Source organism: Eschscholzia californica, unplaced genomic scaffold, assembly GCF_041429995.1.
Source record: "Eschscholzia californica isolate CP2 unplaced genomic scaffold, dmEscCali1.0.p SCAF_2, whole genome shotgun sequence".
In the NCBI taxonomy this organism is placed as follows: Eukaryota; Viridiplantae; Streptophyta; class Magnoliopsida; order Ranunculales; family Papaveraceae; genus Eschscholzia; species Eschscholzia californica.
Window position 1 is genome coordinate 38,609,320 of NW_028238309.1, and position 72,089 is coordinate 38,681,408.

At 38.7% G+C, this 72,089-nt stretch overlaps 2 protein-coding genes and 1 long non-coding RNA gene across 4 annotated transcripts; 1 reads left to right on the forward strand and 2 right to left on the reverse strand.

Annotated features, from left to right (window-relative positions):
• Positions 1–21,517: 21,517 nt before the first annotated feature.
• On the reverse strand, positions 21,518–26,424 carry LOC147557760 (putative pentatricopeptide repeat-containing protein At3g25970). 2 transcript variants are annotated; one of them, XM_086659364.1, is made up of 4 exons: positions 26,059–26,424; positions 23,441–25,968; positions 23,174–23,316; positions 21,518–21,662 (listed from the first exon to the last, which is right to left on the reverse strand). In XM_086659364.1, exons 1-2 carry the CDS (start codon positions 26,131–26,133, stop codon positions 23,746–23,748), a joined length of 2,298 nt encoding a protein of 765 aa, XP_086515490.1. In that variant the 5' UTR covers positions 26,134–26,424; the 3' UTR covers positions 21,518–21,662; positions 23,174–23,316; positions 23,441–23,745. The 2 variants fall into 2 exon arrangements, with proteins under 2 accessions (XP_086515490.1, XP_086515491.1); XM_086659365.1 differs by having other exon boundaries at positions 21,518–22,950; positions 22,995–23,316.
• Positions 26,425–37,915: 11,491 nt separating this feature from the next.
• LOC147557761 (uncharacterized) lies at positions 37,916–38,321 on the forward strand. Its single transcript, XR_015235352.1, has 2 exons — positions 37,916–38,058; positions 38,141–38,321. It is a non-coding gene; the product is annotated as an uncharacterized LOC147557761 (long non-coding RNA).
• Positions 38,322–42,768: 4,447 nt separating this feature from the next.
• LOC147557762 (uncharacterized) lies at positions 42,769–44,759 on the reverse strand. Its single transcript, XM_086658930.1, has 3 exons — positions 43,703–44,759; positions 43,441–43,493; positions 42,769–43,275 (listed from the first exon to the last, which is right to left on the reverse strand). The coding sequence occupies exons 1-3, from the start codon at positions 44,757–44,759 to the stop codon at positions 42,769–42,771; spliced, it is 1,617 nt and encodes a 538-aa protein (XP_086515056.1).
• Positions 44,760–72,089: the final 27,330 nt, after the last annotated feature.

Sequence of the window (72,089 nt, forward strand, 5' to 3'; positions counted from 1 at the left end):
AATTTCTTTCAAAAAGAAATTGCGTCAGATATTAGCTAGTTTTGTAATGTTTTTACAATTTTTTAGCTTTAGACGGAATAGGTTGAGTGTAAAAACAATCGTGTCTAGACTATATCCCAAAATATTCGGAAGACTGGCTTAAACCCATCTTTGATCGAATCATGCATAGCAATGTTCGATTATTCCCACTGAATCTACCATCCCACAGATGTGTTCCATGGAGCGAGTTGGGAATCGGTTTCTCAACTCCTTTGATGGTTATCAAATGTTTGACTTAAGTTTTTACCACTCCAATCTAATCGGGTGACTTAAACTCTCTTGTCAAAATGATTCTTTACTTCGGTTTGTACTTTGTTTGAACCTTTCAAACATTCTGACTTATACTTTATAATTTGTACGTTTCCATACTTCATGAAGTTGTCAGAGTACATATTGGAGTAGCTCTCGTTAGCTTCTGCAAGTAAACTTATAGGTCTGCATAACACTGTATGAATCCTAATAGATTACTTGTCTCTATGCCTTTTGAAAAGGGTGACTTTGTCAATTTAGTCCTTAAGACCTAATTGAAATGCTGAAGTTTAATGAGTTTGAATCTCTTGATTTTAGCCATTATCAATGTTAACCTTTAGTTAATTTTACCACTGGTTTAAAACATCAGACGTTTCTAGAAGAACAAAATAATCACTATTAAGTTCTAAGCTAGATCAGTGTCTAAAAGAAGACTTTGATCCCTTTCAGCATCCTTAGCATTACTGCTTCTGCTCCCTCTTGGATCTTTACTTCTTTTAGTCAAGTATGTGATTTCCTTGAGCTTTACCGAGCCGTACATCCGGTATAAAATACCTGATGAAGAAATTTTACGATACTTGTTTTTAACTTTGTTAACAAGGATGTTGGAATCGGAATTCGTAATTCCATTCCTTATGTCCTCCAGGTGCTAAGGGTAGTTTCCTCTTGAATGGTCTAGCCATTGTTTGGAAACATTTACAGTAATGAGAAATACTCTTGATCATGTACTCGGTAACTGTTTGCCTTTTCTTCGATCAAATGTTTGTCTCACTTGACTGACCCTTTGCCCTTTCGAATCTTAAGAGCTCTTTCTTAGATTTTTGTACCAAATCTCAAGAACCTTTCTTAGATTGGATATTCCCGTATGTTCTGCTCAGTTTGTTCGTAACAACCTGAGTGACTCATCTAAGGTTTTATTTATCTTTGTTCAATCGATATTGAATTGGGTGATAGGTGTATTCTGTTGTCTTCCGTTAGGGTGACTTTCAGATTGCCGTGGAGGTCTCGTACCTCTCCATTTATGACTTCTGTGGGAATTTCTTCCTCAGTTTGTCTTAATGTTTATGCTAGCATCCATTACTCTTCCAAAGAGAATGTTATACGATTGCTTGCAAATGGCTTTTGACCTTCTTTGGTATGAGTCAACATTGGGATTGGGTATTCTAGCAAGCTTTCCTTTTGAATCTGAGAACTATTCTCAGATTCATTCTTCCATTCTAGGAAGTGGATCAACACCTCCCTTAGGTGTGATTTTAAAGTTGAAACCGTTTTCATGTGTCATCTTAATTCTACATAAAGAAATGACAAAGTTTTAAAACTCGTTATCGTTTTTGAAAAACTTAGTTTTCCCACATTATTCAATAAAAATCATCCCCGATTGAATAAGTGATTCCAAGATCTCAGTTCTTCGGAGTAAAGCGGACGAAGGCCCTACCCTTTGACTCCGTCATTCCGAGTGAGTGAACTACTTCACTGATCATACCTTATGACTCTTGGTTGATAGATTTCATTAATGAATGACTAATCTATCCTTTTGCCTCGAGTATCCAAGACTCTCTTGCTGATCTCGTTGAGTAGAACCATTTAGACGTGTAGGCCTCTTCTATAGACCTACCCGCATTGTCCTAAGGTAGAGGAGGTACTCTGCGAAGGCCGACCCACCTTCCTCGAACAAGGGCGCAACGAGTGTCTTAATCTTGATAGGCGATTACTCAAGATTACGTTTTGGGGATTTTTTCGCTAGTCTGGCGTTGTTATAGTGAACTATTTAGCCTAACTAACATCCACGACATAAAGCGTAAATAAGTAAGTAAATGCGCGCGAGAAAGTAAATCAAGCAGACATGGATCCTAGTATGGCCCCTAACCTAGAAAATATAATCTCCTTTGGTTTTCTTCTTGTTTCGCCTTTTGGTTCGTCTTAGATCGCCATCTTTGAACCTCCATTGATTTCTCCCACTCGCCTTTGGATTTCATCCTCGAGTTTCTTCAATGGGCTCATAGACCCTAAACTCTAATTACAAGACCTTAACGATTCGCAGATCGTATAAACTTGAAATTAAAATTAATTACAAAGCATGCACCCATCCGTGCTTAAAACTAGAATAAAGAAATAAATCTATGGCCATACTAGTTTCCCGCATTCACATCACATGCAATCATATAATATATCAAGGCTAAGAATTATATATGCATGATTATCTTGGGAGATACTTTTGTTGACATCACATGTCACATTACGGATCTTAAGTTTAAATTCGAAGAATTCAACTAATGGTGTGTTCCGGTTTTATCTTTTATGATTTCTAAAATCATCTTTAAGAAAAACTCCGTTTCGGGTTCTGAAAGCCCGGGTCAATTTCGGAAAAAATATTGGTTCGATTCTTAATGATTTCATAAATCAATTTAAAAAGAAATCCGTTTTGGCCTTCTGGATGGCCCGGATTGATTTTGGAATTATTTGGTTGGAATCGGAAGAAAATTTGGCAAAAACTCCCACTCGAATGATGGTCCCTTTTCGTGGTCCGAAAAGCCTCGAAAAAGCCTGGAACAAGTCCTAGACAAGTCCCGGCCCAAGCCCACAAAAGGGCTCGGACAAGGTCCGGACATAGCACGGCCCATAGGGCCGGCATGTCCTGGCCGAGGCCTATCAAGGCCTGGTCTCGTCCTGGCCGGAGCCAGGACGCTAGTCCATGTACCAGACGCGTCCTAGACGTGTCTGGTGCTGGACCGGACCAGCACTAGGTGTCTCGGACCTAGTCCGAGGCACCCAGAACCTCCCAGACGCATCTCCAAGACGCGTCTGGTTGAGAGCTCTGGACGCGTCTCAGACGCGTCCAGGAAGCTCTCTTGCAGCTGCTGATCGCGTCTTAGACGCGACCTGGACGCGTCTCCAAGACGCGTCCCTAGTAGCTGCTCTAGACGCGTCCAGAAGACGCGTCCAGGAGCTTCTGGTTGCTGCTGCTCTGGACGCGTCCAGAAGACGCGTCCAGGAGCTTCCTGGCCGGACACTAGGGTTTTTCAAAAACCCTAGTTTCCAAATTTTTTTTTTTTCTTATGCAACTCTAAGTTGCTATTTTCCAATTTTAAAACTTTTCTAAAATTTTGAAATTCCTTTCAGAACACTTCTAAAATTCTTTTAAAACTTTTAGAAACTTTTAAAATTTTCCAAATTTGTTTTGGGAGTTTCCTAAAACTCAAAACACTTCTTTTAGAACACTTCTAAATTCCAAATTTTGTTTTTGGGAGTTTCCTAAAACTCAAAACAACTCTTTTAATCAACCAATTTTGGATCAAAATTCTAGGTTTTTGAAACTTTTCAAGAACAATTTTGAAAACCAATTCAAAATCAATCAAATTCAATGTTTTGAAATACTTTCAATCATCAATTTTGATTGAAAGTATAACGACATCTAATGTCTAACACTAGTATCCTCAAGATCATCATGCAAAACTAGTAATTAAACTAATGGAGATAATAGATTACCTTAATCGCTTTTCCCTCGAACTAGTTGAATTGATTAAAGAAGACCAAGAGCTTCAAACGTAGCTCCTCTACTGGGGACACCGAATAGTTCATTTAATCTCCCTCCTTGAAAGCTCGCTAGCACTCCAATGGTGGTTTGATAATAAGAAGACCTTCTTCTTGCTTGACTAGAAGATAGCTTGGGAATTAGCTCACTTTCTCCTCTCTACTTGATGTGGTAGAGTAAGAAAGCTTAGGGAGAAATTCCACACCTTATTCTCTGCCCTAAGAGTGTTTATATAGAACCCTAATAAGAATCCACCTCCTTTTAGGTTTCCTAAAACACCCTTTAGAATAAGATTTAGGGAAATAGTCGAAAATAGCAACTAGTTGATATTTTCTCAATTCCCTAAGGAGATGACGTCCAAACCCAGCCAAAATTGTCAGATTTAATGTTCATAACATAAGGAAACGTCCCTCCAAAAATCAGCCCAATCCGAGCCCTAAAAGTGCCCGAATCGGCCTAGGCCCAAAACCCTTATTTCGGGCCTTTTTGCTATCTTTTGCCCAAATTCTATTTAGGCCTGTGAGATATGTTTATGGGACATTCCCTATGTTATATCACACTCCCACTAGTAATATCATCCGATTAAATACCCATTCTTATGTGTAACCCGATGTAGGATCCAATCGAAGTTAGCCGCGAATTACTTCGTAATTCGACGATCGTAGTTGGTTTCTAGCTAAACGCTACGACCCCTAAATCAATCGGACTTGATGATCTTCTTCATCAATTGTCCTAGCCGACATATTGCTCGCATTGCCATCTTGGTCGAAGGACATTTCCTTTAACTCCTTCATTGACATCATCATCTCTCTTTCCCATACACTCTACACCCCACATCATCTTTCTCTCTCTTCACCCCACATCTTGTTACTCATTAAGTCGCCGGTTGGCAACCTTCTCCTGTGATTTTCAAAAATAAATTTTTTGTTCTATTCTTCTTCCTCTGCCCCTACGACTTCTTTCGTCGCTGCCACCTCTAGATATCCTTCTTCTCTCCCTTTTTCTCTCACCCTTATTGTTTGTTCTAGCAAAGGAGAATCAGAGAGAAAGATAGATGGAGAACTAGTACTACAGCGATAGTCAATGGGAGAATAGTAGGAAGAACAAGAGAAAAAAATTGGATGAAGGTTGCCACTTGGAAACCCTGTGCTGCCATCTAATGAGGTAGAAGGGGTAAGGTGGAAAGAGTGAGATATTATGTGGAAGAGTGAGGGATGAATGTTTTGTTATATATTTTTCACCCATGGTCAACGAAATCGTAAATCTATCCCTGGGCAGAGCAATATAGGAATTTTTAATAAAATCACGAAATCTCATCATTACCCGCCCATATGGTCATGGAACACAACACTACTCCATATCAATTGAAAAACGACACAAAACGCTAATAGAATAAACCTATCTCTGACCCAAATGAGAACCAACCGTCCACTAAGAAAGTGGGAAAGACTATCAAGAGAGGGAATTGACCTAAAAATTAGAATTGCTGATTTCATTTAGGTTGGGAGTAGACTTTGATTTTTAGGATTTTCTAGCATATTGCTCATATTGGTTCTGACTAACAGGCTGGACGTCTCAAATGTTTTTGTTATGATCAAGTCATTGTCATATAATGGCTAAGGCCTCGTTTGGATCGGCTTAAAATAAGCTTTTAGCTTACTTTAAGCGCTTTTTAAAAAATATTTGCATTTGGATGAAAAAAGCCGGGGCTTTTATTAAGCTGAAAAAGCCCGTTTTACCAGAAAAGCAGAAGCTATAAATTTATGGCTTCTTGCTTTTGGCTTATTCGGGAAGCCGTGTACGGTGTTTTGAAATTCCTTTTTCCCTTTTTATTAAAAACTAGGGCAACAACAGAAACCCAACTTTTCAACAAAAAGAAAAACAGAAACCCAACTCTCCATCTCTTCTTCTGCACATGTTAGAGTTTTTGAGAATAGAGTGTTTTAAATCAAGGAAACAAGGACGAATTGATCTCAGTCCTTTGAAGGGAATCAATTTTTAGTAATCAACACTAGTAATGCAAAAGATTTTCTTTTTTTGTTCTAAAATTCTGATATCTAACCGGATTGACTTGAATAATCATCTTTTGATATTATCTATTTGTTTAGGAAGAGGGAACTGGTTACTGTAAATTTCAATCATATTGTGATGTTCTTTTGTATTCAAGTCTGGTTTCTTTATTTTCTCTCTCTATATGCATATTTCTAGAGAGAAACTCATTTTTAGGAAGAGAAAGGATCGCTGTTGTAATAGATTAATATGATTTTGTTTGATAGGAATGCTATAATAATTGATTATACTACTTGAGAAGAAGAAAATTAAACCAATTTTCTTTTTCTAGGTTCTTGAAATTCAAGTTAAAATACACATATAAGAAGTTTTGAAGAGTGAAGACCCTCACCCGTCCCTCCAGTGAATCTATAGAGAGAGAGAGAGAGAAAAAAAAAAAAAAGGAAGGATGATTTAATTTCATAATAGGTGTAAAATGTAAGTAGAGTTAAAAAAATTTCCTACTCAGAGAAGAAGAGAGCAAGGAGGTCTCCATTGTTTGATTCACCCACTGAGGATTTAGTTTAATGGTTAGCCATCTAATTTTGTTTTGTTTTCCAGGCCATAACTAGTAGAGTTCACTTTTGCTAATATATATAGTTTATGCATATTATACATTTTCAAAGTAATGTGGTTGATTTAATGAAGATGGCAGTGACTAGCACGTAAACTCGGACACATTAGACTCCCGAATTTTATAAGATATTTGTGTATTTGTAATTGCAGTTCAATTAGGACAACTTAAGCTTTTTTATACCAAACACCATGTATCAGCTTTTGTAGGTAAATATGCGTTTTTATTTTGTCATACCAAACAACCATGATGGCTTATTATAAAGAGCTTTTGTTTAAGCGCTGAAAAAAAAGCTATTAGATTAAGCAATACGTGTTCCCAAATGAGGCCTAACCTGATTTAATAAACGAAATGGTCTCTCAATGGATGTAATCTTTATCCGGTTACTTTTTTATACAAGAAGAGAAATAAACCGAAAACAAATAAATCAAAAACTAGTTGTAGGGGCCAAAAATAGTATTAGACCTACTTCGCCTAACCCGAGTGTACTTTGCTTAAATATCACGTAGGGCCAACCCATTCGCCTACTGATGGGACACTCTCCAACATAGGATCCGACCCAATAAAAGTCTAATGGCTCTGAAGCCCATGTGAACGTTCATATAGACGAAGAATAACCCATCAAAAGTAATAATACTCAAAACACCCCTTGGTCTCACTCAACCGAGCCTGCGAGCTGTAGAGTCCACCTAAATTCCGAGGATCTCGACACGTATCCCTTGACAAGGTCGCTCAAAAACCCTAATCGCCTCAAATACCTTTAGGTGATCTCAGACTATGAAGAGTCTAAAGTCGAGGAGGCGCAATCGTATGGTCAAGTTACTCTAGACGACAGATCATCGGCTAGAATAATCTCCCTTAAGGTTCGCTGGTCACCCTCGATCCCAAATATTCTGGATCTGATAGAACACACGTGTCTATCAGTCGCCTGTAAGTGGAAGGGGACTCAGACATCAAAGGGACACCCAATGTCAGCTAGAACTGTACAACTCGAATATCCACTCAACTAATCTATGTCCTCCATCGCACTTATTATCTTATTGTAAATCATTTGAGACAATGATATTCTACCTTCAAGCTCCAAAAACCCTGAATCTTTGGTAAAATCTCAGAACGAGTCAACCTCTGGACCTGCTCCAAGAAACCAACCTGACAAACTATCTATCCCATAGAGTCGAAGCTCCAGCCACTCTACCAGCCGACCCACCCTCTGAAGATACAATACGTTGATACACTCAACATTCTGTTTACTCGTTTTCTTTATCTTTCTAGTTTGGTGACTTGACCTTCGGAACCCCTTGGCTGACACCATCCGGTTGCCCCAAAACTTCACGATTCAACTTGTTTTTCGTCTATCAACAGATCCAGCCATAACTTCGTCTAGCTGGAGGTCTAAAGCCCGAGTTGTTGGTGGCCCACTGGTCAACCTTCACTTAATTGTGTGATTTTCTACCGTTCACACTAGTAGACTATTTTTGTCGAGATTCTGGATTTGTCTTTCATTTTCACTAAGGAAAGAGCTACTTGGCCCGTCAAGAGTTGCCCGAATGGCCCCAACAAGGCAAAATGCTGACTTCATGATGACATCATGTGCACAACTTGCCTTCTCGGGTCAACTCGGCTAATGTTTGTTGGGCCAAGTAGCATTGTTGGTTAGGAGAGTTTTTTAGGGGGACTCCAAGCTGGAGTGCATCTCCACCACTTTCACTTTTGGGGGTTTGAGGACGTAATCCCCCACTTTTCGTTGGGGTTTCTAACTTCTACCGTCCACTCACCCACTACCTTCCTTGATGTTGTGAATGTTATCAGCTTCCAAATCTGTGGGTTCCACAACTTAAAAGTCTAAAATTTGATAAATCTTTTATTATTGATATTTAAGCATACCTCCAAATTAAGAAGTTTTTTTTCTAAGAAAATTGCTTTCCATTCCATTAGTTATGGATACAAAAGAGCAATTTGTCTTCAAGTGGATTTCACTGACCCAATTCTGATTGGAGCCTGATAACCTAGTTGATTTTACCAAACTATATGCTTGAGTAAAAGAGTTGAAGTCAAATCCATAATTAGATTGTTTCATAAAATATGGTAATTTTTCTCAAGAAGTTGTGACCAATTTTGTTTTCCTTAATTCCCTTTTCGTCCCTACCCTCATTTGCTATCTGTACATACTTCAATTGTAAAATCGAAAGAAAGAAGTGTTGTGCATTGCTTGGAGATGGATAATGACACACTATCTAAATTAAGAATTTCACAAGGCTATGCACATTTGCACACAATATAGCAGAAAAACAAAAAGAAACTCAGATGTTCATCTTCTCTAGTACCAACATGGCCATCATCAGCATCTCTTTCATTTATCTCCACTCTCCGTCCTCTCTTTGTACTCTCTCTCTCTCTCTCTCTACATCATTTTTCCTCATTCTAGGGAGAGCCTCTCTCGTAACTAACTTTGGCATAATTGTTTCATGGATCCTCCTGTAAAAAAAGAAAACTAGTAGTAGTAATTCTTTTTTTTATATATAATATATATGTTCTAATGTACTAATTTAGCACAAAAAAATCCTTATCTTAGTGGTTAAAGTGTCGGTCAAAAGCAAGGGCGGACCTACATAGAGACTAACCCTGGCTGTAGCCATGGTTAGTTTTCGAATATCTATATTAGGAGGTAGTGTTGTGTATGAAACAGCCAGAGTTAGTTCTCGATTATTAACTATATTAGAAGGCAATGTTTGACAAAGAAAGTAGTGCGTCTCAGTTGCTATTGGCCTTGGCATGCGTGTAAGGTCACAAGTTCGAATCCCTCCACCCCATTATTTTGTTCCCTATTTTTCTTTTCTTTTACCTTTTTCATTTCTTTTCCAAATTCTTCATTTACAGGCTAGCCAGGGCTAGGTGTGGATCCTGGCTCCGCCCTTGATCAAAAGTGTAGCTGTGACTGTGAGGACATGAGTTTGAATCCCTCCACAAGCATTGTAAATATGTTCTTTTTATATACATGTGTCTATACTTATATATATCTAACCGTGTGTATAGATGACATATAGGTAATTAGGCAATTATGTCAATGCCTTGTAAAAAAACAAAAAACAAAATTAGAGCTTGGCTCAGTGGTTGAGGCACTGCGTTATGGGCGACTGGGACCTTGAGGTTTCGGGTTCGTGTCCCACTATTGGCAATTTTCAGTATCTTAACTTTTTTGTATATTGAAATTATTCAATTAATATATCTTAAATTCCTATAAACTTCAACTCATCTGTCATTAACGACATCTGCCATCCTGGTAATTTTGTTATACTACTAAAGCCTCTTGCTCGAAATTATCCAAAAATTGATGTAGTTACATTTGATAATGTTGTTGGAAATATAAAATTGCTGGGAAATTTAAAATTGCTGGGAAATTTAAAATTGCTGCTCCTAATATTAAAAAAGATATTGTTAACTCATGTGCATATGAAACTAGTAAGTAGATTATTAGTGATCTTAGTGATGCTCCCTTCTCTATTTTCATTTATTTTATTTGCTTATCATTATCACTTTCTCACTAACTTTTTCAGTTGCAACTGCTTCCGTTGAAAGAGTTCTTTCAGCTATGAAGCTAGTTAAAACAGGCTAGGGAAAGATCATTCATACTGATACTGACGAAATTTTTTTATCAGGTAATGGAGAAACTCTAAGCATTCAAGAAACAAGATGAGTGATCTGTGGTTGATTGATAGTTTAGTAATCTTTATTGAAAAGAAAAAATTTATTAAAATTGACAATGAGTCGATTATGTGAACATTTCAAAATATGAACTCTCGTAGAGGTCAACTGCGTCTGTAATCGTTGATGTATTAATATAATTAATGGACATAAATATTTTGTTAATTAATGTGTTTGAAAAAAAAATCACTTAAAGTATATAAATCCGCACCCCCTAAGTGAAAATCATGGACCCGTCCCTGGGTTAAATGCTTTTCTCTTACATTTTTTTTCCTTTTTCTAAATAATCAATTACAAATACTTTAATTGGTATTCATGTAGGCTAATAATTATGGAAGTCTTGAATAGAATTTCACACCAGACTCTATTTTTCTCAGTCACACCGTTGAGACAAGAATAGACAAAAGTGGTGGTGGTGGTGAATGACTGTTGTTGTGGTGGTCAAAGACTCTGGTGGTGGTGGTAGTGGTGAGAGACTAGAGAGGAAAATTTTAGCCTCTAACACCTCTACGACAAATGATATATAATCTCCTTTTTATTCTTTTACTTTAAAACTTGGCTATTTGACTTTACCCCCTCAATACTAATTGATAATTGAGTTTACCTCCCTCGATAGTTGGTAAATCAGTTTACCACCCCTTAGACTTACTACTTTTCTGAAAAGTACTAAGACAATGTTTGCCATGTGGGAAAAGAAAATGACTACCAAGAATAATGATCGGATAATGTGATTTTAGTAATTGTAATACCTTACTTTTAGGGTGTGCATTTAGTACCCGAACCTCCATACAAATTTAGGCGGTTTGGGAACCGATTTAATGGTTATCTAGATTGGTTCGAGACCAAAAAGGTCAAAACCGAGGAGTTTGGTTCAGCCCATGGATTTGTTTTACAGATAACCAAAAAAATCTAACCAAACCATTTATTATCTATTATGCGTTATGTATGTAAGAATATATGGTTAGACATGAGGATGGTGTAGATTCAATTGTTTATCGTTTTTTTATCTTCCTCCAATGTTGATAGACTATGTCGAATTAATCACATACATGTAGACTTTATGGTTTGTGAGATAAAACTAATTTTTAGCACGTTCTAAGTATAATTATAACAGGTTTTAAACTCAAAAACTCGAAATTTTGTTCTTAACAAAACTTTAATTAAAAACCGTTCATGCAAAATTTGATTTTGTAACCAAGGCAAACCATGAATAGATTGGTTCGGATTGAGATTTGCAATAACCAAACCCTTTGGATCGGACTATGGATAGGCTCAAAAAAGTCAAGTATCCAACCGATGTTCGCCCCTACTTACTTTAGTGTTGGGTTTAATTAAGGATATGATTCGTAAGGACTTATTTTGTCCGTATATCGTTTAGCTTATGATTCGAATGACTTTACACCAAACATTACACTAGTATTTTGACAAAAATAGTAAGTCAAAGGAGGTAAACTCAATAACCAATATTCAGAGAGGTAGACCCAGTTACCAATTAGTGTTGAGAAGGCAAGTCAAAAAAACCCTAAAATTTATGGTCTGTGCGTTTTACGACTGGCAGGGTCCAAGTAATGGAAATGTCAAGTATGATGTGGCAAGTTAATGGACCAAATCAAGTATGATGTGGGCATGGTAAAAGGTTTGCGTACCTCTATAACTTTCCTTGAAAACGTGAAAAGGATTGTCCTCCCTCCTACGTCCGACCTGATTAATTTCAAGGAGGGCACCCTCTCTAAAATGATTTGGACGCACTAACACATTGACTTCATATTGTTCTTTAATGGAAAATGGCCTCTGCTGATGGCAAAAATGGAAATTGTGATTATTCAGTGAGGGAATAGAGACTTTGATGTTGGATCGCGTCTTAATGAGTCTGAGTGAATGGTACTCCATCTGGATGAATGATACTTGCCCTTCAGCTCCCTCTTCTGCTCTTAGAAACCTGGGGGAGAATTTGCAAAGAGTTCAGAAAACTCTCTCACCCTCAAGACTTTTAGATTGCCCTTTGTCGTTAAAGTAATGAGTATTGATTGATCCTTGGGGAATGTAGCTTGTTGAAGATGATGTCATGCCTTTTTATAGGTTGTTTTGGACCAACTGTGATAGACGGTGTAGATGAAGTGGTTCTGATCCACCGTTCGGAATTAAAACTACTCTTCGGTAGTTAGGAGATTTAGGATTTCCTTTTAAGTTTATCTCGTATCTTGGATATTTAGAAGTTCCTATGTTCAACTATATATACTTCGTAAATATCCGTCAGAGTTGATAGAGCTTCTAGTAGATGTTTCCTCCTTTGAGACCCTTGAAGCGCAAGTTAGTCAAACACTTAGGGTCGTAGCCGATCTTTTAGAAAGATTCGGGATTAAGTCGGTAAGCGTGCGGCGCGCTTCTGCCTTCCCATATTCAGGGTGTAAGGCATCAACCTTATCTACGTGGACCTTCCTGTACTTCTTTTAAATCCCACGGCAGACCTGGTTGTGTTTGGGGAAGGGCAGGGTTGGAGTTCCTCCGATGGTCTGTTCGACCTCCCGATTCTAGACTTAGGTGGCGGATCTGTTTGGACCCAGCTTTCATGTTGCCTTGAGACGGGTTGACCCATTGTGCTACTGGTTTTTTCTTGACTTCTTGGCTTCAGTCAACGAATGACCATTTTATGTACCATCATTAGTCTCCCCACTCCTTAGCCGAAAGTAGAGAAACTAAGGAGTAAAAGTACTCTAAGACCTTTTAACCATAATAAAATGACTTAAGTGAATAAATAGACTATTTGGAGTTTCGAATATACCTGAACCAGGGATGTACGTGAAGCCTGGTCGTTTTTTACGTATGTGATTTCCTGAGCTCTGCATGCCGGCCCTATTTTTAATTGCGCTGACCTCCGCGTGACTGAGCTCCTGGGGCTTTTGTTTGTTGGAGTTGTTTCACTGTAGCCAGCCTTCCTGAGGATTTTAGAAGTTCGTCCATGTAATGCCCGGACCTTCGAGTCGAGATTCAGACCAGTTGGAGCGTCGAGCTTTGTTTTGGGATTTGGTTTCAGGTCTTTATTTCGGTTGATTCAGACAGTTCATCCTCGAGAAATTATGAATTATGGTTGGTCACAAGTAAAGATCGGCCATTATTTTATTATCATTTGGTATATGGCATATTTCTTTGTTATCTGCTTAATAGGGACTATATAGTTTCTTCATGGTTGGTTGTAAGAAGAAAAAGGTTAAAGTGGGGTTATATGGTAATTAATGGAGTTTGAATTAGTGGGTTATAAAATATGATGGGACTTGTTATTGAGTATTTAGAATTTAGGGATTGAAAAGTAATTTCATCACCTTGGCAGTTTATATCCTTACATGTGTCACCAATTCTGTTGTTTTAAATGGAACCCAAACCCATTGGGTGCTTCTACATGTGCCCATCTCAAGTGCCACATTTAAACCCAACTTAAATTCTAGTTTTCTAAATCAATTACAAAGTTTAGGCATCCGTGAGAAGAAAGAGTTTTTGGTCGTGAAGGGTTCCGAAGTTTCTGTCATCGATTTCTTCGCGAGTGTCATAAGTTGGACATCAGTGCTACAATCAGTGGTAGCCCTGTCTACGACGGAAGCTGAGTACATGGCAGCAACAGAGGTGGTAAAGGACGCAATATGGCTGAGTGGTTTAGTTGGTGATTTAGGCCTGAAGCAGGAGGTGACGGAAGTCTACTGCGACAACCAGAACGCAATTCATCTGACCAAAAACCAAATGCATCACGAGAGAACTAAACACATTGACGTCAAGTATCACTTTATCAAGGACGTGATAGAAGAAGGGAAGATCACGATAAAGAAGGTGTTTACGACAGATAATCCAGCGGATATGTTGACCAAGACAGTTACAAGTTTCAAGTTTAAGCATTGCTTAGACTTGATTGGGATTTCCAGATGTTGAGCCTTAGTAAGGATGGAACGACAACGGCTCAGAGGCGCTGAGCTATGATAGTGGCAGATTTAAGTCAAGAGGAGCATATTCAAGTCAAGGTAGAGATTTCTTGAAAGTGTCTTGAATATGGGTTGATATCTGCTGATGTCAAAAAATGGCCTTCCGTTATATCAGCATGAAACAGGGAGTTGATGCATGACAACCTCCGTTAAGTTGAATGTTCTGTTAAGTCAGGTTAGATTCTATCGATTGTTTCTGCCTCCACTTCTGGTTCTCTGTTTCTTTGCTCCTGTTCCTAGGTCATTGCTCTTGCTCTTGCTCTTGCTCCTTACTCCTTGCTCCTACTCCTTGCTCCTGCCTACTGCTCCTATTCGTCTGTTGCCAAAAGGGGAAAAACCTGCGAAGGGTTCGAAAATCGCTCCGACACTCAAGACAGTCACGGTGTTCTTCGCAGTAAAAGAATGAATATTGATTCGCTTGATGCCCTATCTCGGGGCTAATCAGGACAACTCCAGCCCCCTTCGTTGTTGCGCTTGATGCCCCATCTACGAATAAAGTCCAGACCTGCTCTGGTCCTACATTTGTCGCCGAGACTGAGCACTCTGTTATGAAATCCGCTAACGTTTGTCCTTTTAGTGCAATACGGGGCACGTATCTGATTTCGAATTCGCGTAGCTCTACCGCCATTTGGTTAGTAGTCCTGACAGATCCATTTTCTGGAGTATATTCCTGAGTGGCTGGTCAGTCTGTACGACTATCGTGTGAGCTTGGAAGTAGGGACGCAACTTCCTGGACGTTAAGATGAGCGCGTAGGCCAGTTTCTCTACGGTTGGATAATTCAGCTCTGCCCCGCTTAATACCTTGCTGACGAAATATACCAGATGCATCACTCCTTCTACCATCTTGATTACCGCTGTTAAAAGTACTTTTTCTAAGGTTGCGAGATAGACGATAAGCTCATTTCCAGGGTTGGGGCTGACCAGTAGAGGTAGTCCCATAAATGTGTTTTTCAAGCTCTGGAATGCCTGCTCTGCTTCGGTTGACCATGCAAAATCTGGCACGTTTTAGAGGACTTTGAAAAAGGGGAGGGCCTTATCCCCCATCTTACTTAGGAATCTGGAGAGAGAGACCAGCCTTCCTGTTAGTCGTTGGACATCCTTTCTACTCTTTGGGTTGGGCATGTCTCTCAATGCTGTGATCTTGGCCGGGTTGACTTCTATTCCTCTGTGACTTACCATGAACCCAAGAAACTTTCCTGATGTTACTCCAAATGCACACTTCTCGGGATTCAGCTTCATATTGTAAGCTAGAAGCCTTTCGAAAGCAATTTTGAGGTTAGGTATCAGATCTTCGCGAACCTTACTTTTTACGATCATGTCGTCCACCTAACACTCAACCGTTTTTCCGAGTTGGTCTCTGAATATCCCATTGACAAGGCGTTGGTATGTAGCTCCAGTGTTCTTGAGACTGAAGGGATCTATTGGTAACAATATAGCCCCTGGTCCGTCAGGAAGGCGGTATGTTCTTGATCAGTCCAGTACATGGAAATCTGATGGTATCCCGCAAAGGCGTCCATAAAACTAAGCAGTTCATGACCAGCATTGGAATCCACTAACTGGTCGATGGACGGCAGTGGTAAGCTATTATTTGGGCAGACCTTATTTAGACTAGTGAAGTCTATGCACATCGTCCACGTGTTAAACTTCTTTTTCACCAGTACTACATTGGCCAGCCATTCTGGGTATAGCGCCTCCCGTATGACTCCTGAAGTCAGGAGCTTCTCCACCTGTCTTGCGATTTCAGCCTGTTTGACTGGCACGAAATTTCTTTTCTTTTGCTTCACGGGCTTGCTTCCTTCCCTAATGTTGAGCTTATGAGTGATGATGTCCAGGTCTATTCCAGGGACCTCGTCTATTCCGAAGGCGAAAATGGGTAGTGTGCTCTCAAGAAGGAACTTAATTCCTTTTTCTCGATTTCGTTCAGGGTAACTTCCTATATAGGTTACTTAGCTGGTTTTGTCCCCAATCTGCACTGGTACGGTGAGATCCACTATTTTCTCTCGCCTCTTCTTTTTTTTGGGTTTTCTCTTCCTCAAGTCTCTTTGCCTCAATCCTCGGTTCTTCCGAGGAGGTTTGTTTCGTCGCCAGCTTTCGACGGTGCTGTCTCCTGGGGGATTGTCCTGGGATCCGTGAGGAGTGCGTTCCTCCGAGTACATGCTTACCTGGGAGGTCTTAAAGAAACAGTTAATGCTGAAAAAGTAATGAAAAAAGTTCAGGTTACCGAACTGATGTTTTTGCTGGAGAGATCCCCTCCTTCTAGCGCCAAATCATGATGTCAAAAAATGTCCTTCCGTTATGTCAGCATGAAAAGGGAGTTGATGCATGCCAACCTCCGTTATGGTGAATATTCTATTAAGTCAAGTTAGATTCTGCTGAATGTTTCTGTATGCAGTTCTGATTCTCTGCTTCTTTGCTCCAGATCCTCGCTCTTTGCTCCTGTTCCTAGCTCCTTGCTCCTGCTCCTTACTCCTTTCACCTACTCCTTGATCCTGCCTACTGCTCCTGTTCATCTGTTCCCAAAGGGGGAGAAACCCGCAAAGGGTTCGAAAACCGCTCCGACGCTCAAGACAGTCAGGGTGCTCTTTGCAGTAAAAGAATGAATATTGATTGATCCTTTGGGGGGCGAGTTGTGAGAACTCAGAGTTTTTTGTGATCTTTTAGGGTTCAGAGGCCGTCTCCTTTGAAGGACGATTTGGGGGCCTTTAATAGGCTTAAGAGGTGACGGTGATTCCCATGGAGGGAAGTTTTCCCTTTGTGTTTATCTCATATTCAGGATAGATGAAAGTTCCTAAGTTTAAGGATCTTTCGTAGATATCCTACCGATGTGATAGATCTTTGGGGAGAAGTTCCTCCCTTAGACGCGTGAAGTCCAAACTTGCTTAAACACTTAGAGATCTGTAACCGACTGAGATCTCTATGGAGATTCTGGGATTAAGTCGGTAGGTTGCTAGTGCGCTTTGCCTTCCCAGTTCTGTGCGTAAGGCATCGACCGAACCTACGTGGACCCCCCTCATTCCTTTAGAAACCCCAGGGCTGATCCGTTCATGCCAAGGGCGTTACAGGACTAGTTTCCTCTAGCCGACCTCCCAGTTAGGGGAGTACGCGGCGGATCGTCAAGGGTTCAGCTGACCTGTTACCTTAAGCCGGGTTGACCCGATGGACTTCAGGTATGATCTAGACTCTTCAGACGTTAGTCAACGTCTGGACATTTTATGCATCATCACTTTCAACCGATGCCTTGTGCTTGAGCTATATGCATGATCTGCCATGTGTACGACATGATTTGTATTCCCCCAAAAGTCTCATATGCTTTGAGTATGTGCAGTCGTCACCAATCAAATCCAGGTAGATATACTGGGCCGCAAATAAAAACATCTTGAAGTACTTGGGAAGAACTAAGGGTGCGCTTTTGGTATGCAGCGTGGAACGAAAAATAGTTGTCGAAGGCCATGATGTTGAGAGCTTCCAGACAGAGACGATTTTTATCTCAACGGCGATCAAAGGCGCGATGATTTATACTATTAATCAAGAACAAAGTTACAGAGATTTCTCAAAAGTTTTAGTATTTGTAACTCACTAAAACACTAGCACTCGGGTGTCTCTAACTCTCTTTCCCTCCCAAACACGAAATTATAATACACTTTTTATGTAGATAGAAACCCTTTATGAGACTAAGACAAATATAATAAAGGAGTGGGGTCAAAATTTTGGAACCTTAAAAAGGTTCTCGGGTCTCCAACCGGGTTAGATCGCCTATATTCAACAAACATTCCACTAAAGATATATTCTTAAATACTATTATACATATACACATTTTAAAAAAAATCAGAAAAGTGACATGGGTCGCTAGCCCCACCAAGTGATCTTTCATGGATCCATCCCTACTAACATGTCAATAGAGTCGTGTTTGGGGGCGGGCGGGCAGGGCGTCCGCCCTGCCCGTCCGCCCTGGGCCCTCACCACACAGAGGCCCACCCCTTATGGAGGTGACATTAAGATTATATATAAATAACCATAAATGCTTAAACGTGAAACGTCCATCGGCTCTAATGGTCAAGTTTGTGGATTTCCACATGGGTTTGAAACCCATCACCTGGTTTTTTTCCCCTTTTCTAATAATTGTGAGGTTGAAAGGATTATTGCTAAATTAATTCTTATTTATGCTCCGTCACACTTTTTCTTTAAACTATTTTGTTGTTTGGGTTCATCTCTTTCATCTTTTGACGTATTTTTGAAGAAAATGAGATCTAAAGTTTTTTTTGTTCTAACATACATAAATAACTGAGAAAATCATGATAGAAAAGATATTGTATTAAAAAAATCGCTTAGACTTTAAACTATATGTTGTACAAAGATTTTGTTATATCATTTTAGTCGTGTTCATTAGAAGTCTTTAATCGGCGCATGGTTCAATTTTTTGCTTGTAATCTTTTTTATTATACCAAAGGTGCTTAATCAAACTTCATTCGGGGCCCTCAACTTCCTAGCCACGGCTCTCCATGTCAATGACATATAGATGTTAGGCTCTTATAATTCAGGACCAAATCAAGGACTCCTACCAAAATCACATATATGTTTGGACATTATTATATTACTAAGAAAGGGAATCATTATTCACACCTTCCCATTCTTGTAATGAATAGTCTTGTCTTCTTAGTTCAACAAAAAAAAATTAGTCTTGTCTTGTGGGTTTCTAGCTACAATCGGTTTCATATCAATTACTATCAACCATACTCTCGGTTCCCTTTTGTTCCTCAAAAGTTGATTATCTACAAAATTGATGGGATGTATAGTTATAGTAGAGAAAGAATAAAGGCAATACCTAGGTGCACAAGAGAAGAGTATTGGGATATGATCGGGAAGTGAGTCAAATCCATCCTTGTAGTTGCTCCACTTGGTAAGACGAAGCTAATTAATTGGTGTGATTACTTAAGACTCCTCCAATTTGGTCTATTGAGGAGGATGGATAGTAACAAGGGGAAAGGTATCCTTTTTCAAAACATATTTTCTTATTTCATTGTTAAGATTATCCTTAGGAAACTTATCTACAAGAGTTGATGTATATCTCTCAAATTTATTTTAAGGGCAGAGGTTATACTTTCTAATCTTATCTTCAAACCCTCCTCAATGGATAAGATTACACCTTCAGGGCCTTATGGTGGGGGTGGATGTCGTGAGGCCGCACCGAGCCCCACACTACAAGGAGCCCAAATATTTTTAAGAAAAAAAATTAGGTATGCTAAACCTAATTAATAGTAAATGTTTGAGAGCTATAAAAAAAAATTAATTACTTCGTTGATACGCGGTGTGTATTACACTCTTATGGTCAAAGGTTCGAAACCCCTTGGTGGCTTTTAAACATTTTATTTCTTTTCAAGAGTCTTAACTCTGCATACATGTTAGGTCAATTTTTGTACATTTACTTGACCCACTTTTATTAATTTTTGTTTTACCCCTCTAATTCGCATATTAGCTAATACGTTAAGGTCTCCATTGCTTTTTCTTTTTTTTTTTGTTGAAAAAGGTCTCCATTGCTTATCTCCTCTACTTGCAAACTTTATCTTTTCCATGTAAAACTCTTATCATTGCGAAAAAATAAATTTTATATTTTTTTTCTCTATTTTTAACTCTCCATTTTGCTATCTCTTTATCGAAGTGTCCTCTTTTCTCTTGCAAATCTCTTCATTTAATATTCGTTTCTCTTGTAAACAGTTGGTAGCCCAAGTGGTTCCACGGTGTTGACATAAACTCCAGAAAGTCTTGGAGGTCTCAGGTTCAAATCACCAGAGAAGGTGGAATCTTTGGTTATTTGACTTGAGATTATTAGGGTATAAATAATGTAGTTGGACTTTAGGCCATTGTCTTGTTGGGCTATAGGCACGGTCTTGTTTCAGTTTGAGTGGGCAGTTATTGAGCTTATCACATCTTTGATGTATCAATGCCAAATGTAACGACTAACGCTGATCGTAGTCGACTTCCAAAAAACAAAAATATTTGTGTCTCTCTATCTCTATCACTACAAAAATTACCTCTCTATACTATAATTTTGATTTGTGTGAGAAGATAAAGTTTTTTTTTGTGAGGGATTTTTTTTTCGAGGGATGTGAGAAGATAAAGTTGAAATCCTATTCTTGAAACTATAGAAAATATGAAGTTTTATTTCATATAATGTTAGGCCAACCATAGAGAAATGTTATTTACTATTGAAATTGGATTCATCAATGGTTTAATATATTTTTTACTCGTTATTTATTTCAAATTTGTGTCAGTTACTTCACGTGAAAAAAAAAAAATCTTTTACCTATTATATTTCGGTACAAAAACACCCTGATTGAAGTTTGGCACTTGATTTGTAAATTGTCTGTCATAACCCTGCTTATAAACGCATCTGAGAAGATTGAGGTTACGCATCTGATAGAACGGTCAGTTTCCCATAGACACAGGTTATACACTTGTATAGATAGATATGTTGAAAGAGATGAGTGAAAGGGAGGTATGCAATAAGTAGGATGGTGACATTTATAATGATGAATGAACTATGAACGATGAGAAGGGTCTGTCTGACTGTGTCCCAATGAAGAAGTGGCCTTGAGGTTGGTATTGGAGCAAATAATATCTGATAGAATAGAATCATCAGTCTCATTCCATATACAGCAGTCCAGCCAACTAGGGCATGCAACAGCCAATCACCATATGAAGTATTCCGGAAATAAAGGATCTGGAACACAGTGTAAGTAGACTAGTTGATTTACTTGGATAGTACCCCCATTTGGTGAATGGGTTATTCCTAGCTAGCTAGTCAATATAACCATCATCACATTGGTCTTACAGAGGGTGGAAGCATGCTTCTTGGCTTACATGATCAAAGGGAAGGGTAAATGGCCAGAAGTCTTGATGTAGGAGCCACCTATATTAAACAAGAACTAAAACCATGAACCAAAATAGACAACAAAGAAGAAAGTAAAGCAACTCCGACTTTCATTGATAACAGTATGAAATCACTAATGACAAGAGGTGTCAAGTTGGTGTCCCCTCTCTAGGTTTCTAATAGAAAAATTTTACTTTTCAAAAAAAAAAATGTACCTTACTTGCAATACGCAAATATGTTATGACGAAGAAAAAGCAACCAAGAAAGTAGTAAAGGAAACAATTAATCACACTGAAAACAAGAGATTTGCATGGTTCGAGTTATTAGACTTACTCCATAGCGAACAATGGCGCGATGAGTTTTACTTAGAATGAAGAAAAAAGAGCCAACTTGAGGTCCAAAACACGTAAGACCCTAAAACATGTGTACATGATAGAGACTGGTTTTAAAATACGTTTTTACACCTCAAGGCAATTTACTCTCACAAGGGGAGGCGGTGTCTCGAGGCGCGTCTCGATCGTAAAATACGAGAAAGATTTGCTAGAGACAATGACATCTATTATGTAGAAACATAGCATAACAAGTTTTTCTACTTTACTACAATATTATAAAGTCTGAAGTATTGTCAAACAAATGAACATTCAAAAGTTTACTACCATTGATAGAGACGGATGGCAACAACTGTTAAAGCCATATGGGAGGCGTCAAAAGAAAGATTATAAGGCCCAAATATTGATTTGGCATGGCTTTAAAGAATGACCCACTTACAACCTTGAATAATGTGGGCCTGATCCACATGTCTTTGTGGAAATTCTACTAGTTTCTAAGTATCAATTAGGATGGTCAAGTGTCTTTAATTTAATGTCTTTTTAGTGTCTTAGCAGTTTAGAAGTTTAAAAGTCTAGAAGTAAAGTTAATATGGATATTAAGGATCAGTTTTAGCCTATATAAAGGTTGTATTCCCTTTGTTTGAGGATAGACTGAGTTATTTACCAGCAACTATTCAAGTTATCTACATTTGTGCGATGCAAATTTATCCCTAGGTGCGATGTCTAAGGGCTCTAGGAGTGATTCCTAACTTGTACTAGTGTGGTACTAGTGGTTATTTATGTTACAATCAAGTTATTTTTTTCTTCAATTCCCTTTCCCCTTTCTTGTCCTACATCAGTACCCATTTTGCCCTTAACTAACTAGCTAATTCTGTTTTTAGGGTTTCAAGCTGCTTCCATCACTCTGTTTCTTATCTTCCAATTTTGTTCACGGATATCGACTTAATCATCCTCAAATAACACCGGATAGAAACGGAGATATAGATTAGTTGATGATTTTTCTTGCTTCTCTCTAAAGCCACAATTCCATTCCCTGTTTTTGAAAGAACATTCATATTGATTGCTTTCACATACTTTGACTAAATTATGTAGTTAGCGGGCTTACGCAACATAGAAGGGTCATTTCCCATTTTTTTCCATCAATAATTAGAAGATCCATTATTGGTTAAATAACATGTTATCTGAGACGTTCTACCATTGTTACTGTACTCTTTGGGTTAAACAACCAACCCCGTACACCCAGTAGAAAGGCACGTAATATCCAACCTCAAACACGGAAAAAGAGCTACAATACGTATTTTAGTTAAAGGATTTTGGGACCTTGGCTCGTTTATCAAAAGTAGGAGTTATCAGGTGAGTCGTTTCTACTACTTGTTAAATGCCCAAATTAAGTATGACTCCACTCTAATGGGGAATAAAATAAGAAAGAAAAACGTCCTAATAATACGAAAGACTCTTCGATAGGTGACCATATTCTTTGAACAGTGTTTGAGTTAATTTCATTAACGAAAATATTTCATAAACCTAATCTTCTGTGATGGGTTATGCAGTGTCTGATTTGTTAAGTTTGTGGCTATCCAACTCAAAACCGATTGGCAATGATATTCTTAGTTGCTAGATCGCCTTTCTCCCATGTGGGACTATTCTCACACGGTTGCTAAATCGCCTTTCTCCTATGTGGGACTATTCTCACACGCCTCCTCACGTGTGGCGTTCTTTGAGAGTAACACTTGTTTTTTTTCTTTTCTGGTGACGTGGAGCCATGCGTCTTTTAAGCCTATCATGTGTGGGCCTAGCTCTGACCATGTTAAATTTGTGGTCATACAACTCAAAACCAATTAGCAATGAGTGGAAAAGACCTACACATTTTATTCTTGATTGCTAGATCGCCTTTTCTCCCACGTGGGACTATTCTCACATGAACGACTAAGTATTATAGGATAATGAGAATACCTCTTAGCTTTAAACACCCTGTGGACCTGCAATTTGTTGCCTGGACGAAGAATCTGAGTAAAGGAGAACAACAAAAAGAAAAACAGAGAAATTCAATGATTTAATATTTCCCACATAAGAAAAAATGGAGTTCACAGTGAAAATCATATGAATAGGAGAAAAATGACGCCAAAATACCTGCAACATAAAATGCTCAACCTTGACATAGTGCAGTTGTTATCTTGTTTTGACTCCCTGGGCTAAGTTAAAACACTTTGAATCAATGAGTCTTAGGTTTAGATGGAGAACACTTCGATTTCAACCTCTCAGGTAGTGACGTACCATAACAGTTATAAGTCTCATACAAAAATCAATTCTTTCTATCGTAACCACTTGATCAAGTTAAGCCAAGTGGGGTTTAACTCAGATCAACCAAAACCCCAATTCCATGTTTTTCCAAGCTTAAAACAGCTCTACAAGATGGTCTCCTTCCTCTCCGTATCTCATTCTGCCTCTCGCTGGACTGCATATCTCAGATCTGGTGCATAACCCATGACTTTCATCTTCTTCCTCAACTCTTGTAATGTGGCATATATTTTCTCTTTCACGGGGTGATTTTGATCCCCTGAATAGAACTTATGAACTGTACCTTCCACAGATATCCAACTCATCCCTGGTTCCTTCTTCACACCTTTATCTCTCATCACATTTCTCAAAGTTAGCCCATCATCTAAACTACCTTTCTCAATGTAAGTGTTTGATAGAAGCACATAAGCTGCTGAATTCTCAGGACTGACTGAAAGGATTTTCTTAGCAACTTCCTCGCCCAACTTGATATCTCCATGAACTCGACATGCACCTAATAACGTTTGCCAAACCATATCGTCTGGTTCAATAGGCATGACGTTGATGAAATCGACTGCGTCATTGAGAAGACCGACCCGACCTAAGAGATCAACAATACAAGCATAGTGTTCCATCTGTGGAACAATTCCAAATCTCTCCTCCATTGATCGGAAATAATGGAGACCTTCCTCAACCATCCCTCCATGACTACAAGCAAAAAGAACTGATAAAAGGGTAACTGCGTTAGCCTTGATACCCAGCTCTACCATCCTCTCGAAAAGCTGAAGTGCTTCATGTGCAAGACCGTGTTGAGCATAACCTGATATTATAGCAGTACATGACACAACATCTGCATTACTGATCCCGTCAAAAACCTTCCGTGCATCAATTACACTACCACATTTAGCATACATGTCAACGAGGGCACTGTCGATGCATTCCTGAGTCCCTAACCCAGATTTACAGACAAGCCCGTGGATCTGACGTCCAAAATCGAGCAGACAAAGGCTACTTGTGCAAACAAGAATACTAGCGTAGGCGAACTGATTTGGTGTAAACCCTTCTTCTCTCATTTCTGAGAAGAACTTGAATGCTTTATCCTCCTCTCCAGAACACGTAGCATAAGCAGTCACCATGGTAGTCCAAGACACCAAATCTCTTTCTTCCATTCTCTGGAATACCACCTTTGCATCTTCAAGAGACCCACATTTGGAATATGCATCTACAACAGCATTACTTACACTTAGAAACCTCAAATCATATTCAAGCTTCACGACCATAGCATGAACTTCCTTCGCAAATTGCAAATGCTTCGAAGCTGCAACTGCATTAATTGCACTAGCAAAAGTATAAACGTCAAACTCTACATTATTCAAACGCATCCTTGTAAGAAGCTCAAAAGCTTCCTTGCTACACCCACCCTGTGAGTAACCTGAAATCATTGCATTCCATGGCATATTTTCTCTTCTATCCGTGAAATATTTATCGAACACCAATCTTGCATCGTCCAAGCACCCGCACTTTGAGTACATATCAATTAGGGAAGTCCCGACAAGAACATTAGACTCTAAACCCAATTCGGTGACATATTTGTGAACTTCTCTACCCTTACTAACATCACGTAACTTTCCAACTGCCTTCAAAACGCTAGCAAATGTGAACATATTTGGATTAAAACCTTCGTTCTTCATTTTCAAGTACTGGTTGTACGCTTCTAAGTGAAGATCACTAGAAACATATCCTGATATCATGGCATTCCATGAAACTTGGTTGTGCTCAGTCATGGTGTTAAAAACACGAAAAGATTCCTCAATCTCTCCACACTTGGCATACATGTTAAGAAGGGAAGTGCTAAGAACAACCTGGGAAGATAATCCTTCTTTAACAATCAGGGAATGGACCATTTTACCTAAATCAACAGAGCCTAACCGAATACACGTCTGTAATAAAGCGGAATAGGTAAATTTATCTGGTTGAACTCCGGAGATCTGCATCTGGCAAAAGAATCTAAACCCTTCAAGGAAAAATCCATTATCAGTCGACCCAGCTATCATCACAGTCCATGAGAAAACATTTCTTTGAGACATTTCATCGAACAGTTTTAAAGCAACTTCAAATGCAGAGCATTTTGAATACGTATGAGCGAGGTGATTAAGAAGAATAACCTTCTTATCTTCATCAAAATAATATTTTAACAACAATGCATGGATTGCTTTTACTTGCAGAATCGACCCTTTTGTGCCATAATCTCGAAGCAGATTAATCAATGCTCGAATCTGATATTGGTTTTCTGAACCAAATGCTGGGGAATTCTTGATTCTGAGGGACCCATGAGATTTTTGAGTGATGGAAGATGGAAGAGTCACAGATAGACTTTTAATCTGCAAGAGAATTCAGGTTTATATTATTACCCTTACTGCAAAATTAACAAAGGGATATTTTGAATTGTAGAGAGAGAAAGATCGGGTTACTGTGTTGTTTGAAGAAGGTAGCTTAGGAGGAAGATGAGTAGGAATGCCGACATTGACAGCGTAAATGACCGCCATGGTTTTCCTTTAAAAGTTCTGTATCACCAGGTCCGATATTTGCCGGGAAATTCGAAAATTACCTCCAAGGCTCCAACCCACTCGGCCACATATGGTCTTTCACCTAGGCGTAGGGTGGGAATCCGTCTGGACGGGCGAAAAACGGCCACTAATTCAACCGGTCCGTGCGAAACGAGCACATGTCTTAACTGTCCACTCGGACATCCGGACAAAACGGACAGACATTTTAGATTTTTCTCCAACAAAGTGCCCATCTGTAACCGTTATGTATCGGTCGATATGGCACCGGTCAAACGTCTTATCTTCCCCATTATAGGGTTTTGAATCAACATTCGACAAATGCAAAACCACTGAAACTTCACCTTCATCATACTCGCTTTTTTGAAACTTCGAAGTACTATTAATAATCTTGAGATATTTTGCAAATTCGATCTCTAAAGATGATTTACCACATAAAACCAAAAGAGCTTTAAAGTTTGAACTTCGATTGAGGTTGCCAATGATGATGATGATAGTTGAGATGTTGGCGATGAATTCTCCATGCCTAAAAGGTATAAAGTTCGGATTTTTCATTTTTGTAAAGAAATGGCATTACAAAAAAGATAATAGAGAGAAAGAGATTAGAGATATACCTGGAGTAGATAGAGAGAGAGATTGATGGAGGAGATAGAGACGAGAGAGAGACTAGAGAAGTGAAAGTAGAGAGGTAAAGAAAAGATAAGAAAAGTGATTTCTATGGTTATATGTTTACCTTTCAAATCTAATAGTTGTAGGCAACCCTATAATCTAAAGGCTTAAAATCAGTCATATAAGTTGGCGGGTACAACGGGTATGATAAACGGACGGGTATAAGCGGGTTCGGTCGGATGGATTGTATAAGCGGTCGGACTTGGTCGGATCACCGGGTAAGGACCTATGCCCTTGTCCGTCCCCTTAAGCTTTCTCGGTCGGGCGAGGAGTGACCGGATCAGGCAGCTGGCGGTCAAGGACCCTTCGAACTTGGACGGTCGCGGGCGGGTTTTGGGTTTTCGGGCCAAAATCCCACCCCTACTTTCACCACAAGTCCTCCCACCTCCAAATCGTAAGACAAATGCAAGGGAAGAGGAAAAATCAAGCAAACTCTAGGCAAAAGTTCTATGTGGACTGTCGTGATTCGTGTTTTCTATTATTATGATCCACTAAACAACGCCACATAGAATTTCTCCCCAAAGTTTGTCTTGTTTTTCTTGTTCTCTAGCATTACTCAAATCTTAATGGGTAAGCAAAGCCGTATGTTTCTAAAGCCTGGTTATCCGACGGGAAAGAAGTTCCATAAACACCTGCATGACTTTTATTTTCTGTTTAGTTTAGGTTTGTCTAGATATGAGCCAAAATTCGTCGCCAAGAACGCCCCTAAAATCCACAATTAATGGGTCTACGGGATGCCCAAGCCCATGAACTTAATGGCTGATGGGCCCGACCCATCCATCTTCGAGCACCTGAAGCATAAAATACGCAAGCACATCCAATCCTGGATATAAAGGTCAAGCCTCACCTCCTCGCAGACCTCCCTCTATATATCCATCGAGGAGACGTTACTATTATTCAAGATGACAATATCACGAATAAGCCCGTTAAGGGGTTACAATATCCGTATTTATGGTGACAGCTCCATACGTTGCCTCGTTGAAGACACAACTCGTCTCCAAGTGACACAATCGACCCACGACACTATAAAGTGATTTCTTACAAGTCATACAAGGTCAGACCCTTAAAGATTTCCACTATATTTACGGCACATACCTCGAATGAGGCAAACCTCTTTGGGGCTGCTTTACTCAGCAAAAGAACTCATAAGTTGTCTCTCTAAGCAAGTCAGTCTAACTCGTAGAGATCGAACTCCGACCGCTCTACGAGTCGCGTCATACTCCGACCATCCCCTTGAAGCTAACATTCCATGGATATCATTCACGTGTTTATTGCTTTTCTTGCAAGCTTACAGACTTCACCGTTGGAGTCCATTTGGCCGACACCATCCCGATGCTCCCCACAAATCTTACAGGCACGTGTATTTCATTTCTTGTCACAGGTTAGGCCCAAAGACGTGAATACAAACACGTCAAGGTCTGACTTTCGATCAACGACCTGGTTCCGTTGACTTTCTTGACCCGCAATTTCAGCACCTCACAACCTTCAAGTGAAATTATGTCTGGGGTTGACCCCCAATTGTCGATTTTTTTCATTAAATATCAAATAAATGGTTCGCGTGCCAACCACATGTGTGCATTTTTACTAAAATGTCCTTCATAAGATATTTAAGGTTATTTATATTGACCCCTGGCTATTTAGTGATATTGGGCTACACCGCAAAATAAAATCATGTCTTGAGTTGACCCACATTCTAGATTTTTTCTGTCAAATATCAGTTAAGTGTTCGCAAGCCAACCACATACATGAGTTTTGACAACCTTCATAAAAGATTTATGCAGTTACCACAAGAAAAATCTTTTGAACCCTAAATCTCTCAAACCCAAAAAATTATCTCACTTCTAATCGTGTTTTATTGTGATCTCTCTGTCTTTCTCTATCTTTTTAAAAGTGACACCCACAATTCTAACTTTGAAACAAAGGAAAACTTCGTAGTCGATCTCTATTGTGGATCGATCTTCACAAAAACAAAGTTCAACAAATGTTGCTACAGAAATTTCAAGGGAATTTTGACTCTATGTTTTGTAATTTCAATTGATTAAAGCCGATTTTAACAACAAAGGTGGTCTAGGATAGAGATTGACTAATTTGGTATATGTTCTTCGTTATCGTATAGTCTCACGGTTGTCCTCATCTTGAACACATCATCCATGCGTGTTGAACCACTAGATGCGCAACGCACCACTTTTCCACCAATAGGAAGATTGACGATGTGTGTTCACATCGTTAAGTGTGATCATCATCGTTAAGTGTTCACATCGTTGGTCTCATGAAAAAGCCTCTCCACAAAAGCACTAAGAAGTGCCTAGTCTGACCTTTGTATACATATTTCGTTATTGTATGAAACCTTGAACCCCAAAATTTCATGTACGGACGTTCATTTGCCACTAAGTTTCCATTTTTCAAGCCACTCAAACGTGCACTTGACAGTCAAAACTCGATCCAAAATCTGAAAATCAAAGTTTTACCTAAACAAATAAAAGTACATAGGAGAAAACATAAAAGTTTAGAAGGTACTTAAATAAGTCGAACATAATTACATGCATACCCAACCTATTTATGTTTGGTGATGTACCAGTTTGTAGTACTTTAGTAAGGATCAGTCCTCAGGGAACCCATCTTCGTTCTCGGCAGGTTCTTCTTGTTACCTGTTGTGAGGGGTCGAAATCGCGGGTCAAGAAGTCAATAGGACTGGGTCGTTGATAGGAACTCGGACCTTTACCTGTTAATACTTTAATAGGAACTGACGACGTCTTTGGGCTTAACCTATGACAAGAGAAAAAACACACGGGACCGTGAGGTCTTTGGGGGACACCGGGGTGGTGCCTTTCAAAGGGACTCTAACGGTGAAGTCAGTAAGCTTGCAAGAGAAATAATGAATATGTGAATATTTTTCCTGGAATGTTGTTGTTGGTAGGATGGTCGGAGTTTGGCAAGACTCGTAGAGTAGCTGGAGCTCGATTTCTACGGTGATGATGCACAAAATACCCAAACACTGACTGACGTCAATAAGTCAATATTAGACCAAAAGTCCAACGGGTCAACCCGGCTTGAGGCAGCAGGACTGCTGAGCCTTCGATGTTCCGCCACCTACGCCCAGAACTGGGAGGTCGGCCAGGATCAACTAAGGGGTTCCAATCCTGTTTCGCCCACGGCACAGTCAGATCAGCCCTGAGATTCTCTAAAGGAGTAAGGGGGTCCACGTAAGCAAGGTCGATGCCTTACGTCCTAAACTGGGAAGGCAGAAGCGCGTCACACGTTTACCGACTTAATCTCGATATCTTCCTAAAGATCTCATATGGTTAAAGATCTTAAGTGTTTAAGCAAACTTGGACTTCAAGAGTCTCAAAGGAGGAAACATCTCCGAAGAAGATTTATCACCTCGGCAGGATACCTACAAAGTATCCTTGAACATAGGAATTTCTATTTATCCTAGATACGAGATAAACTATAAGAGAACCCCTAATCAGGAACAGTGGGAAACTTCCCCAAACGGCGGATCACAATCGCCTCATCTACACCGTCTATCACAGTCGGTCTAATTCAGCCTATAAAAGGGCCCTCCATCGTATTTCACAGGATACGATCACTTTCACGGAGTTACCACAACTCGCCCCGAAAAGGTTCAATCAATATTCAATCTTTTACTGCAAAGGGCAATCTGACTGTCTTGAGCGTCGGAGCGGTTTTCGAACCCTCTGCAGGTTTTCCCCCGGGTTTTTAAGGAGAAGGAGCGGGAAGATGACTATCCGTTCGTAAACGGACGTTGTCATGTATCAAGTCCCTATTTCTTGACTGATTAACATAAAGCCATTTTTCGACATGAACATACGGGTATACTGACTTGTTTGGAGAGAGAATATGACGACCTAAGAGGCCTATCTTGGGGATAAAACAACCCTGGTGAGGTTTGCCTTGCTCAGGGTATGTATCGTAAATAGAAGCTTTAAGGTCTGACTTTCTACCCCTTGTGTGTAGATAAGCACATGGGTGATGTGGAAAGCTTCAAGGGGCTGACCTTGTGAGATAATCACGTGGGTGATGTATAAAAGGCCTCATCTATAGGTGAGATGAAGTGAGCAAACCCTTGTTAGTAAAGTGGTCGAACCCTTGATAAAGTAGGCAAACCCTTGATCACACGTAGTTGTTAGGAGAGAGAAAATAACTTGCTTCCTTAAGGTCCTGTACACTATAAGGTCCCGTATTTGATAAGACCTTATACTTGGCAAGATCCTGTACCTTGGTGAATGTGCCTCATAAGGTTATGTACCTTGATGAATGTACTTGATAAGGTCCAGTATTTGATGTAAGACCGTAACACTACTTGGATGAGATAGATCAAGTCGGACTATGTGATAAAACAGAACTATATGAGAGAGAAAGTAAGTTGTATTGGGTGTGTTAGGCGATAACCAGATGTGTTTGTCGATGATCTGTATCATCCTTGAATCCGTCATTTTATATTTTCATGGGTCGACTGTTACCTGGTGGTGAGTTGTCATGTTTAATCTAGTAACGCACGGAGCTGTCACCATAAAAGTGGATATCGTAACCCCCTAACGGTTATATTCGGGATATTAAGTCTCCACAACGGATATACGAAGGGAGGTCTGCTGAGGAGGTAAGGACAAACCACTTCATCCAGGGCTAGATATGCTAACGTATTATAACGTTCTTTCTGGGTGCCCGAAGATAAATGGGTCAGGCCCATTAGCCATTAATTCATGGGCCTGGTCACCGGTGAACCCATTAATCGTGGATTTTTAGGGGCGTTCCTGGTGACGTATTTTGACCTATACACCTGTCTCATCATCTGATTCTTCATCTGAGACGTTCCCTGACTCGTCACCGGGCTCTTTGCCATGTTCTTCATCAACCAACTCGTTTTTAATAGGCTCCTTACTCGACTCATTGTTTGACAAGTAAAATTGATTAGGTTGTAGTGACAGTCTCTCGACATTGGATTTGGAGCATAAGTCCTCGCGCCAAACACATTTAGACATGGTAGGCTTTTTTTTTACCTGTATATATGTATCACCTCATGAGAGGGATAATAGAGTCGGTTTATCAAAAAATTATGCATGCATAACAAAATGTGGTCAATATTTTGTGTGCATAACAAATACCAATGAAAGAAAACAAAAGATATAGTTTGTTTTTGTGGAATTTCGCAGGTTGCAGGCCACTAGACTTTTCGTGGCCTAGGTCCCACGTAATGTTTCGTGATTCAGTTTTGGAGTTAAAGTAAGGGTTAAGTCCAATTTGGCCCCCAATTTCTGACCAACCCACAGCGCCCAAAATGGAATTTAACTTAAAACTTTTTAAAACATCTATTTCTACCTCATTTGTCACTCTCTCCTCCAGTTCATCGTTTTTCACCTCCACTTCATCTCTCTCACGCCACCTCATCCTACTTCTCCAGCAAAAGGTCGTGACTTTTAACAACAAAAATTTGTCCATTCTACTTCTTTTTCTTCTTCTTCTTCTATTATTTTCTCTGTTCTTTCTCGTTCTCTACTTGGTGAAGAGGAAGACCCCCTACATCGGTCTGGTAATCAGACCTTCGTCTGGATCTGGGGTATTTCTGAAAAAGAAGGAAGGAGAAGAAGAAGAAAAATATGAAGAAGAAGAAGATGATGAAGTGGCGAGAGATAGATGAAGTGTAGGTTAGATGTGATTAAATGGAGGAGAGAATGAGAGATGAGACAAAATAGATGTTTAAAAAAATAGGTTTAGTTCCACTTTGACCCCTAAGGGTGTTTCTGAAAATGTTGAAAACATTTTTGCCCTTAGGGACCAAATCGAACTGCGAGTTGGTCACAAATTGTGGCTCAAAACCGAAATAACCCAAAATAAGTCATATTCAAACTAAAACTAAAATAAAAATAGTTCGAAACTAAAATTAAAACTAAAACTAAAATAAAATGGAAAACACGAAATTGTTTATAGTTTAAGACTGCAACCTTGGGGGCATTGTTGAACAAAAACTGTTTTATTTTGCACGTTCCATAATTCTGAATTTTCGATCTTTTTTAAACGTTTCATTTTTTTAAATCCTTGCTCTAATGCTCTATTTTTTCAACCAAATGGCATATAGAAAATTGATAGACTAGAGAGACTAATTAAAGAAAATCATGAAGTATGTTTGAGAAGAGAGTTAGAGGAAATTGAAGAATTTTAGTAGGAATTGATGAAGAAGATGAAAGGTAAAAGAAGGAAGAAGAAAGAAGACACAGGGAAAGGAACTAAAACGTAAGTTTTGGAATTTTTATACCTTTGACTGAAAGTAATAGTATTTATTTTTTTTATTTACAAAGGTTTCCTTTGAAAAATTATTTCCTAAAAATTTGATAAAACCAATAATTATATTTAAACACCGAAAATATTTGTGTTTCCTCAAAGTGGCGGTATGCCGAATCAAATTTTGTTATGCTGACGGAAAAGGATTTTACAGAACAAAAATCAAATTTTAAAGTGTTTTTCGATCATGTGCCCTAAAAACATGCGATAAGACACAATTTTTTCTTTTCAACTAGAGATCTTGAATTGTTAGTCTGGTGAAGAGGTAAACTTTGACTTGTTAAAAATAACTTATAACTTATTACAAGGCAAGTGAAGATTTTTTTTAAGGAAGATTTGGTGAAAACTCCCTATAAATTTTATGTTTTGGGCTGAAAGGATCACCTAATTTTTTTTAGTCTTCAGCTCCCTAGGTATTTTCGAATTTGCCACAACTTGCAAAACGTTTGCAACAGGTTTACAAGAGGTTTGCAACAGTTCGCCATAAGTTCGCAATAGCTTTGCAACAGGCCATCAGCTTCTAGCAGCTTTGCAATAGCTTGCGGAAAAGTTGCAAAAGATATTGGGATTTTAACTAACAAAATACAGGTTTTTGGTTTTTAACCGAACAAAGTACAAGTTTTGGGTTTTTAACAAAACAAAATATAACTTGTCTTTTTAACTTAAAAAAATTAAAATTGGGTCTTTGGCCCAAGCTCCTGCTTTTTTAAAACTCTTAATATAGGTTTGTTCTTTCGAGAAGACTAAGGTATAGCGTTCCGGCACGGATCTATCATAGAGTACTTTACACGTTTGAACATATAAAATAAACTATGGACTTATTAAAAAAGGATTGAAATACGTATCTTTAAAATTGAAGTAAGTCTTTCAATACGATAAAAAAGATGTCATTTTTTGTGCTTTCACTTTCTTTTCCACAAATATATTATTGTATAAATCAGAACTATCATACCAAAAATTACATTAGATGGAACCCAAAAACATTTAACAAATTCTTGGAACACTAAGAAAGAACTTAAAAATCAAAATTTAGAAAAATCAAATCAAATGCTAACTAATAATAAAATAGAACATACTAAATAAACATTAAAAAAAAGATCAAGACATTCAGATTGCCATGTCGCATCTAGTTTTTGCAACACCTTCTTGATCGTTGATTAGTCTGTACGATTATGGTATGCGCTTGGAAGTAAGGCCATAATTTTCTAGTTGTGAGCACTAGTGCCTAACTAGCTTTTCCACCGTTAGGTAACACCTTGCTGACAAGATGATTACTAAATTGAATTGTAGAGCTCAGCGAATTTGACATCAAGTTCGTAAGCTCGATAAAGGGCCAAGCCTTGACTGACTTCATGTCAGAGTGTTATGTTAACACGCCAGTCCTCAAATCAAAATTAATTTAGAAGCTATTTGTATATGGTGCTTCAAGCGGAGCTCAAAAGGGGGTAGGAGTAGTCTTGATCAACCCAGAAAGGAGAAAATCTACCAGGGTTGGAAATTCCAATTCCCGGTCACCATTAATGAAGTAGAATAGGAAGTCCTGCTAGCAGGGTTAAGGTTGGCCTTGGCTTCAATTTGGTTTACTCGGACTGTGCATATCGATCAGGGATGAGATTTTAGCCAGATTGGCTTCAATTTCTCTGTGGTTGACCAAGCATCTCATAAATTTTCCTGACGTGACTCTCAACGCGCACTTTTCAGAATTAAATTTCATGTTGTAAGCTTGAAGCTAAGCCTTGTTGAGATAGGTGTAGTCAATGCACATCCGCCAGGTGTCATTCTTTTTTTAGGACAAACATGACATTAGCCAGCCAATCAGGGTAATGACCTTCTCGTATTACTTTTGAAGCGAGATGTTTGTCTACTTGTCTCGCTATTTTTACTTGTTTCTCGGGCGCGAAGTTTTTTTCTTTTGCTTGACTGATTTGTGATCTTCTCTGATGTTTAACTTATGGGTGATGACCGACATATCAATTCATGTTACCTCATCCGTCCCGAAGGCGAAGATATGTCGGTCTACCTTCATGAACTTACTCAGTTCTGCCTTTCCATTTTTTCTTAGCGTGATGCTAATATAAGTGACTTCCAAAGGGGAATCTCCAATCTGAACTGGGAAGGTTATGTTGGCGGTTCTGTCAGCTTCTTTGGCAAGAGTTGATTCTGCTTCTTTCGTGATTTGGCTTTGGGATTTCGAGGTGTTTTCTCCCAACGGTATATTTTCTTTTACGGTTTCGTTGGTATCAATTTTCATGGCGTTCAAACCCTCTTCTTATCAGATTCGGTTATAGCTTTCAGATCTTTTCCCGAAGATATAATTGGTCTCAAACTAAATTTGAAATTAAAGTGGGATTGAATTCCGCGAGGAATTGAGTTGAGATTCTAGTTTCCGAATGATGATGATTTGTTGGAGTCAACACTTCTTTCTAGCACCAACTTGTTGATGTCAAAATTTATCTTTCTAGAATCAGCCAATGGGTTGAAATTGCTACGTTGAATCCCGCTTTGCTTCTCTCGATCTAGGGCTGAGACCTGCAAGAAATTCGGAAACCTCTCCGACGATTAAGACACTCTGATTGCCCTTGAAGTTAAATAATTGAGTATTGAGTGATCATGAGTTTAGGATTTGGACCTTTGGTTGATCATAAAGCTTGAGATTTAGCTTGTGACCATGGTGTGAGCGTTGTGTACCCTTCGAGGCGATTTATTTACCTTTTATAGGCTTATTTGATTGACAGTTGATAGACAGTGTTGATGAGGTGACTGAGATCCACATTATCGTATTGGAACTTATATTTCGTAGTCTTAAGATATTAGGGTTCATTTTTTTGGATTATCCCGTATTTTTGTTGTTTTGAAGTTACCTCATTTAAGGATACTTAGAGTTTAGGATAGCTCGTGTTTCCAAGTTTATAGATCCTTTAGGAGAAGTTTCCTCCTTATGGGACTCTTGAAGCCAAAGTTTAAGATTCTTTGACTAGGATCTTTCATAGGATTTCGAGATTAAGTCGTTAAAGCATTAGGCACGCTTCTACTCCCCCCCCCCCCCCCCCCCTTTCATGTCTCGGGATTAAGGTATCAGGTCCATTTTACGCGGACCCCTTAGTCTTCTCTAAATCCCAAGGCAGACCTTGTTGTATTTGAGCCAAGGTCGGGCTTAAGGCGCCTTAGACAATCGTACCGGCTCCACCACTTCTGGGCTTGAGTGGTGGACTTTTTTCTGATTTAACCTTCTTATTGACTTGATACGGGTTGACCCGTTGGGCTTTTAGTTTTTTCCTGGCTTATTGACCATGGTCAGCTGATTACCATTTTTTGGATCATCAGCTCCAACATCGATGTAAACACTGTTTACTCTAAAAACACTATTCACGCCGGAAACACTAAGCACGTCGAGAATACTATTCATGCATGTCCGAAAACACTGTTCACGTGAATAGTAACTTCGTCCACCGACAATAGAAAATTCAGCAACTCCTAACTCGGAAGCTCTGATACGAGCTGTTGAGAAAATAAGTCACTCCTTATAGGTAATCAGTCTACTTCAAGTTTTTCTCTAATGCGCAAATACCAGGATTTTAGTATGCAATGCTAAATAGAACATAACCACGAAGCAGATAAAGAATAATGGAATGCAAGATTTATAGAGCTTCGGAGCAAGTCCTACGGCCTCTTTGAGTCGCACCAAGCTAATCCAACATGAACTTAAAGTTACAACACCCCGAGTTACCGTACACAAAGTCTAACGTGCTCCCCGGTTACAAAGTATCACACACTTACACAACTCTCTTGATCAACACTCTCTCTCAATCTTTCACCTTTACAAAAAAGAACTTGAGAATGGATGATATGGTATTGTGAATGAGCATGACTATTTATAGCTTTCATTTACCCGTAGATATCAAGACAAACAATTAACTCTTCGAAACAAAGTCTTTACTCACCCTCCCCATTTAATGCATGTGAAGAAACTCTTCCTTAAATTTAGGGAGGAAATCAATTCAAAGACTTCCCCTCTTCTATCCGTAAGGGTGAAAAACACATGCTTAAACTATTTGAAATGCAAAGTCATTTGACCCCACAACATAACAATGTGAAAATAATAACTCAACCACAAATGATAATGAATCAAAGATATTCTATTGGTATGTTGAACAAGTTTATATAAACTTTTAAATTTAGATAATTGAGGAAAATAATAAAAAATAGGAATATCGATTACAAGTATAGAAATGTGATATTTCTATTTACAAAAAGTACCCACTTAATTCGGAAGGAAATAAGACTTCCTTTAGGGGAGGGGCTAAATGGTTCCGCTCAAAGTGTTGTAGGCACCCAGATTGCACCTGGGACATCTCACGATTTGTGCTTTGGCCGGGGGTCTACAGCAGTTTGGCCGTGTGCTTTTAGCCGCACCCCTTCCTTTATTCTTCAGCCAGTGGAATGGGATGGGACTCATAGGAGGTGCCAATGCTATAGGCACTTCCTGGTTTACTGCATTGGAAAGTAATTGAGAAAGAAAAGAAGGAGAATGCCTTTGTTGTGGGTTTTTATCTGAAAGACAGGCTCCATTCCGTGGAGAGTAAATATGACTGTAAGTTTTCAACAACAGAACATATACAATTTGGACATAATGACTTAATCAATGTGATTCCAACTTGTCGATACTTGTACATATACCTAAATCTTTAGGTTCATTCACATCTCTGTTTGTTAGTTCTGAATGACCACCGCCGAAAATGACTTTCTGCATTAGTTTTTTGGATTTAATCTCTTTAGCAATAAAGAGGAGTTTTACTGATGAATGCAAATGTTCTTTTAAATGCTCAACAGATATTGGAACGCTAGAGGAAGAGGTTTGATGCTTGGAGTTGAATTTGTCACGGACCGTGTCCTCGAAACACCAGCCAAAGCTGAGACATATTATGGATCACATGAAAGGTCTGTCTGTCTCTCTCTCTCTCTGTGATTGTACTATTTCTTTATGTTGGTTTTCTGACTAAGGTTCCTCATAATGTTATAGAAATGATAGTACTGGTCGGTAAAGGTGGGTTTCATGGGAATGTGTTCAGGATCACACCTCCCCTTTGCTTCACAATTCACAAAGGAAGATGCAGATGAGATTTTAACTAAACTTCATAAATAAAGAATACCTTCATCTTTTCGTGTTTGTTTTTCGTAGTCTAACTTAAAATCTTAAATTATTGGGTTTTCGTCCTTCTTATATGTTTTCAGACTACCTTGTGGATGTTATAGACCTTACAATGGCAAATATGTGAAACCACAACCACCGGCTAAACTCAAATAGGTGGACAAAGAAGATTTTTTGTCGAAAGCAAACCCTAATTCAACTCGATGAAGGTGCTTCAGGATCTGATCACTGAACTATATGGCTGGATTGTGTTAATCAAATGACCCTAACCTTAAGTAGGCTAAGTTTTGACAGTTAGGAGGATCAATGTCTACCAAAGCAAGTGCACAAAGCTATATAATCACCAACAGTGATAGGAAAGCCAACAAACCTGTCGGAGAAGTTGGCATGAATCCCCATCCAACGACTCACAATTACCCCGTTTTCATCAAGAGCAAGAAAGTGGTGTGAAACCAACTGTCCTATTGGAGTTCACGCCACTTCTATCGGTGGTTGTGACATTTTCATATGAGATAGGCTAGAGTTACAAAGGACTTTTACAAAAGAAAGTTCCCAGCTGATGTGGCGGTTGTGATATTCATCTCTGAACGACCTAGATTTGGTCAAAGTTTCAACCCACCCCCGCCACATCAGCTGGGAACTTTCTTGGGAAATGCTATTTTCCCAAGGAGGTTGACAAGGAGTTTGACATAATGATGAGGTGGGTGCCTTTCATAAGTGAAAAAACGGATGACTCAAATCTGAACCGTTCAAATTGAACGACTCAGATTAAAACAAATTGCTCATAAATTTTTTTACTTATGAAAAGCATCCACCTCATCATTATGTCAAACCCCTTGTCAACCTCTTTGGGAAACTAGCATCACCGAACTTTCTTTTGTCAAAATCTTTTGTAACTTTATCATTTCTCTTTTCTTCGTATAATCAAACTAAAAAATAATTGTCAAGAAAATCAAACGATTGAGGACCATAATTATAAATAAAGCAAGTAATTAAGAGAAAACTACACAAATATGAGTATGGAAATTGTGGAGCAAACTCCATTTCTTTTATTTCAATTTCCAACATTGGACACACATGCTTTATAGATGAACAATCACGGGTTTAAAAATGATGTTTATAGTCTGTGTTCAAACACGAAAAACCAGCATGGTGATCAATAAGTAGTATACAACACCACATTTCTTTTCCGCATCCATAGTCAAAATCTTGCTGGAATGAGAAAGATGCCGGGAGCTGGGGACAACTACAATAACAACAACCCTGTCCGAACTTTATAAATGGCTCAAAACATAAGATTTATCTCAAGCATTAGCCTCACGCCGCTAGACTATAACTAACCCTAAAGGTACCCACTAGATCTCATGACCTGCACTTATAATATATAAGAGCTTATTTTTTCTGTTGTAATCAAGAGCTTAATTAGATCAATTAATTATACTCACCAATCTCGAATTACAAACTAGCAAATAACAACAAAAACGGTTTTTGATCACTTCATGATTCTTGAGAACACCATACCATTTATCATACCGTCGAAAACCAAACCAAACCAAACCAAACGAGTAGCAGCTTATTAATTAAGAAATTTAATTACTACGAAAATTAAGTTGAACAACAGCTACTGCTACCTATCGATCACGTCCAATAATGATAGGCGTGTGCTCCGCCCAATAAGTAACATAATTAGTAGATCCGCGTGGTCTTCGTCCACGGGAAACCACCTCAGAATACTGTATAGCCGAAACCAGAACTGAGATCAAGTCCATGAAAAGTTGACCAATCTCACGCCATCTACACAGACTCTTCCTTAGTACTACACTCACCCATATCGATATCCCATCCTCAAATACTCTCCTACTTCTATTACTCATCCTTCCCTTTCTCTCTCTACTTCTCTTTTTCAGTCATCTTTTCCATTGGGACTCCCAAACAAAGGATTTTATTAGGTGGTCCTTTTTCGTCTGGGCATCCAATGAATGCCGTTCCAGCAAATGATGATATGTGTTTTACCCAAATGCCCCTTTTAGTTTCTCGTAATTGATTGGACTACCACTGTCCCGAACTTTATGATCTCTTCTTGCTCATAAAACATCTCTAAAACATTTAGAACTACATGCCACCAACGATTTGAACTCATAACAACCCTATGAGCGTTTATATTTCAACCCAAATGATAGGGATATTGATAGGGTACTAGTCTATCACTTCTTGGTGTAGTGATTGGACACTACTTTGAAATATAGTGTTCTTAAGTTCAATCAAATGGAAGTTTAAACCAACGTTTGGGTATGAATAGAGGTAGATGGGGTTTTAAGCCTCTTAGGTTAACCTTTGAGGAAAATTGTATATGATCTTTATGGCTCAAACTAGACAGTTGTAGGCCTATTCTGCTCATGAATTTTGAAGCATCTTTGTATTATCTTTTCATAATGCGTATCTATGTCATCTAATGACGAGTCTTCTTATTTCCAAAAACAAAATTGGTTGATGGAATTGATTACTTAAATAAATCAAACATATAGAAAGAGACTTTTTCTTTTATTGTTGAGAGATAGATTGAGACTTAAGGAACCTATTATATCAATTCTCAAGTTAATTTTTCATGCTAGTTATCCAGGTGACTGGTGGACATATATGAAAATGGAAGCTTGTAATGAAGAAAACAAAAAGAAAAACAAAATAAGTCTTCAAACAAAGAAAACATTGAAATAAACAAGAAGATTTCAGATCTTAAATGAACAACACATATCTATTTTGAGGTGAAGATTTCACCCACTCATTCAATTTTGGTTCTTCGCGCGCTATTGGGTCTTGTTAGCTTTAGTTTTACATTGTTTGTGAGATTTTGTAAATTTGTGAAGTTCTCAAATGAAGTTTGGAAGATTTGAAAACAGTTGTTACAAAAGGTAGTGAAAGATTTTCACCACCTTTTGGTGCAGCAGTTAGACACCCTTCTTAAGTTCATGAGGGGGTAGAATCGAGTTTCGGTAGAAGTAGTTTGCCATCAAGATTTATTCCATAAAATTTAGGCAATATATAAAGTTAACAATATAATGTAATAAATTTGTCGGGCTTTAGGCCTCTTTCATGTTGTCAGGTTTTAAGCCTCTTTCATTATTGTTTAAATTAGGCGGTTATCGTGCTCATCACATCTTCATGATATATCAATGCCTTGTAACGATTAACGTAGATCGTAGTCGATTTCTGAAGAAAAAAAAAGTAGTGAAAGTTAATCTTGTTACATAGATAATAATTTTTTTTCTTAAATATATAATTTCATGTAGATTTATCTCCATCTAATTAAAAAGTTATATTATATAAATTACATAAAATGACACTTTAGTCTTTGTACATCTCTAGACCTAATTGATAACCCAAATTGGTTGTTGTCTCTTTTTTTTTGCTTATTTGGATTATTATTTTGACCCTTCAGTCATTACCCTCAAATTATTATTGATAGAATAATAGTATTTAAAAGAAACAGTGACACATATCCATGGATTTCTTACTTGATTAGGTACTCATCTAATAGAGTAATAGGTCACGTTTCCATCTTTGTCAATATAAATTTACTCTCATAGTGCAAAATAATGGAGTCTAAATAACCATTAGAACTAGCTAATAGGTCAAGAGTTCATGGTTGGATCTTTGTTGATAGGTAAAGAACATTGTATGAACTTCAAAGACCCAAATTTCCATTGTATAGTATGATCAATAAATCCCCACATTTTCAAATAGGGTTGCTGTTTGGAGTTCATTATTGATTGAAATCTGGGGATTTATTGATCATATTAAAAAGAAAACAATCATTAATGCCGTCTGATTACCCAGCCAAACTATGTAAATTCCGGGGCTGTTGAGGGGTAAACTTGTAACTTCTGACTAAGGGAGCTGAAATCGGTGGATCACATAAAGAGGACACAAAAGTCGCCAAAAATGAGGACACTATGTACTCATTCTATAGAGTGACGTCCAAAATCTAGACCAATCCGTACGATTTCAGCGGCCCTAATAGCCCATAAAATGTCGACATTTTCATGTACCTGACTTTGTATATTGCCAGTTAATGGGCCCTTTAGGAAAACAAAATTTATGAGAACGTTGTTGGGTAGCTTCAACATGCCTACATGCCTTATTTTGTGGAATATTTAATCAAACTACTGTTGCGATGGGATCTCGAGAGAGAGAGAGAGAGAGAGAGAGAGAGAGAGAGTAGACTCTTTGGCAACACAAAAATATAAAATAAAGGGGGACTCTATATGCACCCTGGGTTACTGCTTTTGGGTCTCCTGATTACTGCTTTTGGCAGCCTTTTCGGCCTACTTTAAACACAAATGGGGCGCTAAAAGTAAATAACAGGGGGCCTTTAGAATGTTTCTTAAAAGAACCTCCCATAACATTGTAATTACGATGGTTCCATTTTTTTTTGTTGAAGAGAGTGCCCACAGACACCCTTAACTACAATTAATATCTAGATTCATCGACATCCTCGAATTTCAAAGTCGCTGCGACCGATGAAGACGTCCCCATTTCGCCAATTTGTCTGCGATCAAATTTAGATTTTTCGACACATAGGTGAATTTAGTACCCTTGAAAGTAAAAATAATCGCTCCAAAGTTGACCAACAGTTTTCCAGTTTGCCAATCGATCGCCTGTCCCTTGTTGTTGAGATGATTAATAAGATTGAGGTTGTCACTTTCGATGTGGATATATTCGATCTTAGCATCAGCTGCCCATTGAATCGCATTCAGCATTGCACGACCTTCACATTCTTCTGCTGTCTGTCCTCTAGTCATGTCAGCCTTGGCCACTATAAAGTCACCTTTTTCATCATGTAGAATCCACCCTATACCTGCTGGTTCCGTGCATGTTTTGAAAGATGGATCAACATTGAATTTGAGGAATGGTACTACTGGTGGTAACCACACTGCTTTAGTAGGTTCTTTCTTGCTTTGCTGCTTTATCGAGATGGTCGTTGAATATTGTTTGATCATTTGTATAACCTGCATAGGATTAGTTTCTTTTGAAGAGAACATTTTTCACATCTCACCTTCCATATAAACCACATTATTTTCGTCATCATCGTCATGTTATCCACATCCATAGTTTTCCAGTACAGAATTCACTCCATGATATTGTTAAAATTATCAAGAAGGATTCCAAAATACAGCCAAATAGTGCGAGCAAAGTGGCAATGTAGAAACAGATGGGTAGTCGTTTCCTTGCTATCACAGAAAAGACAATTATACAAATTTCCTATATATCTGCCAATTTTATTTCTAACTGGTAAGCTATTAGTACAGCATTTCCACAGGAATAGTTTAATTCTAGGAATGGTAGGAATTTTCCAAATGAAGCTCCATTCCGTCAGTTCATGATCATTATAGTTGGTTCTTAAATGAGTATAAATAGACTTTATAGTAAATTTACCTGCATTGGTAAGGGTCCAGATCATCGTATCCTCCGCATCTGGTTGAATGTTGATACTAAGGATAGCTCTACCAACCTCATTATCAAAATAGAGATTTAATAAGTTCACATTCCATTGAGTGCCCATAATAAGATCTGCCACCTTATCAAAGGGGCAATTGTACCGATTCTGAAGCGGTGGTTTATGATTAGGAATCCAAAAATCTTCCCAAATATTAATGTTAGTACCTTTATTAACGTCCCAAAAAATGAGATTATTAACCTTAGGCATAATTGCCACCAAAGATTTCCAGGTCCACGAGTGAGCAGGTTTAGCCGCTGAAGGTTTTGGGCTTTTGGGAAAATATTTAGCTTTTAGGAGTTGAGCCCACGGAGCATCTGGGAATTTGAGGAGCCTCCAAATAAGTTTGCTGAGGAAAGCTTCATTGTCCATGATCGGGTTTCGAAAACAAAGGCCGCCGAATTTCCGTGGCCGGCAAATAGCCGCCCTTTTGATGGTGTGAATAGTTTTGGTTTTTCCCCACCAAAAGGACCTTTGAATGGTCTCCATGCGGTTGCTGATGCCTTTAGGAAGGGCAAAGCATTGCATCTGGTATCGGGGAACGGCCGCTGTGATAGTCGAAATGACTATAGAGCGACCAACTTGCGAGAGAAGATTAGTCTGCCATTTGGACAGTTTATGCTGAATTTGATCAAGCAGTGAAGAGAAAGCCTGTTTTTTCTTGGCTCCAATGAATAATTTGGTGCCTAAGTATTTATCAAGAGAAGAAGCTTGTTGGACTTTCAGAGATTTGATGATCATACGCTTGAATTTATGATGAGTATTCTTGGTGAAGAATATGGTGGATTTGTTGTAATTAATAACCTGACCAGAGACCTCACTAAAAGTTTTGAGGATGAGAAGCAGATTGCTGATATTATCAAGAGAGTTCTGACCGAAGATGAGGCAGTCATCCGCGAAGAGAAGATGATTGATAGTAACCTTAGACCGAGGTATGGTAATTCCAATGAATTTATAGGGGCTGTCAGGAGAATCCAATAAACGACTCAGGTCCATCGCCAGAGTGAACAGAAATAGAGATAGCGGGTCCCCTTGCCTAATCCCTCTGGTAACATTAAAGGAAGGACCCGGACGTCCGTTGATCAGGACTGCCATGGTGGAAGTGGAGATACAAGTATGAATAAGCCTGATCCAATGCTCATCAAAACCAAGGTTGACCATAATCGATTCAAGAAAAGACCATTCCACACGGTCGAAGGCTTTAGACATATCAAGCTTCAGCCCAAAGTAGCTTTTCGACCCTCTTTTAGTACGGTAGGTGTGGGACAATTCTTGACTATGATGATGTTATCAGTAATTTGTCTGCCCGGAACATACGCTGCTTGGAAAGGCGAAATGATATCAGGAAGGATTCTCAAAAGCACTCGATCAAACTGCTATAAGCCCACGAAGCAATGAGCAGGCGGCCCAACAGTTAGAACCTTTATAGGCGCCGAAATCTCTATCCGCACCCAGCCTATTAACGCCGTTAATGTGCTGACATTCCCACTCGGTTTTCCATCTCTAATCGAACCTAAGACCTTTCTCACTTATCTTCTTTCTCAAATCTCACATAGAATCTACCTCTCTTTTTCTCATTCTATATGATCCAACACACATGACCTATTTACTTGAAGAAATTATATGAATATTTTTTCTCTTAATTTGATGTTTGAATGATTTAGGACGTGAATAAAACATAATAACATGTTGAGAATGTCTCTCTCTCTCTCTCTCTCTCTCTCTCTCTCTCTCTCTCGTTCTATCCCCTAACCGTTTTCATTAAAACTTTACCAGTTTGTGGTTGATTCTCCGGCGAAGGGTTCTCCCTTCGCCGGATCCCTTTACTTTTCTTTTATAATAAATAGCTTTTCTGTTTTGATTGGTCTTGTAGGGCCTATTTTGTTAATCTATAGGATCTTTTTGTTGTTTTCGTATTGCTTCCGGTTTGAGTGTTTGATCATAGAAAACTACTTGGTGCTTCTTCAACATTCCACAACTCTCTTCATTTACAGAGAAATCTCAGATTAAACATGATTACGATTAGAGATTAAAATTTTGCAGTCGTGGGAAATAGATATTAGAGATCGGGTGAGACTCAAGTTTCAGATTACATGGAGGAAGATGCTGACCTAACAATGGTTCTTTGTTCATGTTTTTTGTTCTTTGTTTCACGGAGGAAGATGCTGGACTGACTATGGGAGATGGATCCCGACCGACGGTCGATGGAAGTTTTCCGATCACTCTAGTCCGTGGTGGAGAAACGGTTACAAACTTTGACCCACTCAAAGTTAGTTACTCAACCAAGGGCATTATGGTGGTAATGGGTCATGAACTCATGATAGTGGTGGAATCACTAAAGTCACATGGAAACTAAAATGCCTCCTCCATATGTAGTGGGCATAGGGTTACTTCTTTGTGCTATGTTGTTTCTTTTAACTTCTAATTGTATTCCATCTTGGCTTTGCCTAATCAATGAAGTTATCAGATTCCAAAAAAAAAAAACATGTTGAGAATGCATTCTTCTATGATTTCGAGTAATTTGGAGTATTTATAGTGATAAAAGATGTAGAAAATATTTTACCCTAAAAACCTAATGGACAAACTGGACAAGTCCGTTCTTAACTATTCTTGAGTGATAATATATGCCTCCCTACTTGATAGGCCAATGTATTTTTTTTTGTTGAAATGTGAAATATTATTAAGCCACAAGAGTACTATTACAATACATATCCACTAGAAAGTAAGGTACATTTTTCTAAGTCTTCCATCTATTCTTCTTGCGTGCCCATTTAGCTAGCTTGTCCGCTTGAATATTGAGAACCCTATTTGTATGATTGAATTTGACGTTGTCAAGTCTATTTCGGATTTCTTTGATTTTTCGGATGTGGATCATCGACTGCCATAGGATCTTGTGCCTCGGGCTTCTCAGGTGATGGATTAGGTTTATATTATCGCTTTCAACTATGATTGCCTTGTGATTATTTTCCTCTGTCCAAGTGAGCCCATGAAGTATAGTAATTGCCTCACCTTGAGAGGCCAATGTTACCATTAAAAAATAAAATAGTTTTTTAAATAAAAAAGAGCTACTAACTGAAATAGTTATTTGTGAATTACATATTCAAATCATATTGATGCAGTATACAAAACTATATAATATCGGGTATAAGGGTGAACAAAGGTTGGCATAGTGTCAGGCCAAGGCATTGCGTGCAGGGCCCAGTAGGGTGTCAGGGTCAGGGCACTGAAGGATATAGTCCTTCGGTCTGAAGGAGATGTCCTTCCGAAGGAATGTCCTTCGACCAAGATGGCAATGCATACAACTTGTCAGTTAGGATAACGATGACTTTATCCGGAAGATCATCTAGTCCGGTCCAATTAGGGCTCGTAATGCTTAGCTAGAAGCCGCTTACGATCGTCGAATCACTTCGGTAATCCGCGACTAACATAGACCGGATCCTACAACGGGTTACACCAAAGTGTGGTAGCTTGATCTGAGACAGTTGACTCATGGGAGCTTGCCTATAGATGGATATGATCCAGTCTGATAGTGCCAAAAAGATAGAAAGAATCGGGCTCGAAAGAGGAACCCGAAAAGGTGAAAAAACCCACTTATGGGGTGTCCTGATCAAGCCCATGAGAGAGTTAATCAGGACCGACCATAAGAGTAGGGAGGGCTGGCCAGGTCGAGCCCATTAGTGAGCTTAAGTGGCCAGCCACACACTAATTAGGGGAAACCATAATTTTAGTCAGAAAGAGTTCTGACGTGTTTATCTTTTCAGGGACTCTTATGGAAACCTAATTGGACCCAAATTCTAATTAGAGTTTCTCTATTTCAGGGTCATTAGAGGACAAAAAAAGGGTTTGATTTTATCAAGAGAAAACTTCATCCTCTCACAATATACAGCTAAGTGGAGAAAGAGGGTTTTAGAGAAAAAGCTCCCAATCTATCTGTGGAGTCAAAAAAAGAATGATTCTTCTTCTCAACCTTCAATCGAGTCCTAACTGACATAAAAAGAAGGGAGATCAAGTTATTTACTCGGGTGTCTCAAGTAGAAGAGCTACATATGAAACTCTCATCTTCTTCGGGATAAAGTTATTGGAATCTAGTTTGTGGGAAAGGGAATCCAGGTATTCTTTTTTCAGTTTCAAGTTCATTATTAGTTCATGCATATGATCTTGATAAACTAGTGTTAATCATATGATGATTGAGATTCCGCTTACAACATTAGTTAGATGATTATGTGTATTAGATACAAACAAATCCCTAGAGTGGTGGCATCACGAGCCGTTTGCATGTAACTAGTTTTGGCTAGAACGAATTAGATTCAAACTTGATTTATTAGATAGATTAGTTTGAATAGAGATTTGGACATGTTTTGATTAGTTTGATTTAGATTTATTCATAATCAAAACACATATTTGAAAGGTTTTCAATGCGTAGAATCATTAGATTTTGAGTTTTTTGAAAAGAATTTTCCAAAACGTATCTAATGGATTATAGATTTTGAAAAACAAGTTTCAAAATCATGAGTTTTGGTGATGAAAATCAGTGTAAACAGCAGTTTTCTGGTTGTAAACAACAGTTTTCTAGGTGAAAACAACAGTTTTCCGGATGAAAACAGCAACAATGGAGTTTGGAAGGAGAAAAATGGGCAAAATAGAAGTTTATATTTTGCCGGACTGCTCAAGACGCCACCTAGGACGCGTCTGACCAGCCGCGACCAGCTCAAGACGCCACCTAGGACGCGTCTGACCAGCCGCGACCAGCTCGGGACGCATCCCAGTCCATCTCGGACAAGGATCCCGAGGGATCCGCGTCCGAGCATATTTGGTCGCGTCTAAGACGCGACCGACTATGCCGACGCGTCTGGCAAACCTAAGTCATCTCGGACTTGGAGTCCGAGATGATCTAGGATGCGAAAGTCTCGGTCTAGGATTGAGACCCCGACCATGCTCCCAGACGCGTCTAGAGCGTCCTAACTTCTCGAACTTCTTGTCCGAGAAGGTTATAACTCGGTCAGACGCGTCCAGGACGGGTCTGAAGCACTAAGACACGTCTAAGGTTGAGGGACGCGTCTAAGCCTATGAACCGACACGTTTGGAACGTGCCGTTCCGGTCCGACCAGTGCTAGGCCTTGGTCCTAGACTTGTCATGGGGCAACCCGGGCTAGTCAAGGGGACTGTTGACCAAGTTTGACTTGGGTCTTTCGAGTATGACTCGGGCCTTAATCCGAGTGGGAGGTCTTGACTTTTCTTCTTCCGATTTCAACCAATTTTCCCGAAATCGACACGGGCCATCCGAGGGCCTAAACGAAGTTTTTCCTTGAAACGATTTTAGAAATCATTAAGAAAGAAACATAACGTGTCATTAGTTCATATTTTACGAAAATAAACCTAAAAGCCCGTTAGACATAGAGATGTCACAATTTCCCACAAATAGCGAACTTAGAAACGAGACCCGACACGTTTGGAACGTGCCATTTCGGTCCGACCAGTGCTAGGCCTTGGTCCTAGACTTGTCATGGGGCAACCTGGGCTAGTCAAGGGGATTGTTGACCAAGTTTGACATGGGTCTTTCGAGTGTGACTCGGGCCTTAATCCGAGTGGGAGGTCTTGACTTTTCTTCTTTCGAATTCAACCAATTTTCCCGAAATCGACACCGGCCATCCGAGGGCCCAAACAGAATTTTTCCTTGAATCGATTTTAGAAATCATTAAGAAAGAAACATCACGTGTCATTGGTTCATATTTTACGAAAATAAACCTAAAAGCCCGTTAGACATAAAGATGTCACAATTTCCCACAAATAGCAAACTTAGAAACAAATCTAGGATACATACTTTAAATCATGAATGTCATATTTTGTATGTATGTACATGTGAATGCGTAGAATAGTATTGCCTTTAGATAAGTAATCGACTCTTGTTTCTAAGCAGTAAGCACAAGTGAATATGTGCCAAAATAATACTTAGAGTATAAGGTCATAGGATCCATTGATGAACCGAAGGAACCATAGGCGAACAAGAGATAAGCTAAGAGATTCGATCTTTTAGCAGCTATACTAGTAAATAATTAATTCCTTGCGCAAACTCACATAAACTTTACGTATTAAAGTCATGAATGGTTACGATAGAGTTCAGAGTAACGCATACTTGATAAATTACGTAAAAGTCCCCAAAAAGAATTTTGAGTAAAGCTTACCCAGAATAAGACACCTGCTGAGCCCTTATTCATTGATGGTGGAGGCATAAACTAGAGCACAATGACCAAGAGTACTTTGGAACAAATATTTTTTTTTATCAAAACCAAGGAATCACTATGAAGATCTTATAGGAAATAAACACAATCAAGCTGACTCCACCAAGCAACCTAAACAAAATCTAGCAACAGGTTTAGTCGTTTTTTGTCATATTAATGTTGTGTCTGACTGGGTCAGAGATCCGCCGCGATTACTGCAGAGCACTTATGACATAGTCAATTTTCGAGGCGTTATTTTCCTTATTCTTTAATGCTTCTGCCTGCAGAGGCATTTTCTCTTCATCTTCCATCTATAAATAGCTTGCTTCATGTTGACTCTTCTCAACTGAAAACTTTTTCTGAGTTGTTTTTTTTTTCTTGATATTTTCCTTCAATTTTATGATTTCTCTAACATGAGATTTTTATTTGAATTTCGTCTTGGGCTATCTGTTCTTCAAACTTCTTATAATGGAGGTGTTGAAAGGGAACGTCATTTCTTCTATCTCTTGTTCTTTTGGCGGGAGTCGGAGGCATTTCCATTTCAAGCACAAACTCTCTCTTTTTTCAAGAGCATCTGATAAGCGACCCTTTATTCATACTTTTCATGTATTTTCCCTATGCGGATCAAGCTATATGATTCTGTTACTTTCTATACAATTTCTTCTGTAATAGATGTTGATGTGATGAATAAAAACTCTCCTTTTTTTTTTTGTTGAATAGTCTTTCGTTTTTTTTATCTTGTTTTTCTCGGTAAACAAGGTATGCTTTAAAAAATGCTTTCTTTTCCGCCTTAGGAGTGAATTTCTGTTTGTTGAAATATTTTTCCCTTTTCAAAGTCATTCTGAAGAACACTTGCCCTCTGTCTTACCGCGACTGTTGGCACGGAGGTAACCGAGGCTTCTTCCTCAAGTCTTGTCATGATCGCGCGCACATTCTGCATCAATGGAAATATTATGAACCTCCTATCATGAATCATTTCTACCAGATCCTCGCAACCGCCAGTTTTGCTTCCTGGACAGAAAGATTTTGATTTCCGATTTGGGATCTGTTACATACGAGGAGCCGTTGTCTAAAGCCGCTTCTTCGTGCGACTTTCCCCCTACTGGTGGGGTTTTCGGCGAACCTCGATGAAATGAAAAGAGGGTCTCCTCCTGGGAGGCCGTCGCTTCGCTTCCAAGGAAGGCATTTTGCCTTGAAAAAAACTAAGAATTATTATAGCAAGCATGGGCTAGCAAAGATGGGCGAGAATGAGCAATGACTTGAGTTTTGTTCTGGAGTTTAAGCGGGGATAGCATTCGAGTATTAAGCAAAGTCGTTCTGCCCAACCATATGTTTTTTTTGCTGAGCCCTATCTTGCTCTATTAGTTTCCAGTTCATGACCTAACCGACCCTAACTCGTAGGTTCAAGTTCAAGTGACATACATGCCAGGGTTTTCTTGTTGCAAGTGACATGGACGACTACCAGTTGTGCTTCAGTTCATATCGCAAGCAACTAGAATCAGTGACTTGACATCGAAACCAGATTCTAATGCAATCATGGATTCTTCCTCATGAAGTGATTGGATGAACACTTGGTGAAGCTGCTGGGTCAGGGGCTTGCCTCCCCCGAATTGCTATAGCCAAATCATTATTGTTGACGCAGGGATCGTCTTTCCCTTTTTGGCTTCAAGCTCAGACTTTCATTTGAATATCAGTATGGTATATCTCTGGTACAATCACCCGATAGGGAGAGAAGAGAAGGAGAGTAGGCAGGGAAGGATGGGTTGAGGAACGAGCTCATACGATCAAGTTCTGTTCTTAATGTCTAAACTCTATATTTACCACAAACCACCCACAATCTTAGAGTCGTTGTTAGTTAATGTCTACCCCTTAGTGTTGTCACGATAACATGTCAAGTGTTCATGTTTATCATGGTTGCGTCTTTTCGCAAATCCCTACCACCACCAGCTCTTCAAAGATGACTGTCTCTTTTCTTCTGAAACACTTTATTTGGTGGCCAATACGCGGATAACTGTTTTTCTTATATGGACAACTATTTTTCGGGTCTAACTTGAGTCAACTATGTTTGACTTAATTGACTTCGAATTCATAAGGGGAAAACTCATAACTTCTAGGGTTTCCATAAATTGAGATTTGAGTATTCTAAAAACCTGCTTACTTCAGTCGGCAATGCTTTTCATCAAGAACTTACTTTTCTTCAAAAATTTCTTGCTCATCTTCTGAAAAGAAATCTTCAAGCAGTTCTTATGTTGGCATCTTCACCGCAGCAGTTATACTCTGGCAATTAGCCTCTGACTGATTCTCCTTCGCCTCCAGTTTGTTTAATTCCTTCTCACTAAGAACACTTTTCCAGTATAACAACGGCGGAATAATAAAAAACTAGAGAGAGAACAGATGAACATAACAATTATAAGGCGTTTTCTAACTTTCTCTCTCTAGCACTTGAATCCAACGTCTAAGAATATAATTTTATTGGCAACTCTTGAGTTAATTAATTTCAAAATTGAAATCCTCCCTCTGGAAAAAAGCTGCTCTAAAGTTTGATTTCACAGAACAAATTAATCATATTAAGAGGAAAACGAAAATTTCATGAACTGCAAAATTTGACCCCAATTTAATTACATTTGAATTCCCAATCTTTTCATGAACTGTTGCATCTACAACAAAATAAAAGGAGAACTTTTTTTCATGGTATGGCTGTTAAATCAGGCATTTCCGGCGTGATCATAAAACTCCGGTAATAATTTCGCCGGGGCAATTAGGTTTTCCATTTTTGTTCAATTGTATTTGTTTGTCCCCTTATTAAATATAAATCAATTTAATTGACTTGTATCGGGCCCAAAAATACTTGTCCGCATATGATATTTGGTTGTCCATATATTGGCCACCCTTTATTTCTTGATAGCCTTTCCGATAATCTCTTCAAAGACGGCTGCTCAAACTCTCGGTTTTTAGTCCATCTATCACCAGGCACATCCTAGGACTATGACGGAGGAAGAGTTCGGGTCCCTTTGTGAAGAGTTCTCAATTTGTGACAACTTTGAGCTTCTTCTTCTGAAGGATATATGTCCTTAAGGTCTGAAGGTATATACTTCCGAAAGAATGTCCTTCAATCAAGATGGAAATTCGTACGATTTGGATCATAAGATAATGATGACGTTATCTGGAAGATCAATCAACCTGGTTCAATTAGGAGTCGTAATGCTTAGCTAGAAGCCACTTACGATTGTCAGATCACTTCGGTTATCCGCGACTAAATAGACCGGATACTACAGCGAGCTACACATAAGAATGGTAACTTGAACAAAGAGAATAGACAGATAGGAACTAACATATTGATGGATATGATCTAGTCTGCTAGTGCTTAAAAGATTGAAAAGAATCGGGCTCGAAAAGGAAGCCCGCAAAATGAGCAAACCCCACTTTTGGGCCAACTAAGGAAATCCCTAGCCGGCCAAAAGAGGAGATTGGGCGGACAGACTAAGACCATTAAGGACTAGTCTGGCTGGTCACATGAAGGGGAAACCCTAATTAGGATTTTGGTCCTAATAGAGATTCCCAGTTTGAAGAGACTCTAACTAAATCTTATCTTTTCTGAGGGACTTCTAGGAATCCTTATTTGAGTAGAACTCTACTAAGGTATTGCCTATATAAGGACAACCTTAGAGTTCAGAAAAGGGTGTGGAATTTTCTCAGAAGAAAATCATCTCTCTCATATGATGGGCCTAAAAGGTTACCCTAAAAGGTCTCCACCCGCAAGTATACGGGCGTCAAGTAATAGTTCCGGTAAGACCGGTTCGTTCCTCAGAGACTAAGTTAAACTAATTCTAACCTTAAAACTATTGAGATTTAAAATTGGTTTTGATGGTGATAAAATAGAATTATAATATAAAACTCAAGAAAAATAAATAAATAAATAAATAAATATTTCGATATTCAGAAAAAGGGAACCTAGGGTTTTCGAATCCGTTTTCCTAACAATTCTAAGGACAAATTAATTTTGGTCTAATTCGATAGTTCTTTGTATAACTCAGGTTTTCAGTCCATGAACGGTCTAAAAAAACCCGGAAGATATTATCGTTAAAATAATAAAAACTGTAATAAATTTATCATTAGAATAATTATTTAAACTTCATCTAAAACCCTAGAAACGATAAATATTTGAAGTAATAGAAGAAAAAGAAGAAAGAAACTTACTTTTCTGCGCTTCTTTCACCAAACAGACCCTTAAGGAATTGATTTCCTTCTGTTTTTCCCGGAAATCTGCCAAACGCACCCTCTGGGAAAACGATTTTCTCGTCTTCCCGGAAATATTTTCCTCTCTGGAAATTTATTTTCTCACCTTCTTCAACCTCCTGTTTCTCTCTCTAAACTTTCTGTTTCTTTCTCTTTTCTTAATCTTTCTATTAATTCTCTCTCTCTATCTCTCTCACAAAGACAAAGTAATTAAAATCAAAGAGATATAAAATTGAAATAAAAAATTACCTCCATTAAAGCTCTCGGGTTTCTCTCTCTCTCTACAATATCTCCCTGTTTCTCTCTCTAACTTTCTCTCTTCCTCTATAATCTCTCTCTCTCTCACTAAGAAACTAAGATTACAAATCAAAGAAACAAAAATCAGAAATTAAAACAAATTGAATTTAAGCTCTCGGTTTCCCTCTCTCTCTCTACTTTCTTCTTTAAACCGTGGTCTTTCTTAGCCAAGAGGACCCCAAAGATGAGATAAAATTGTTCTCTGTTTTTCACTGATATATATAGAGAGAATTCAAAATTCGAAATCCTCAACAAATCTCAATCTCCCACTCAGTCGAATCCGAGTTCCCCTTTCTGTTTTGGATTCGATTCAAGATCCATCTCTTTCTCTTTCTAAACTGTTTTTAAACAGTTCCTAAGAAGCCGGGATTCTTCAATCCCTATTGTATAGACCCGGCAAGAACCCCAAATCAAATCCGAGTTATCCTCCATTATCTTGAATTTGAATTTTGAGAGAAGATAATGGAGGGAGAGAAAATCACGTACTAGGTTTTGGCTGATAAGAAGGGTCGATTCCGTGCTTCGCGGGACAGTTTAGCAAGTTGTATCCTTCCCTCCGATGTAGCCACGTGCTGTAAGCTAAGCTTCAGCCGCTAGATGTAATTGAAAACGCGACAGGAGTACGACACACCTTAGAGCGTGGTGTAAGGAATAATGCACCCCGGAAGATCCTGAGGTACCATCGTGTCTGACCGAAAAGAGCCCTCACTCCATAGAATGCACGCCACGTGTTTCGGGATGTCCTTTAGTCAATTGATTTTGACTTAAACTTTGACCTTGAATATTTTCCTCAACCGGACTCCAATTCGACTTCCGTCTTCACCCACGGACTCGTCATGGACCCCTCTTCTCATCCGAACATCAACATTATCCAAACTTACCATGCTACCCTTGTCACCAAATGACCAAAATGCCCCTAACATCAATTTCTCCCGATTTCGCCTGTTTTTCACACTAAACTTCGTAAAAAGGTACCTGAACATAAAAGAGAGTAATCCGTGAGAGTAACTGCTCTAGAGAGACTAACTCGTCTAAATTAAGAGACTCACATGGGACATTTCCATGTCTCATCAAACATCCCCAAACTTAGATTTTGCTAGTCCTCGAGCAAAACAGAAAAATAAAACTAAACCCATTTCACCACTTTCGTAGGGACCCACGATTGCACTTAGCACGTGCAACAAGCCGTTAAACCTCTAGGTTACCCAAGAGGACGAGTTTTGTCTCGTGAGGGTTTGCAGTGAATATACCCACAAAATTCAAAGATCAAAGATGCAAAAGGGTCTAAATATGATGTGGACTAAAAATGTTCATCCGGTAGATTTTCGAAAGTTAATAGAAATGAAATCTAAATCAATCGAACCATACAAACGCTAAAAATCTTTTCACTAGTAATCAAGACTCGAAGTGCACGTGACCAACCAATATAAGTATCATTTCGGTTTTGAAAAGACAAGACCTCGATTACAATCTCGATACATTTCGCCTCGACTATTGCCTCACGGTCATACACTCAAAAATCAAAGTCACTCAAGAATGGTTCACTCTATGTGTTGGTATGAATATGAAGGAAAACTCAACACATGAAAAAGACGGACTAAAATTCTGTGGACGACTGATCTCAAAGAAGGAAATAACCACTAATATGGAATGGGGAAGCTAACCAACTCTTCTCACCTGATCTACTATCTAACAATGCTTCCTAGAGGTAGATAGACACTAATGAGGATCTGACTAGAACTCCTGAGAATTCGACGTCTTCAAATCTTCAAGAACTACTTCAAGGGATAAACACTCAAACAAAACTACACAAGCACTTTTTTTCTTTCATTTTCATTTTTATCATTTTTTTTTTTTTTTTTTTTGAATTCTGACTCTGGTAATAAAACTCAAAATACATAACACACTTTCTTCACATTATTCTTTCCTTGGGTAAAATTCTATTCACTTTGCTTCATGCCTTATTCTCAGGGTTCTAAATAATGATGGCGTTCCTATCTTCCTTTAGTTGACACTGTTTTCAAGTTTCTCAGACTACAAGAAAAGGTTTGCATTCCTGATGACATCCCTAGTGGTTGTAAAATTTGAACTCAAGAGATCAACTGAATTCTAAGGAATACTGCGAGGTTGAGTAGCTCTTCATTCTACTCAGAATTAGCTCAGAAGAGATCACTCAAAACAACAAGAAAGGCTCAGAATCTCACATAGGTTAAGTCTCCACTAATGATCGATTAAGTTCTCTCAGAAAAGTCAACTCTTCACCTATCTAACACTCACATGGCTAGTGCACAGACAACTTCAAGACTCGAAATTCGTGGAAAAACCTTTAACAAAAGCATAGTACAACCAACTAGACTCTATAACTATTAACAAGCAAAAACAACTAGACTCACATTTTCAATCCAAAAATAAAAAATTTGAAAAATTTTAAACCCTTTTTAATTTTTGAAATAAGGACTTAGCAAAAATTAAATCCCCTATCCCCAAACTTAAACCAAACATTGTCCTCAATGTTTTGAAGACTATGTAAAAAAAAAATAACAGGGTGAAGGGAGAGATATTACCCGATTCAGCGTCCTCTGCATGGGTTGCCTCCCAGAAAGCGCTAAGTTTAACGTCTTCAGCCAGACGAAACAGATGGTTCGAAAAATAGAAAAAATTATACCTACTGGGTTACAAATATGTGATTAACTGTAAACCAATAATCGATACATCTATGGGTCCACCCAAAACACAAAGTTTTCAGTAAACGATAGTCTCACATTTTCGTAACTTGGTGATAGTGTAAGTGAGACTATCAAGAAAGAAGGGCAATCCCCAAACTTATACGACAATAAGGTCGTTAAGTTTGGCACCGCACTAGAGAGAGTACAGACCGGATATAATGGGTCTTCATATGGATGATCGACAGATGGAGTGAGTGCTTCAAAATCTACACATGGTTTTGAGGGACAAAATACAAAGCAATCTAGAGGACTATCAATGACACCCGGACTTAAACTAGGGTTCTCTAAGACAGGTATTTCGGGTTCCTTCAATGGAGAAACCCTACTATCAGACTCACAATCCCTAGAAGTCGAGTTAGATAGTCCTTCTATAATTTCTTTTATCATGTTATCATCGGTGTCCCTAAAGAATTCTAAATCTTCGCCTAAATCAGGCGAGTCAATCCTCTCATTTAGCAAATTGGTCAACCATGATTCATCATCCTCAGTTGAGTCAAACGACTTCAAATTATCTTCAACTCTAGTGAACTCTTCATTATGGTCTGAATGGATTTCAGGTTCGATACAATGAGAGGATATCTCAATATCGGGCTCCATCGTTTTTGAGATTTTAGTCTTAATAACGATGTTGTCGGGAGAACTATACTCCTCTAAAATTGTATCTTCGTCATCATAGTACACAGGACACTGTGGACCGTACTCTACATTCTCATGGTGATCTTCTTCTATAATACTAGTTGTTATTTCTTGTAGAGTTCTATAGGTATTGTCAGTCTTTTCTTCTAAAGTCTGACAAAACTCGAAAGTACTCTTTTGAAGATCACTAACAGTTTGGGTCAATGAAGATGATCCTAAAGATGGAGAGTCAACCTTTTCACCGTTATCCCATTGAGGTTGAGACACGTGTGGAGCAGAAGATTCTCCATTAATCCTCCTTAGCGCACTCATAGACTCTTCATGAACCTTCTTTAACATACTCATAGTTTCGGCCAACGAAGGTGATGCTAAAGATGAAGGATCAATGGTTTCACCGTTATCCCATTGAGGTTGAGATACGTGTGAAGCATAAAATTCTTCGTTATAATGCATGTAAGAGTCATTAGTTTCAATGTTTTCCCATTGAGGCTGGGACACATTTGGAGCATAAGACTCTCTACTATAATGCATGTAAGATGATCTGTCAAGATATCTATAATATGGTTCATAACCTTCTTGAGGTTGATAATAATCCCTAGGACCATCATTATGCACATTGTATCTAGGATGACTAACACTATTCTGACCATTTGCTGAATACCACCATGGTAGATTTGAAGAACTCTCGTCCCTTTTGCCATTATGTTGGGACCACGATCTATCCATCTCTCATTAATTAATTTTTTATTTTTTTATTTTTTATTTTTTTATTTTTTTGAGACCGAAAACCGAGGAAGCCCTACGAAGATCCTATAGGAAAGCAAACACAATCAGGCTGACTCCACCAAGCAACCTAGATAAAATCTAGCAATGAGTGGGTTTGTCAGATTCACCTAAAAAGCTAGACAGCTCCTACTTCTCCACAACACTTGAACTTTGACTGTTATAAAGGTTACTCGATCAGAGTAGTCGGTAAACAATTCTCCAGGAAGACAACCAACGATGAACGTTGTGACAGCCGTCTTCCTTCGGCAAACGTTTCCTCTTCTCGAGGCGGCCTTTTTGACAAGAATTGTTTACAAACTTTCCTCTGAGAATGCCTAGATAAAAGTCAATTTCCCGAGTTGTTTTTGAAGGGTCTTATGAGCTCGATACCTTAGGGGCTGATGTCTAAATAATATTTTAGCTTTTTAAGTGAGGTTTGGGCTCGTGAATGTTGTTACCTATGTGGGCAAGAGAACGGTGATGAAATCCGTTTCTTATCTTGTAACTGGGTTAGTGCCCTTACTAGAATGATTACACTAACAGTTCGATCAAAGCAATTAAGCACACAAATTCACACAAATACCCACTGACAGGAGATTCGTGGGTGTTCAAGAAATTTACCTCCCGTTCAAGACGGGCGATGACCTTTGTAGATGACCCGCAAATGTTCCGACCCGAGGCTTCGTTTTGGTTTTCGGTTACAATTTAATTAAGCCCTCCAATTTAGGGTCAAAACTTAAATAAATAAATAAAAAATAAAACTAGAAAGTCTAAAAGTCTCTCTCTCACCAAAATAAAAAATAAAAAAAATAACAAAAAAAATGTAAATTCTTCTTCTTGAGCTCCTCTCCTTGTTGCGCCTTCTCCTTTGCTCCTTAGTGTTTTTTTCTACACCAAAAACGGAAAAGCAAGTAAAAGTGTCCAAAAATATAAACTTACCAAAAATAGAAATAAAATTAGATTAAATTTAAACTAAGTCCCCGGCAGCGGCGCCAAAAACTTGATGGGCCTAAAAGGTTACCCTAAAAGGTCTCCACCCGCAAGTATACGGGCGTCAAGTAATAGTTCCGGTAAGACCGGTTCGTTCCTCAGAGACTAAGTTAAACTAATTCTAACCTTAAAACTATTGAGATTTAAAATTGGTTTTGATGGTGATAAAATAGAATTATAATATAAAACTCAAGAAAAATAAATAAATAAATAAATAAATATTTCGATATTCAGAAAAAGGGAACCTAGGGTTTTCGAATCCGTTTTCCTAACAATTCTAAGGACAAATTAATTTTGGTCTAATTCGATAGTTCTTTGTATAACTCAGGTTTTCAGTCCATGAACGGTCTAAAAAAACCAGGAAGATATTATCGTTAAAATAATAAAAACTGTAATAAATTTATCATTAGAATAATTATTTAAACTTCATCTAAAACCCTAGATATAAAGGACTTAGCTACTCATGCTAGAAACGATAAATATTTGAAGTAATAGAAGAAAAAGAAGAAAGAAACTTACTTTTCTGCGCTTCTTTCACCAAACAGACCCTTAAGGAATTGATTTCCTTCTGTTTTTCCCGGAAATCTGCCAAACGCACCCTCTGGGAAAACGATTTTCTCGTCTTCCCGGAAATATTTTCCTCTCTGGAAATTTATTTTCTCACCTTCTTCAACCTCCTGTTTCTCTCTCTAAACTTTCTGTTTCTTTCTCTTTTCTTAATCTTTCTGTTAATTCTCTCTCTCTATCTCTCTCACAAAGACAAAGTAATTAAAATCAAAGAGATATAAAATTGAAATAAAAAATTACCTCCATTAAAGCTCTCGGGTTTCTCTCTCTCTCTACAATATCTCCCTGTTTCTCTCTCTAACTTTCTCTCTTCCTCTATAATCTCTCTCTCTCTCTCTCTCTCTCACTAAGAAATTAAGATTACAAATCAAAGAAACAAAAATCAGAAATTAAAACAAATTGAATTTAAGCTCTCGGTTTCCCTCTCTCTCTCTCTACTTTCTTCTTTAAACCGTGGTCTTTCTTAGCCGAGAGGACCCCAAAGATGAGATTTCTATCCGGGGACCTGATAGTCATACTACTCTTACTTTCCTTCGGGTAGTCCTGTAGGATTTTGTATATTCCTAAGACTACCTAATGTTGTTAGCGGAATCTCAAACATCTATATGTTTAACACTAGATTTCCAGGATCGCATGCATGAACTAGTAATGAGTTAATAATGGAAAGAAGAATACCTTACTCGCTTTCCTCGAATTTGATTCCGTCGCCTTTTGGGATGATCAAGAGCTTCAAAGTACTAGCTCCTCTACTTGAGGCACCGAGTAGGTTGCCTTGAACTCCATCCCTTTAAGTCAGCTAGGACCTTGATGAAGGTTGAGACGAAGAACTCCTTCTTCTGGACTAGTTAGAAAGAACAAGAGTTTTTTCTCTAAAAACTTCGATCTCTAAGATGTGTGAGAGAGTTGATTTTCTCTTGAGAAAATTCCACACCTTTTCTATTCTACAATGGTCCTTATATAGAGAAACCTAGTTAGAATCCCAGTCCAATTAGGTTTCAATAAGAGCCCCAGAAAAGATAAACATCAGAGTCCCATCTTATTGGGAATCCCAACTAATAGGAATCCCATTAGTGTTTCCCTTAATGGTGTGGCCGGCCAGAGTATCCCATTAATGGGCATGGCCTGGCCGGCTCACTCCCTTAGTACAGCCGGTTAGATCAACCCTTAAGTTTGCTTGATCTACCCGGCCCATAGTTGCCTTTAAGCCTTTCTGGGCTTCCCTTTCGAGCCCGGTCTTTCTTTCTATTTGGCGCTATCAGGCTGGATCCCATCCATCTATAGGCAAGCTCCCACTAGTCTTATTCTCTCCGTTCAAGTTACCCCTCTTATGTGTAACTCGTGTAGGATCCGGTCTATGTTAGCCCTAGATTACCGAAGTGATCCGACGATCGTAAACGGCTTCAAGATAAGCATTACGACCCCTAATTGGACTAGACGGGGTGATCTTCTGGATAAGGTCATCGTTATCCTATTCGCCAAATTGAACGCATTGCCATCTTGGTCCAAGGACACTCCTTTAGAAGGACATCTTCCTTCAGACCGAATGAATATATCCTTCAGTCCCCCACTTGTACTTAGAACAAGTGCAATGCTCGATTCTCGAGTCTTTTCATATCTCATCTGATACGTCATGTTTACCAGACTTTCTTAATCTAGAGAACAAACTGACAAGTCAAATGATCAACTCTTAATCCATTTGAGCACGACCATGCATTTTTCAATTGTCACTCTTCAAGTGGCCTAGAGATACTTTATCCTAATTTTATTTAGAAAGACTTATTCCATTCTTGGACTCCCACTCAGCTTAATGTCTATCGTTCCTAACCTGATTACGTTTTTATAACCTCCTTTGACGGTGGATCGTTTAACGAAACCAAAGTTTGACATTCCTTACATAAATCGAGCAGAAAACTCATGTTTTAAGGAATCTCTCCAACTTGCTACAATGGGAGTTATGACGTTCATTTCTTCAACTTTTGAAGCACTCTCACTTTGTGGGTTTCCAGTGTACTATACACCCATGAACTTGACTTGAATACTCATTATTCCTATAGCCCCAAAAACAACGCTATCTGTCAATCACTCGTGCTAGTCTTCAAGAGTCATTATTGTCCACCTAATGACCTGGACCAGAGATTATTATAATAATAGAATGCTTCCATGTTCACTTAGTAGGGTTTCCTTTACTAGATCACGTATCTAATAATCCTAATTGGAACACTCCATTATTTTGGTATGTCGTCTAAACTCTAAACCACAATTTAGATGACGAAATAAACTATTTTATTTCAAATTTAACAAGAGTTGGTGAAAGTTGATTTCCCCATGTAAACTCCTTTACGTGCTCAATTTCACGCGTCTTTCAGGACATTTTCTTTGACCCTAATTCCTTAGATTCGTACACTTCCACGTTCCTTCTAAGGTGTCAGTTTAGGTGTAGATCTAATCCACTCTTCACTTTGTTCATTATCATTCTGTATAATGCTTTTTATCAGCTATTTTAGATGATGTTAGTTTCTTAAACTTAATTAGTACTTCCTAGGTTCTAGTTTTTCTTTTCTTTCTAGAGTTCGCAACAACTCCCAGCATGAAACTCTTTCATCCGGTCGTCCTTCCTATTCATATCCCACTTTCGGAAGATTGCATTTTATGACTTTCTTCAATCTTTATTTTCAGAGATTTCCTCCTAGACGCTCCCAGACTCCTAGAATGCTCTCTGGTTTTACTATTTCGAAGCATCTTCTTAGAAACTTATGGGTGGCGACATCTTATACTCTAAGTATTTCTAGATGTTCAGGTAAAATTCAATCATCTCTATGATTGATCTTATGCTTCAAGCATAAGTGTTTCTCTCATGTGTGCTTTGGCTCATCAGGGTCTTTTAGATTCTGAATCTAACCTAACAGTTTACCACGAGTGATGGGCAGAATCTCTTTCCAAGAGTATTTCTATAGTTTAGACCTCTTCAAGATCTTCTTGAACGAGTCTTATCATCTTCTTCGTCTATTTAGACTTCGATGCTCAAGTTAATTTACCTTTGTCGGGTGTCCTCTTATTGCGTCAGTTCCTTAAATGTTTCAGCATTCCCAATGTTGTTCTCAATTTCTGAATGTCTTACATACTTCAGACAGAAAACATACTTGATTTACTCCCACTTACCTTCTTGTCGAACAAGATTCTAACTCATTTTCCCAGGAAGACAAACTCTTTGAATTTCCTTTTGAATGTTTAGACACCAAATCTTATTCGTAGTGCATCTCTTGATTTTCGTCTTGGTTTGCCTACTTTAACAGCTTTAGGAGTTTTATCGTTCTCCTTGTGCTAGTCAATCTTTTGGCTCTTAACCAAATATTAGAGTCTGGTTTCTGCTATAACTTTTGAGTGGGTCCTCTACGGGCTCACTCGGGGTTAACGAACAATTTTGTGAAACCTTCCTAACTCTTAAAAAATTCTCGGAGAGCTTCTACTTACTCCCACTGGTTTGTGGAGAGTCTCTATGTACTCCCATTAGGTTTAGTGGGGTTGCAGTTATATAGACACATTTGTTTTGGAAGACTCTTTGGATGACTTACCTAATCAATCTTTGTCTAACAAAGTTTGATATCTCTTTTAAAGAGATGCTGTCTTTACAGATTTTTAGAAAGTCACCATGACTCAAAATTTTGATCTTTATCAAATTCTAATAGTCAATTTGATTCTATACTTGATTATGGTTTCGTTCCTTGAACTAGCTTTTCATCGAGTATTCTTTTAGTTTTATTCCAGTCGGTTCGATCATTATCTCATATCTAATATAGGATTCCATGATTGATTGACTTATCTTTGTTAAAAGATGATCTAGTCAATTTGTTACTTAAGACGTGTCTTAATTAACATACTCCCTCCGTCTCATATGAAGAGTCTCACTTTCCTTTTAGAGATGTCTCATATTAAGAGTCCCGTTTCCTTTTTTATCATATAAAATTCATCTACTTTCCCACAATGCCCTTACCTTAAGTCAACTATAATATGTTGGAATTAGTTTTTGCAATAAAAACACTTTAATGTTTTAGTGAGGTGGTAAAATGGGACTCTCTTGAATTTTAGACTCTTTTCTACAATAAATAAGGGTATAAATGGAAGAACAAAATATATGAAAAAAGTTGGAGTTCGAAATTGGGACTCTTAATATGAGACAGACGGAGTACATGACTAGATTAGAATAACCAGGTTGAATCATACGTATTAATATTTTAAAAGTTAACTGGGTACTTTTAAGAGCATCATAAAATATTAACCTAAATATTTTACTTTCTCCATAACTCTTAATGTTTACAGAGATGATGTCTCAAAATAAAACTAAAACAAATTAAAGTCAATGCCTAAAAAGACTATGATCCTTCTCGAGCTTTCTCAGCAACGCTTGCCTCGTTCACCTTTGACAGGTACATCTCCTCTTCAATTTAAAACTTATCTCCAATTTGCTCGTGTCATTCATAATGCAATGAGAATTAGGTATCTAATACTTTTAAGGGATTGTATTTTAATTGAATCAACTTTTAATATCTTTACCTGAGACGGGGTTCCGAGCTTTGTTATTCAGCTCTTCCAAGTATCGTGGGCAATCTCTTATCCACATATGAGATGTGCTACCACAAAATAAACAATTGTCTTTAGGAAGGATAGTTCTGCGCCTAAGAGCTCTCCTGGATCCTCTCCTGCCAGAACGTCTCCCGTTCCCGGATTGGTACCCTCTTGATCACCAAAAAAATTCTTCTGTAGTTTCAGCTACACTGAATTTACATTCAGATACTTCCAGAATTGCAAGCAGACTTTACACTGATCCAATTTTTTTTTATCAAAGTTGCATCTTACTTCACTAAAACCATCATGCAGTCAAAGTAAGATAAAGTTAACGACCATTTCTTCTTCCATAGGAGCTCCCAACCACTTCAAGTCTTTGAAATGATCAATCATTTCTAAAACATGGAGTCGGACTGGTTTCCCCTCTTCTTGTCGCTTTTCTAGTACAGTTCTAGAGATCACATATCTCTCCATTCGACGTTCTGCGCCGAACACATCCCTTAGTCGTCGAATGATAGTGTATGCATCCATGTCAATCAAACCATCTATGTATGCCTTTTCCATTGATATTAACACTAATCCTGTAACTGGCACTGACTTCCTTCGGATTATGTCTGCTTGCTAACTTACCTCTTTAGAAGAGGTTTCTGTAAGTACCGGGATCGGAGTGTCTAATATTTCTACTTTCGACCCGAGAACCTTTTTTAGATTTCTTTCCCATTGAATGAAGTTCTTATCATTCAATTTTACAAGTACCGTATGGAGGTTGAAGATTTCGTTGATTTCGTTGTTCGTCTACATGTAAAGAAAATACAAAGTGACTTAAACTTGTTTATCTTAGCAAAATTTCTAAGTTTTCCATATTATTCAAGATTTGTTTTCCCCTTTGAATAATAAGATTCCAAGATCCCATTCCTCCGAGGTTAAGCATACTAGGGTATTACCCTCAACCTCGTCGTCCTACGTGAGTAAACTCTTTACTGATCATACTCCTATGATTTTTGGTTGACAAATTTCACACCTATGTGTCAAATTCATCCTTTTGCCTCGAAATCTAAAACCCTTTTGTTGATTCGTTGAGAATAACCATTTAGACGCGTAGACCTCTTTATAGATTTACCAGTATTGTCCTGAGATAAAAGATGGCACTCTGCGAAGGCCGACCCACCATTCACGATATAAAATGTAAATAAATAAGTAAGTAAATGCGCGCAAGAAAATAAATCAAGTAGACGAGACCCTAGTATGGCTCTTAACCTAAAAGATCTAATCTTCTTAGGTAACTTATTGTTTCGCCTTTTGATTCGTCTGGATCTCCATCCTTGAATCTCCATTGCTTTCTCCCACTTTAACCACGATCTCATCCTTCCGTTCTTCAGTGGAATCTATTGACCCTATACTCTAATTACAAGACTCAACGATTCGCAGATCCTATAAAACTTGAAATTAAGTATTACATCGGGCACAAACTTGTGCTTAAAAACAAGAATTAGAAACTTCTATGGCCATACTAGTCTCCGCATTCACAAACATGCATACAATAATATGACATTCATAATATGATCTAAGTATGCATTCTAGATTCGTCTCTAAGGTTGGAATTTAGGGTTGCTATGATCTGTATAGCTATTCGGGAGTATTTATTGACATTCATATGCCAAACGGTTCCTAAGCCTATTTTCGAAAAATTCTGACCGAAGGCACGATTTGGTTTTATCCGTAAAGATTTCTAAAATCAATTCTAGGAAAAAACTTCGTTTTGGGCTTTCGGGAAGCCCGGGTCAATTTCGGAAAAATTAGCGTGGAACCGGGAAGAAAAACTCGAAAAACTCCCACTCGGGTCAAGACCCAAAAGGCCCGAGTCAAACTCGTGAAGACCCAAGTCAACCCTCGGTCAAGGCCCATAGACAAGTCTCGAGCAAGCCTAAGACATGTCTCGGCATGAGCCGAACATAGGCCGGACCTAAGGACAACACATTCCAAACGTGCCGAGTCCCTTGGTCCAGACGCATCTTATCCCTAAGCTAGATGCATCCTAGATGCATAGGCGATCTCGGACATGATGTCGGAGATGCCTCGAGACGTTCCAGACGCGTCCTAGACGCGTCTGGACTCTCGGGTGGAGTCTAGGTCGCAACCTAGCACTACTCAGACCAGGGACATCACGTTTCAAACATGTTGTGTCCCTCGGTCAGACGCGTCTTAGATTAAAGCTAGACGCGTCCTAGTGCGTCTAACGCGTCCCAGACGCGTCTGACATATGTTCGGACCTAAGCCATCTCAGACGTGTCTGAGATGTTCGAGACGCTCTAGCCGCATCTTAGACGTGTCTGGACACTCTGTTCATGTCTCGGTCCAAGACATGGACGTGCTGGGTTTTCCCAGACGCAGTGGGATCCCCACGCGTCCTAGATGCGCCTGGGATGTTCGAGACGTACGCGTCTCGGACTCCAGCAAGGTTCGGACCGAGATAAGGTCCTGGTCCGACCTTTCCGCGTCTCTAGACACTTGAATATTATAGCTTCAACCAAATACTCATCTCTTCGGAATCCCAAACACTCTAGAGTATTTCTAAAATCAGAATTATATTCCAGACACACCAGAATACTGATTTCAGGAGATAAGAAAAGAGAATAGACGAAATTCACTCGTAGCTTTCTTTCTTCAGAATTCTAGATATACTAGAATATTTCTAAAAACAAAATTATATTCTAGACACACCGGAATACTGATCTCAAAAGAGAAGAAAATAAGAAAATGAATTGGATTAAGAATCAAATGATTTTGGGTTGTTTATATAGGAAGCGAATAGGCACAAGTGGCTTTGGGGGTCAATAGACATATCCCTTCAAAATGGCGGACTCAACTAGAAATAACTGCTTATTAAAGTAGGCAAAGATCTGGACCGTTGGATTTTGCTAGAAAACTCAGGGAGAACGCCCAACGTTGGATGATGACCGATATTTGCCCAACAGATGAGAAATCTAGGCATTAGATGCCAGATTAGGCGCAACCCATCTGCTGCCCGACTCGGGTTGGACGCGAGCCGTTGGATCCTCACGGATCTGACACTCGTAGAAGCGTCCCACAAAGTATCGAAGTTGATGATGCGCAGGCATCAGATCTCCTTCTCACGTGCGGGTTGAACGCGAGCCGTCCAGATCTGGACGTGCTCGCTTCGCCAAGATGGCCCCCAATCTAACTTGTCCTCTTTGACCTTTTCGTCCCTAACTTAACCGATCATCGTCCAAACTTTAAATTAACTTGAATTTCTCATTCATCTGAAACCGGATTCGAGTGATTCCTGTCTCTAAGTTTAAGATCTCGATGAGACGACCGCAATGGCGCATTCCATTTCGGAGTTTAACGAATCGGGTCGAGCCAAAATGGGCTCAGATTCCTACACTAGCATCATAGATGGCCTCAAAAACTCTATTTACCATACAATCAATACAACAACCTCGAGTATCATGGTGAGTTTTAGTAGCGGTGGACCTCTTGGTTCTGCATGCTGAATAACGCGCGAGATTGAGTTGCTTTCTTGCGTTTACAACATTTACATACATGAGATAATATTACTGCCCCCAACAATACAAAACCAATAAATTGTTAGTTGTGTTTGAATAAAATATGATAGTTTTATTTAGAAATAAAATGAGCTAAAGTGAGCTTACTTTTTGGAGGGAACTTTTTCCTCCACAAACAAACAAATTACCTTTTGTACTTACAAAACTTATAAAATAAAGTAGAGAGCACTTTAATCCTCCTTGCTAAAATAGAAATGGAAAATTTCAAACTAAATGTTTTGTCCCACATCTTTCAAAGAGAAAAACAAACTTGTGTTTATAAGGAGAAAGTTGGGTGTAAGGGGTGTGGCCCCTTGGGGTTACAATAGTGCTCTCCGGAGGAGAGACCCATCACTTTTTAGAGGCACCCTTACCTTAGGCACACCAATATTTCATACTTGCACACACCCGCGGGTTGGGTCACCGACCCGACCCGGACTCGGACTTGGTCTCTGGACTTGGCCTTGGCCTTGGCCTTGGTCTTGGTCTTGCTCTACCAGAGAAATGCCTTATTTTTCTCTGACCTTTTCCTCCCACTACTGGCTAGTGGAAAGAGTCCAGGTAAGTGTGTACTGGGTAGTTTTTATCTACCGTTGGATCAAAACAACCTGAAGTCGTCATATCAGGTTTCCCCACTCTATAAACAGGGAAAAATCCCAGAGGAAAAATACACAGAAAACAAATCGTCTTCTATTTCTCTCACAACTTTTATTCATCTCTCTGTTACAATTTTGTCAAGATCAGGAGATCAGAATTGAAGTTTGCTTCTTCAATTTCTGATAAGGAATAGTTGAATCCTAGGGGACTACGTTCATAAACTGCAAAAGCAATACCAGAATCGACGGTAGCATGGGCGTTTAAAGTCTTAAGGAAAGCGAGTCTAACTCGTGCCTCTATTCCACCCTTACTGTTTACTATCTACTTGCAGGTTCATTATCTCCGATTGGTTCTCTTACTGTTTTAGAAAGGCTTTGCAAAAAAGATAAGTTGTCTTCTTTAACTTGCTGTTTTATTGCTAAATTAATTTCTGATTTTATTAGTTGGTTTTTAATACTATTTTGATAACAATCTGAAGACTTTAAACTACTCTTTTCAAAACAAAAAACTGACCAAAACATTACTGTTTTACTGAAAATGGATTTTAAGATGAGCAATGAAAAACCAGAAAAATTCGATGGCCAAAACTTCAAAAGATGGCAACAAAAGATGTTTCTTTTTCTCACAACCTTGAATCTCAATTTTGTTTTAACCGAACCAGCTATCACAATTGTGGGAGAAAATGAACCTGGTAGATCTGAAGCAGTAGATGCGTGGAAAAAGGCTGACTATCTATGCAGAAACTATATTTTTGACTGCTTAGATAACACCTTATATGATATCTACTGCCAGACTAAGACTGCAAAAGGATTATGGGACTCCCTACAGGAGAAATATATTTCCGAAGATGCAGGTATTAAGAAATTCGTGGTAAGACGATTTCTGGATTACAAGATGGAAGATGAAAAATCGGTAGTAAGCCAATTTCAGGAAGTCAGGCTCATTCTAAATGAAATCATAACTGAAGGAATAGTTATAGATGAAGCTTTCCAGGCTGCTGCAGTCATTGAAAAGCTACCTCCCAACTGGAATGAGTATAAGAAGAAACTCAGACACAAAAGGAAGGACATTGACATGCAATACGTAATTCTTCAAATCAGGGTTGAAGAAGAACATCTGAAACAGGAGAAAAATGAGGTTGCTGCTTCACTTGTATCTAAAGCTCACATGGTGGAAGAGGTAAAGAAGAAAAAAATTACCAACTCCAAACCTTCTAACCAGTGGAAGAAAGGTAATTCTAAATTCAAAAGGGCTGGTTCTAATTTGATCAAATAGTATTAGAAAATGGGTTCAAGATTAATGAGTCAGATAAATGTGTGTACACTACATGTGTAAATGGGTGTTATGTGATTATATGTCTGTAAAGATGACATGTTAATTCTAGGCACTTCCTTAGACATAATAAACCAAACTAAGGAACTCCTAATTAAAAACTTTGAAATGAAAGACCTTGGACAAGCAGATGTCATCCTAGGGATAAAAGTAATCAGAAACCCTGAAGGCATTACCTTGAGCTAAACACACTATGTTGAGTCTGTATTAAGGAAATTTAACCAATTCGACTCCTCACCTGTGAGAGTACCCTTTGACCATTCTTTAGTCTTAAAGAAAAACAAGGGTGAGGCAGTATCCCAACTTGAGTACTCTACGGTGATAGGGAGTCTTATGTACATAATGAACTGCACGAGGCCAGATATTGCTTACGCAGTGAGCAGACTGAGAAGGTACACATGTAACCCTGGGCACACCCATTGGGGTGCACTAATTAAGGTACTGAGATACCTTAAATACACACTATTACACAGTTTACATTACTCACGGTATCCTGCAATTCTAGAAGGATACACAGATGCAAACTGGACTTCAGGCTCAGAAGAATCCAAATCCACGAGCGGACTTGATTTTACACTACCAGGAGCTGCAGTTGCTTGGAAGTCATCCAAGCAAACTTGCATCGCTAGATCAACTATAGAATCAGAATTCACTGCACTTGATAAAGCCGCTGAAGAAGCTGAATGGATACGAAGCTTTTTGAATGATATTCCAATTTGGCCTAAACCAATGCCTTCAATTCTATTTCACTGTGATTCCACAGCTGCAATAGCTAAAGCTAAAAATAACATCTACGACGGAAAGTGTAGACATATTCGCCGAAGGCATAACTCGATTACGCAATTGTTGGCTAGTGGAGTAATTTCCATAGATTTTGTGAGATCTAAGGAAAACTTGGCTGATCCTTTAACGAAAGGATTATCGAGAGATGTTGTAAATGTAACGTCGAGGGGGATGGGGCTAAAGCCCATATCAGAGTAAATCATCTATGACGGACACCCAACCCTAGAATTGGAGATCACATGACCTTGGTTCAATGGGACAACTAAGTTGTAGATGATAGTTTGTAAACACTCAAAGGAGGAAACTCCTACCCATCCCTATGGCAAAGAGAGTGTACATGTTCAATGTGGGGGATGAGATCTATAGCTTGGGTATACCAAGTGGGGTGGAACATGACATCCTTGATGGATTCACCTTATGAGTGTGGAAGTGGGCCACTTCCTATGAGAATTGGGTTATTCTCTAGAGCGCTCATGAATACTAGGATATGCTTATGGCCGATAACGAGCACAACCGAATGATCTTGACAGAAATCAGAGGACTTGTGTGTGAGGTTTGTTGATCGAGTCTGCAAAACAGAAGTTCAGTTCAGGAACATCATATTCACTAAATGACTAGTAGTCCCAACGAACCATCACAAAGCAAAGGTTCAAGTCATAACGACACCTTTCGCTGATACACAATGCCTTATACTCTTATCTTCTATTCAGCTCTCCCAATTTTATTCATGTGGGGGATTGTTAGTTGTGTTTGAATAAAATATGATAGTTAGTTTTATTTTGAAATAAAATGAGCTAAAGTGAGCTTACTTTTTGGAGGGAATTTTTTCATCCACAAAAAAAAAAAATACCTTTTGTACTTAAAACACTTATAGAATAAAGTAGAGAGCACTTTAATCCTCCTTACTGAAATAGAAATGGAAACTTTCAAACTAAATGTTTTGTCCCACATCTTTCAAAGAGAAAAACAAACTTGTGTTTATAAGGAGAAAGTTGGGTGTAAGGGGGGTGACCCCTTGGGGTTACAATAGTGATCTCCGGAGGAGAGACC

Coding starts and splice junctions, on each gene's coding strand:
- LOC147557760 (XM_086659364.1), bottom strand. CDS start 26,133: ATGGCGGTCATTTACGCTGTCAATGTCGGCATTCCTACTCATCTTCCT. Junction 25,969..26,058: donor TACCTTCTTCAAACAACACA/GTAACCCGATCT, acceptor ATTCTCTTGCAG/ATTAAAAGTCTATCTGTGAC.
- LOC147557762 (XM_086658930.1), bottom strand. CDS start 44,759: ATGGACCTGAGTCGTTTATTGGATTCTCCTGACAGCCCCTATAAATTC. Junction 43,494..43,702: donor CTGGACCCTTACCAATGCAG/GTAAATTTACTA, acceptor TGTGATAGCAAG/GAAACGACTACCCATCTGTT. Junction 43,276..43,440: donor TTTGCTCGCACTATTTGGCT/GTATTTTGGAAT, acceptor AATCCTATGCAG/GTTATACAAATGATCAAACA.